The sequence below is a fragment of the Perissodus microlepis genome, chromosome 20 (assembly GCF_051167445.1).
Source record: "Perissodus microlepis isolate ML-2025 ecotype Zambia chromosome 20, ASM5116744v1, whole genome shotgun sequence".
Lineage (NCBI taxonomy): Eukaryota > Metazoa > Chordata > Actinopteri > Cichliformes > Cichlidae > Perissodus > Perissodus microlepis.
This window is the reverse complement of record NC_140480.1, coordinates 22,581,211-22,652,920: the sequence shown is the minus strand read 5'-3', so window position 1 is coordinate 22,652,920 and position 71,710 is coordinate 22,581,211. Positions and strand designations below refer to the sequence as shown.

Here is a 71,710-nt window from a genome sequence, read left to right as displayed (position 1 = left end):
TTCAGATGTATGAGCCAAGCAAGTACCAACCAGAGCTGTTTAACTATAATTAAGGCACTGTGTGACTGCTGTTATTAAATATTCATTGATCCAGGTGGATGGGCACACTGTGTTGAGTCGCAAACACTGAGCAGCAAAACAAGTGCAGTTGCCATGGTTTCTGGTGTGTTCTCCAGCTGTTTTGTCCTAACAGTGCAACTGCTTCCTAATAGAGCTCTCTGGGAATTGCAGTTAATGTTGATAGAGCGCAAAACTTTTTTTTTTTCACAATATCTTTTCATATCTCGTCATCTAACTCCAGTGAGCTTGAAAATAAGCACCTTTTTAAGCCTTCTTTTAATTTATTTAAGTAGTATTCGGGATTATTTTTCCCACTTACTGATGTACATTGTTAAGTTTGTTATGTTCTTCTCTTTGGGTTTCAGTTGTGATGATTTTCATTTCCTGCTTTACTTTGATAGTCATTTGTCTCTAGTCTCATGTTTAGTTTTTCTTCCTCCCTCCTGTCTTGATTGTCATCACCAGCTGTTTCCAGCTGTTTCCGCTTCCCTTGTTAGTGGGCACTGTCTTCCTGTGTATATATTGTCCTCTACTTCTCCCTTGTTGTGTTGTACTTTTCCTCTGTGTTTTCCCTGGGCTCCTTGTACTTTGGATGTTATACCTCAGTTTTGTTTTTGTCTTTTGGGTTTTTTGTTTGTTTGTTTGTTTGTTTTACTTTTCCAGACAAATAAATGTCGCACTTGTTGTTTTTGAACCTTGTTTTGCTGCATCTTGCATTCGGGTCCAAGCCTTCTGCACTCCACAAACATGACACTTACCCTTATAATTTCTATTTTCATTGATTTTCAGTCTTAAGAATGGCTTCTTCACAGGTACCCTTCCACTGATGCCATTTATGATGAGGCTTTGGTCAACTGGCAACTGGCTTTGGTACCTTGTTGGAGCAAATATACTATTTTACGTCTGTCAAACTATGCTATCTTTGGCATTTCTCATAGATTTAAATAACAAAATGGGATAATTTGTTTCTTGGGACAGGCTGCTAGTAATACTAGTTGTTTTTTCTAATAAGTCGTCTGTTAACACTGTGCATCCCTTGAGTTATACCATTTTATGCTTAAATTATAAATTTATTATAAATATTTTAGAATGGAAATGCTTGAATATAAAGAGCAGGGATTTTCAGACATCATGTCAATTCTTTTGGAGGTAGCTTGTCCCAGTGCAGCTTAAAGATGAGTCTGGACAGTCTTTATCTTGAAGTGTAAGGATGAAAACACACGTGCATATCCTACAAACAGACTCACGGAGATTAATAAGTAATGTTTTTCTTCTGAGTTGCATGTGATCAAAGAACAGAAAAAACTCCTGAGAGTTGTCCTAGTGGGTTTTTCAGTCAAATGCTGCCCTCTGCTGGTCGGAAAAAGGTCTTAACAAAAAACCTGCTTCTTAGTGAAAATTCAAGCACCATTCAGGACGATAACTCCAACTATCAATATATAAAATAAAAACAAAATGTGTAAGATCAAATGTAATCATACACTCAAGCTTTTGAGGATGGCTATCAATCTGTTGTACATAAAACATGATTTTACTGCCACCTTTGATCTCAATTTCAACATTTTTTACCTCCTGATGTGAAGACTGCCCCACATATTTTCATACATATTGTCTCCAGATGGAATCACAGACTCATCATTCCTAATTTGAAGGTCATGGATTTCAAATGATGAAAACATAACTGGGTATAAAATCTGTGAAACCAAATTGTTGTTCGCTGCTTTTTTTGTAGCTAATTATATGAACTAACTAATTAGAAAAAGTGACATGTCGCATTTATATGCATGCCAGATGGGCAGAATGTTGCATTTTTGTGGCTTTGGGAGTCAGGCTTATTTGTTTGAGTGATAACTTCCTTGAGTCTCGTTTCCTGCTAACAACCACTGCTCTGCTTCTTATCATTCTTATTATGAGAGATAACGCATTCCCTACGCAACCCTGCAATAGCTTCTCGCACGAATTCTGCTTCTGATATGCATCTGTCAGCAAGAACACATTTGAGGTTTGCTCTGTTGCACCTTTTTCAACAGCTTTTTCGCATGTTTTATAATTATACGGTTCTGAGTAGTTCTGCATGACCAAATTCTGGCTTGAAGTGAAGGTCTACAAGGAAATATTAATGACATACAAAAAACAAATATAAAACTCATATAAATTGTTATGCAGGAGATAATCTTACATTTCCCATGTGCACCAGTGGAGTAGACTAAGTGGAGAGGTGGGAGGCCATGCAGCAGTGACGCATGGGTCTCCCTAGGCAGTGTGGGAAAGAAACTTATGGGTATCCATTTAACCTAGCAGGTCAAGAGTCAGGTGTCTGTGAGATTGCCAAAGTGCACTATCAAAACCTGCTTGTAAGGCCTAATTGTATTACAGTTTTTCTCAAATGTTAAAACACAAAAGCCAATCCTGTAACCCAAATGACCAGTAGTCTAAACACATTTACTAAATGTAGCCACCATATTCCAGTACCATAAACACATGTCACATGAAGACACAATTCACAAAACACAACCCTCTGTACTCATAAATCTAAACACATTTTTCCTTGCTAAAACACATGTTGCAAAACAACTCTGCTCATATTCTCAAATGAAAGCCCATGTGATGCAAAATGCTTGCCACAGTCACCAATCTTTGAACACAGGGAACACACCTGGCGTCAGTCACTACACACAACGACTCAAAATTGAAGACACCTGTTGCTAATGATGTGACCCCACCTATAAAAGCATAGTTTGGTGAAGATGCCAAACAATCACAATGGATGAAGGCATTCGAGCGTGCGGAAGGAGAAGAGCTGCAGGCCGAAGAGGTGAAGGCCTAAGAGGTGAAGGCCTAAGAAGAAGAGGTGAAGGCCTAAGAAGAAGAGGTGAAGGCCTAAGAAGAAGAGGTGAAGGCCTAAGAAGAAGAGGTGAAGGCCTAAGAAGAAGAGGTGAAGGCCTAAGAAGAAGAGGTGAAGGCCTAAGAAGAAGAGGAGTTCGGAGTAGAGGAGGAAGAGAAGGAGGCCAACAAGAGAGAGGAGAAGGTCCAGGTGGGAGAAGAAGACAACCTCGCACCATCATAACAGATGATATGCGAGCAACAGTAATTGATCATGTCATTGGCCATGGCATGACAATGGCTGAAGCGGGACGAAGAGTACATCCAAACCTGAGTAGGTTCACCGTGGCCACCATTATCAAGGCATTTAGACAACACAACAGGTATAGTACGCTATTGTTTTCTTTGTCACACTACAGTTTTACAGGCCTGTGAAAGTGGTCTGTTACTTTACATGTAGTTTTACATATAAATCAGTCAATTGACAACACATGTTTCTTTCTTTAGAGCTGAAAGGATGCCACATAGAGGTGGGAGGGTTGCCATATTCACAGCGGCACAAGAAACCCTCATTGCAGATATGGTCCGTGAGAACAACTGCATTAGACTCCGAGAGATCAGAGACAAAGTCATTGCAGATAATGTAAACTTTGAGAACATTGATGCTGTCAGCGTGTCCACAATAGACCGAGTTCTCCGGCGCCAACAGATGAGGATGAAACAGGTCTACAGGGTTCCCTTTGAGCGCAACTCTGCGCGACACAGAACAACGTTACGAGTATGTGCAAGTACGTATACATCCATGTCAACAGTACAGTTAGTGGACATACTGTGTTGCTTAGTGGCCTACATTACTTCTGGACAATACTGTGCTACCTGATTGACCGTTCTGAACACCTGTACGCTTTTCCATGTTCACAGAGGATAATGCAGTTGGACGCGATGGCCAGACCCCATGAGTACCTCTTCCTGGATGAGGCTGGCTTCAACCTCCAGAAACTAAGGCGAGGAGGCCGTGACATCATTGGCCAAAGAGCCATCACTGAGGTTCCTGGCCAACGGGGGGGTAATATTACTCTTTGTGCAGCTATGGGTACGGAGGGGCTTGTCCACCGGCATGCTGTCCTTGGGTCTTACAACACCCAACGTCTCCTCACCTTCCTAGAGGAGCTAAAAGACATCCTCCTGGACCGTCAACAACACCATCCTAGGCTAGCACATCACATGTATGTGATCATTTGGGACAACGTCCGCTTCCACAAAACACACCAAATCAGAGAGTGGTTCACCACCAACAGTGACCACTTTTTAAACGTCTGTCTGCCACCCTACTCCCCTTTCCTGAACCCTATAGAGGAGTTCTTCTCATCATGGAGATGGAAGGTGTATGACAGACAGCCATACACACGAGAGAACCTCGTACGGGCAATGGAGCTGGCCTGTGCTGACATCCCAGTGGAGGCCTTCCAGGGATGGATTCGCCATTCCAGGGCGTTTTTCCCGCGGTGCCTAGCAAGGGACAATATAGCCTGTGATGTGGATGAGGTGATGTGGCCCAATGCAGCTCGGCGACATGATGCCGCACAGTGACTGTGTGTAATACTGTAAAAAGACTGTGTAGACAATAAAAAAAGACTTCACACCCTGATCATGTTTCCGAGAGTACTGTTGTGTGCGATAGATTCTGTTTTGTAGTGTTTACAGTTTTGACAGCTTCGAGCTGCTCTCTTGGTGTGGGAGTTTGAGTTTTGCAGTGGGAAGGTGTGGTTGTGTTTATGTAGCTTTAGAGAAGGGTGTTGTGTTTGGACATTGGGGGACCTGGTGGTAACGTTTGTGACATGTGTTTTAGCATTTGAGAAAAACTGTAAACAGGCACGGGCCTCCTAAGTAACATGTGTCTTAAAAATGTAAAAACTGATATTCGTTACAAGGTAATGCTTGTCCATATCCTCCTCTTTATTCATTTTTATTTTTTAAAACAAGCCTCTGGTAAATGGATAATAGTTTGGTAATACTTTCACCACAGCAGCTTTATTAGACAATAATAATGTGTTTATGGGTTTTTGCACATCTGCCAAGAAGCCAAAAAAATCAGTCATTAAAGCTTTGAACCTGCAATAACTTATTTTATTGGCCACTTGAAACCGTTGTAAACACAACAAGATGCATATAAGCCTGACACACTCCCCTTTCTCTTGCTTCTATTTGCTCTGTTTTCTCTGATTTTGATCTCTATAGCAGCTGAATGCTGCTTTGTGTGGAATTGCTGGTGTCTAAATGTATCTGCATTTGCAGTAAGAGTGAACCAAAGAAGTAATGCTCGGCCGGATATCTAAACGATGGGCTTAAACTCCCCATAAAGCCCCGTTAAGCTGAGGAGAGCTGCAGATTCAGCTGAACGCATGGGTCTCCCTAGGCAGTGTGGGAAAGAAACTTATGGGTATCCATTTACAGTTTTTCTCAAATGCTAAAACACAAAAGCCAATCCTGTAACCCAAATGACCAGTAGTCTAAACACATTTACTAAATGTAGCCACCATATTCCAGTACCATAAACACATGTCACATGAAGACACAATTCACAAAACACAACCCTCTGTACTCATAAATCTAAACACATTTTTCCTTGCTAAAACACATGTTGCAAAACAACTCTGCTCATATTCTCAAATGAAAGCCCATGTGATGCAAAATGCTTGCCACAGTCACCAATCTTTGAACACAGGGAACACACCTGGCGTCAGTCACTACACACAACGACTCAAAATTGAAGACACCTGTTGCTAATGATGTGACCCCACCTATAAAAGCATAGTTTGGTGAAGATGCCAAACAATCACAATGGATGAAGGCATTCGAGCGTGCGGAAGGAGAAGAGCTGCAGGCCAAAGAGGAAGAGGGGTTGAGATCAGAGGAGGAAGAGGTGAAGGCCTAAGAAGAAGAGGAGTTCGGAGTAGAGGAGGAAGAGAAGGAGGCCAACAAGAGAGAGAAGGTCCAGGTGGGAGAAGAAGACAACCTCGCACCATCATAACAGATGATATGCGAGCAACAGTAATTGATCATGTCATTGGCCATGGCATGACAATGGCTGAAGCGGGACGAAGAGTACATCCAAACCTGAGTAGGTTCACCGTGGCCACCATTATCAAGGCATTTAGACAACACAACAGGTATAGTACGCTATTGCTTTCTTTGTCACACTACAGTTTTACAGGCCTGTGAAAGTGGTCTGTTACTTTACATGTAGTTTTACATAGAAATCAGTCAATTGACAACACATGTTTCTTTCTTTAGAGCTGAAAGGATGCCACATAGAGGTGGGAGGGTTGCCATATTCACAGCGGCACAAGAAACCCTCATTGCAGATATGGTCCGTGAGAACAACTGCATTAGACTCCGAGAGATCAGAGACAAAGTCATTGCAGATAATGTAAACTTTGAGAACATTGATGCTGTCAGCGTGTCCACAATAGACCGAGTTCTCCGACGCCAACAGATGAGGATGAAACAGGTCTACAGGGTTCCCTTTGAGCGCAACTCTGCGCGACACATAGAACAACGTTACGAGTATGTGCAAGTACGTATACATCCATGTCCACAGTACAGTTAGTGGACATACTGTGTTGCTTAGTGGCCTACATTACTTCTGGACAATACTGTGCTACCTGATTGACCGTTCTGAACACCTGTACGCTTTTCCATGTTCACAGAGGATAATGCAGTTGGACGCGATGGCCAGACCCCATGAGTACCTCTTCCTGGATGAGGCTGGCTTCAACCTCCAGAAACGAAGGCGAAGAGGCCGTAACATCATTGGCCAAAGAGCCATCACTGAGGTTCCTGGCCAACGGGGGGGTAATATTACTCTTTGTGCAGCTATGGGTACGGAGGGGCTTGTCCACCGGCATGCTGTCCTTGGGTCTTACAACACCCAACGTCTCCTCACCTTCCTAGAGGAGCTAAAAGACATCCTCCTGGACCGTCAACAACACCATCCTAGGCTAGCACATCACATGTATGTGATCATTTGGGACAACGTCCGCTTCCACAAAACACACCAAATCAGAGAGTGGTTCACCACCAACAGTGACCACTTTTTAAACGTCTGTCTGCCACCCTACTCCCCTTTCCTGAACCCTATAGAGGAGTTCTTCTCATCATGGAGATGGAAGGTGTATGACAGACAGCCATACACAAGAGAGAACCTCGTACGGGCAATGGAGCTGGCCTGTGCTGACATCCCAGTGGAGGCCTTCCAGGGATGGATTCGCCATTCCAGGGCGTTTTTCCCGCGGTGCCTAGCAAGGGACAATATAGCCTGTGATGTGGATGAGGTGATGTGGCCCAATGCAGCTCGGCGACATGATGCCGCACAGTGACTGTGTGTAATACTGTAAAAAGACCGTGTAGACAATAAAAAAGACTTCACACCCTGATCATGTTTCCGAGAGTACTGTTGTGTGCGATAGATTCTGTTTTTGCATTGAGTTGTGTTACAGTAGTGTACGTACATGCAGGATGTTTTTATAGATTTAGTCTTCATGTGAAACTCTCAAATCTAAATGCCTAATCCTCTGCAGGGTTCTATGACGATCCGTTACTGTACAGTTTATAAAAATATGCATTGGCAGTTATGAACCAAAGAACCTTCTCACAAATTGAGCATTGTGTTTTCAATTGTTTTGCTGTAGTGTGTAATGCTGTGTATAGTGTTTACAGTTTTGACAGCTTAGAGCTGCTCTCTTGGTGTGGGAGTTTGAGTTTTGCAGTGGGAAGGTGTGGTTGTGTTTATGTAGCTTTAGAGAAGGGTGTTGTGTTTGGACATTGGGGGACCTGGTGGTAACGTTTGTGACATGTGTTTTAGCATTTGAGAAAAACTGTAACCTAGCAGGTCAAGAGTCAGGTGTCTGTGAGATTGCCAAAGTGCACTATCAAAACCTGCTTGTAAGGCCTAATTGTATTACAGTTTTTCTCAAATGTTAAAACACAAAAGCCAATCCTGTAACCCAAATGACCAGTAGTCTAAACACATTTACTAAATGTAGCCACCATATTCCAGTACCATAAACACATGTCACATGAAGACACAATTCACAAAACACAACCCTCTGTACTCATAAATCTAAACACATTTTTCCTTGCTAAAACACATGTTGCAAAACAACTCTGCTCATATTCTCAAATGAAAGCCCATGTGATGCAAAATGCTTGCCACAGTCACCAATCTTTGAACACAGGGAACACACCTGGCGTCAGTCACTACACACAACGACTCAAAATTGAAGACACCTGTTGCTAATGATGTGACCCCACCTATAAAAGCATAGTTTGGTGAAGATGCCAAACAATCACAATGGATGAAGGCATTCGAGCGTGCGGAAGGAGAAGAGCTGCAGGCCAAAGAGGAAGAGGGGTTGAGATCAGAGGAGGAAGAGGTGAAGGCCTAAGAAGAAGAGGAGTTCGGAGTAGAGGAGGAAGAGAAGGAGGCCAACAAGAGAGAGGAGAAGGTCCAGGTGGGAGAAGAAGACAACCTCGCACCATCATAACAGATGATATGCGAGCAACAGTAATTGATCATGTCATTGGCCATGGCATGACAATGGCTGAAGCGGGACGAAGAGTACATCCAAACCTGAGTAGGTTCACCGTGGCCACCATTATCAAGGCATTTAGACAACACAACAGGTATAGTACGCTATTGTTTTCTTTGTCACACTACAGTTTTACAGGCCTGTGAAAGTGGTCTGTTACTTTACATGTAGTTTTACATATAAATCAGTCAATTGACAACACATGTTTCTTTCTTTAGAGCTGAAAGGATGCCACATAGAGGTGGGAGGGTTGCCATATTCACAGCGGCACAAGAAACCCTCATTGCAGATATGGTCCGTGAGAACAACTGCATTAGACTCCGAGAGATCAGAGACAAAGTCATTGCAGATAATGTAAACTTTGAGAACATTGATGCTGTCAGCGTGTCCACAATAGACCGAGTTCTCCGGCGCCAACAGATGAGGATGAAACAGGTCTACAGGGTTCCCTTTGAGCGCAACTCTGCGCGACACAGAACAACGTTACGAGTATGTGCAAGTACGTATACATCCATGTCAACAGTACAGTTAGTGGACATACTGTGTTGCTTAGTGGCCTACATTACTTCTGGACAATACTGTGCTACCTGATTGACCGTTCTGAACACCTGTACGCTTTTCCATGTTCACAGAGGATAATGCAGTTGGACGCGATGGCCAGACCCCATGAGTACCTCTTCCTGGATGAGGCTGGCTTCAACCTCCAGAAACTAAGGCGAGGAGGCCGTGACATCATTGGCCAAAGAGCCATCACTGAGGTTCCTGGCCAACGGGGGGGTAATATTACTCTTTGTGCAGCTATGGGTACGGAGGGGCTTGTCCACCGGCATGCTGTCCTTGGGTCTTACAACACCCAACGTCTCCTCACCTTCCTAGAGGAGCTAAAAGACATCCTCCTGGACCGTCAACAACACCATCCTAGGCTAGCACATCACATGTATGTGATCATTTGGGACAACGTCCGCTTCCACAAAACACACCAAATCAGAGAGTGGTTCACCACCAACAGTGACCACTTTTTAAACGTCTGTCTGCCACCCTACTCCCCTTTCCTGAACCCTATAGAGGAGTTCTTCTCATCATGGAGATGGAAGGTGTATGACAGACAGCCATACACACGAGAGAACCTCGTACGGGCAATGGAGCTGGCCTGTGCTGACATCCCAGTGGAGGCCTTCCAGGGATGGATTCGCCATTCCAGGGCGTTTTTCCCGCGGTGCCTAGCAAGGGACAATATAGCCTGTGATGTGGATGAGGTGATGTGGCCCAATGCAGCTCGGCGACATGATGCCGCACAGTGACTGTGTGTAATACTGTAAAAAGACTGTGTAGACAATAAAAAAAGACTTCACACCCTGATCATGTTTCCGAGAGTACTGTTGTGTGCGATAGATTCTGTTTTGTAGTGTTTACAGTTTTGACAGCTTCGAGCTGCTCTCTTGGTGTGGGAGTTTGAGTTTTGCAGTGGGAAGGTGTGGTTGTGTTTATGTAGCTTTAGAGAAGGGTGTTGTGTTTGGACATTGGGGGACCTGGTGGTAACGTTTGTGACATGTGTTTTAGCATTTGAGAAAAACTGTAAACAGGCACGGGCCTCCTAAGTAACATGTGTCTTAAAAATGTAAAAACTGATATTCGTTACAAGGTAATGCTTGTCCATATCCTCCTCTTTATTCATTTTTATTTTTTAAAACAAGCCTCTGGTAAATGGATAATAGTTTGGTAATACTTTCACCACAGCAGCTTTATTAGACAATAATAATGTGTTTATGGGTTTTTGCACATCTGCCAAGAAGCCAAAAAAATCAGTCATTAAAGCTTTGAACCTGCAATAACTTATTTTATTGGCCACTTGAAACCGTTGTAAACACAACAAGATGCATATAAGCCTGACACACTCCCCTTTCTCTTGCTTCTATTTGCTCTGTTTTCTCTGATTTTGATCTCTATAGCAGCTGAATGCTGCTTTGTGTGGAATTGCTGGTGTCTAAATGTATCTGCATTTGCAGTAAGAGTGAACCAAAGAAGTAATGCTCGGCCGGATATCTAAACGATGGGCTTAAACTCCCCATAAAGCCCCGTTAAGCTGAGGAGAGCTGCAGATTCAGCTGAACGCATGGGTCTCCCTAGGCAGTGTGGGAAAGAAACTTATGGGTATCCATTTAACCTAGCAGGTCAAGAGTCAGGTGTCTGTGAGATTGCCAAAGTGCACTATCAAAACCTGCTTGTAAGGCCTAATTGTATTACAGTTTTTCTCAAATGTTAAAACACAAAAGCCAATCCTGTAACCCAAATGACCAGTAGTCTAAACACATTTACTAAATGTAGCCACCATATTCCAGTACCATAAACACATGTCACATGAAGACACAATTCACAAAACACAACCCTCTGTACTCATAAATCTAAACACATTTTTCCTTGCTAAAACACATGTTGCAAAACAACTCTGCTCATATTCTCAAATGAAAGCCCATGTGATGCAAAATGCTTGCCACAGTCACCAATCTTTGAACACAGGGAACACACCTGGCGTCAGTCACTACACACAACGACTCAAAATTGAAGACACCTGTTGCTAATGATGTGACCCCACCTATAAAAGCATAGTTTGGTGAAGATGCCAAACAATCACAATGGATGAAGGCATTCGAGCGTGCGGAAGGAGAAGAGCTGCAGGCCAAAGAGGAAGAGGGGTTGAGATCAGAGGAGGAAGAGGTGAAGGCCTAAGAAGAAGAGGAGTTCGGAGTAGAGGAGGAAGAGAAGGAGGCCAACAAGAGAGAGGAGAAGGTCCAGGTGGGAGAAGAAGACAACCTCGCACCATCATAACAGATGATATGCGAGCAACAGTAATTGATCATGTCATTGGCCATGGCATGACAATGGCTGAAGCGGGACGAAGAGTACATCCAAACCTGAGTAGGTTCACCGTGGCCACCATTATCAAGGCATTTAGACAACACAACAGGTATAGTACGCTATTGCTTTCTTTGTCACACTACAGTTTTACAGGCCTGTGAAAGTGGTCTGTTACTTTACATGTAGTTTTACATATAAATCAGTCAATTGACAACACATGTTTCTTTCTTTAGAGCTGAAAGGATGCCACATAGAGGTGGGAGGGTTGCCATATTCACAGCGGCACAAGAAACCCTCATTGCAGATATGGTCCGTGAGAACAACTGCATTAGACTCCGAGAGATCAGAGACAAAGTCATTGCAGATAATGTAAACTTTGAGAACGTTGATGCTGTCAGCGTGTCCACAATAGACCGAGTTCTCCGGCGCCAACAGATGAGGATGAAACAGGTCTACAGGGTTCCCTTTGAGCGCAACTCTGCGCGACACAGAACAACGTTACGAGTATGTGCAAGTACGTATACATCCATGTCCACAGTACAGTTAGTGGACATACTGTGTTGCTTAGTGGCCTACATTACTTCTGGACAATACTGTGCTACCTGATTGACCGTTCTGAACACCTGTACGCTTTTCCATGTTCACAGAGGATAATGCAGTTGGACGCGATGGCCAGACCCCATGAGTACCTCCTCCTGGATGAGGCTGGCTTCAACCTCCAGAAACGAAGGCGAAGAGGCCGTAACATCATTGGCCAAAGAGCCATCACTGAGGTTCCTGGCCAACGGGGGGGGTAATATTACTCTTTGTGCAGCTATGGGTACGGAGGGGCTTGTCCACCGGCATGCTGTCCTTGGGTCTTACAACACCCAACGTCTCCTCACCTTCCTAGAGGAGCTAAAAGACATCCTCCTGGACCGTCAACAACACCATCCTAGGCTAGCACATCACATGTATGTGATCATTTGGGACAACGTCCGCTTCCACAAAACACACCAAATCAGAGAGTGGTTCACCACCAACAGTGACCACTTTTTAAACGTCTGTCTGCCACCCTACTCCCCTTTCCTGAACCCTATAGAGGAGTTCTTCTCATCATGGAGATGGAAGGTGTATGACAGACAGCCATACACAAGAGAGAACCTCGTACGGGCAATGGAGCTGGCCTGTGCTGACATCCCAGTGGAGGCCTTCCAGGGATGGATTCGCCATTCCAGGGCGTTTTTCCCGCGGTGCCTAGCAAGGGACAATATAGCCTGTGATGTGGATGAGGTGATGTGGCCCAATGCAGCTCGGCGACATGATGCCGCACAGTGACTGTGTGTAATACTGTAAAAAGACCGTGTAGACAATAAAAAAGACTTCACACCCTGATCATGTTTCCGAGAGTACTGTTGTGTGCGATAGATTCTGTTTTTGCATTGAGTTGTGTTACAGTAGTGTACGTACATGCAGGATGTTTTTATTGATTTATAGTCTTCATGTGAAACTCACAAATCTAAATGCCTAATCCTCTGCAGGGTTCTATGACGATCCGTTACTGTACAGTTTATAAAAATATGCATTGGCAGTTATGAACCAAAGAACCTTCTCACAAATTGAGCATTGTGTTTTCAATTGTTTTGCTGTAGTGTGTAATGCTGTGTATAGTGTTTACAGTTTTGACAGCTTCGAGCTGCTCTCTTGGTGTGGGAGTTTGAGTTTTGCAGTGGGAAGGTGTGGTTGTGTTTATGTAGCTTTAGAGAAGGGTGTTGTGTTTGGACATTGGGGGACCTGGTGGTAACGTTTGTGACGTGTTTTAGCATTTGAGAAAAACTGTATTGTAAATCATCCCTTTGTCACTTGTCATCACTATGAAAAAAAGCATTTATTTAGAAAGTATGCTGGTAATAGCGGCTGTAGAATCTTCCAGTGTTTATTAAGCAAACATAGTGCAATATAACTCTGCTGTAAATCATCTCTGCCTCTATAATCTGTATGAAAACATGGCATCATTCCCTGGAAGATCTGTCAACAGGGAGTATCTCAGCCGCTGACCTCTGGCCTCTGTTACGGTTGTCTGAGCTTGCACCTGACATGGACCTCCACATATCTCCTGGCTTGACTTGGTGGTCAGTACAGTACCAACTCACCACACAGCTGTGACAGGCAAGATACCGTGGGAATCCTCCCTGTGGTAAAACCCAGTAAGCACTACCGCAAATTACTAGGTGTTTAGTCTTGTTGAGTCTAAGCAGAGCAGCAAAGGGTACAATAAGAAAACACAGTACGCTGCCAATCGCTTGGATTGTGTAATGGACTCAGCATGGGCTCTGTCTCCTGCCAGCACTCTCTAAGACCTTGAACTGAACTTACAGATATGCATTGTCCTTCCCTTCTCTGAATCATGCATCAGAAGAAGACCGCAGATGTGTAAAACCTGACTGTTTCACATAGAAGAAATTCAAAGGTGTGTTAAATGCAGACAAGCATCTTGTTTCTTTTATCATTATTACAGTTTTTCTCAAATGCTAAAACACATGTCACAAACGTTACCACCAGGTCCCCCAATGTCCAAACACAACACCCTTCTCTAAAGTTACATAAACACAACCACACCTTCCCACTGCAAAACTCAAACTCCCACACCAAGAGAGCAGCTCGAAGCTGTCAAAACTGTAAACACTATACACAGCATTACACACTACAGCAAAACAATTGAAAACACAATGCTCAATTTGTGAGAAGGTTCTTTGGTTCATAACTGCCAATGCATATTTTTATAAACTGTACAGTAACGGATCGTCATAGAACCCTGCAGAGGATTAGGCATTTAGATTTGTGAGTTTCACATGAAGACTATAAATCAATAAAAACATCCTGCATGTACGTACACTACTGTAACACAACTCAATGCAAAAACAGAATCTATCGCACACAACAGTACTCTCGGAAACATGATCAGGGTGTGAAGTCTTTTTTATTGTCTACACGGTCTTTTTACAGTATTACACACAGTCACTGTGCGGCATCATGTCGCCGAGCTGCATTGGGCCACATCACCTCATCCACATCACAGGCTATATTGTCCCTTGCTAGGCACCACGGGAAAAACGCCCTGGAATGGCAAATCCATCCCTGGAAGGCCTCCACTGGGATGTCAGCACAGGCCAGCTCCATTGCCCGTACGAGGTTCTCTCTTGTGTATGGCTGTCTGTCATACACCTTCCATCTCCATGATGAGAAGAACTCCTCTATAGGGTTCAGGAAAGGGGAGTAGGGTGGCAGACAGACGTTTAAAAAGTGGTCACTGTTGGTGGTGAACCACTCTCTGATTTGGTGTGTTTTGTGGAAGCGGACGTTGTCCCAAATGATCACATACATGTGATGTGCTAGCCTAGGATGGTGTTGTTGACGGTCCAGGAGGATGTCTTTTAGCTCCTCTAGGAAGGTGAGGAGACGTTGGGTGTTGTAAGACCCAAGGACAGCATGCCGGTGGACAAGCCTCTCCGTACCCATAGCTGCACAAAGAGTAATATTACCCCCCCGTTGGCCAGGAACCTCAGTGATGGCTCTTTGGCCAATGATGTCACGGCCTCTTCGCCTTCGTTTCTGGAGGTTGAAGCCAGCCTCATCCAGGAAGAGGTACTCATGGGGTCTGGCCATCGCGTCCAACTGCATTATCCTCTGTGAACATGGAAAAGCGTACAGGTGTTCAGAACGGTCAATCAGGTAGCACAGTATTGTCCAGAAGTAATGTAGGCCACTAAGCAACACAGTATGTCCACTAACTGTACTGTGGACATGGATGTATACGTACTTGCACATACTCGTAACGTTGTTCTATGTGTCGCGCAGAGTTGCGCTCAAAGGGAACCCTGTAGACCTGTTTCATCCTCATCTGTTGGCGCCGGAGAACTCGGTCTATTGTGGACACGCTGACAGCATCAACGTTCTCAAAGTTTACATTATCTGCAATGACTTTGTCTCTGATCTCTCGGAGTCTAATGCAGTTGTTCTCACGGACCATATCTGCAATGAGGGTTTCTTGTGCCGCTGTGAATATGGCAACCCTCCCACCTCTATGTGGCATCCTTTCAGCTCTAAAGAAAGAAACATGTGTTGTCAATTGACTGATTTATATGTAAAACTACATGTAAAGTAACAGACCACTTTCACAGGCCTGTAAAACTGTAGTGTGACAAAGAAAGCAATAGCGTACTATACCTGTTGTGTTGTCTAAATGCCTTGATAATGGTGGCCACGGTGAACCTACTCAGGTTTGGATGTACTCTTCGTCCCGCTTCAGCCATTGTCATGCCATGGCCAATGACATGATCAATTACTGTTGCTCGCATATCATCTGTTATGATGGTGCGAGGTTGTCTTCTTCTCCCACCTGGACCTTCTCCTCTCTCTTGTTGGCCTCCTTCTCTTCCTCCTCTACTCCGAACTCCTCTTCTTCTTAGGCCTTCACCTCTTCCTCCTCTGATCTCAACCCCTCTTCCTCTTTGGCCTGCAGCTCTTCTCCTTCCGCACGCTCGAATGCCTTCATCCATTGTGATTGTTTGGCATCTTCACCAAACTATGCTTTTATAGGTGGGGTCACATCATTAGCAACAGGTGTCTTCAATTTTGAGTCGTTGTGTGTAGTGACTGACGCCAGGTGTGTTCCCTGTGTTCAAAGATTGGTGACTGTGGCAAGCATTTTGCATCACATGGGCTTTCATTTGAGAATATGAGCAGAGTTGTTTTGCAACATGTGTTTTAGCAAGGAAAAATGTGTTTAGATTTATGAGTACAGAGGGTTGTGTTTTGTGAATTGTGTCTTCATGTGACATGTGTTTATGGTACTGGAATATGGTGGCTACATTTAGTAAATGTGTTTAGACTACTGGTCATTTGGGTTACAGGATTGGCTTTTGTGCTTTAACATTTGAGAAAAACTGTATTATCATTGTTTTTGCTATTTTCAAGAACAAAACCCCATCTAATGTTGACACAGCTGGCTTGCCAAAGGGTCATTCATCACTTGCCAGAAAATTTATATTAATATTATTTAATATTATTTTTTTTTAGCATTTGCCTTTATTAGATAGTGACAGTAGAGACAAACAGAAAAGCAGAGAGAGAGAGGAAGACATGCAGCAAAAAGCCACGGGTCAGACTCGAACACAGGCCACTACTTTTGGGCCACGTGGCATATCAGTACCTGCTCACTCACTGAGTTACACAGGTGCTCAATTTCTCAATTTTGTCTTGACTGTCACGTGTTTTGACAAAGACATCACCTATGACCTATGTAAATGGTTGGTTCAATAAATGTGAACATTTTTCAAAAATGCACTTCTTTAATCCAAAGCGAAAGGGAACCATTTGTAGGTGTTTATGAGGGTTATTACGGATTAGCTTTTCTGGTCTGGCCTGCTTCAGATCACACTGGGCCGGCTACCCATGATCTAAAACTAATTTTACACCCCTGATCTAATTAAATGAAATCATCAGCAGATTAGAGAAATAATGTAAAAGTGCACAGCGAGATCTGGATTTAACGTGACTTTAGTAAACAAGCTAATCTGTCCTGACAACTCAAAGCATCATTTGGTTGCTTCGAATTTTCTCACAGCCCTTCACACAGGGTCTCCAGGTTACCTACGTCACTAATCTGCAGACCTCTTCACCCCTGCTTTCTGTCATCAGTGTTTTTTAAGGGGTCAGAGTTCACATCTTTCACTGGGACCTGTTTATCACAGAAGAGGTTGTGTGATCAAGGCAGAGGGGTAGAGTGCAAGGTGGGGGGAGGGAAGAAGGGCTTGTTTTCCAGTGGTCACCTCCAGGAAAGCTCCCAACCAGAGCCAGGCCCATGGGTGAGATCACTTAAAAGAGTGCATGGTATAAAAAGAGTTGAGGTACACGACATCGGAGAGAGCGAGAGAGAAGAAGAGCCAGCTTTCACAAAACCAGGAAAACCAACTTTTATATACAGAACCGACATCAGTGGCCTGGATTTTCCTCCTGCCATCCGAGAAGTCGCCATGGCACTACTGATAAATCAGTGGATATATTTGGTTGCTCTATCACTGACAGTGACCACGAGCCATGCTTTGAGAAGGTAAAAAAGAAAAAAGAATCATTTACATGCCTACCTGATTTGCTTAAAGGATCTAACTCACTGGATTTCTGCACTAGCATTATAGATAACATTCTGGAGAAAGGTAATGACAGTAAACCATAAATTATATAAGAACATGAAAACAAATGTGTTTGATTGATTCATTACAAAAGCTAATGATTTCAGCATTTGGGTTCACATGTGTTTTTGTTCATCTGATTGGCTAGGTGCTGAGAGCAAAGTGGTCTGTACTTTGTTAAAGGTTCATACTGAGATTATCACCAGACATATGTAATAGATACATAGCACAGAAAATAAACTCCATGTACCTCTTTAACATGTCCTTAGCTATCGAGTTTCCTCTTTGCATTCATTCAGAATGTTTCTTCTTTCCCGCTCTGGTTTCAGAATTGCCCTGAAAAAGATGCCATCTATCAGAGAGACTCTGCAGGAGCTGGGAGTTTCTGTAGAGCAGGTGATGACTGAGCTGGCCCAGAAGAGCATAGCTGACACCAACAACGGAACTGTTCCCACGCCGCTAACCAACTATTTGGATGTGAGAAACCTTAATGTGATCCATTGATTTAGTGCTACAGATGATACATGTGATAGAAAATGTAGCACTGAAAGATAGAAACAGACTTTAGCCTCCATGATTAAAGGTTTCATCTCTGCTCTTGGATGAGCATTGAGATGTCTTCACGACAACAGCAGATGGACTTGCTTTTGAATTAGCCTCTTGAAATATTCTCTTTTTATGAGTCAGACTTTCCACGTTTCTCTGTCATTGGCCTTAAAAGTGAATTTTAACATGTGGGAAAACCTTTGAAAAACTATTCAAACAACAATGACGTGGGACATTTTTCCACTTCCAATAGACGCAGTACTTTGGAGAAATCAGTATTGGCTCTCCGGCCCAGATGTTCAATGTGGTGTTTGACACAGGCTCAGCCAACCTGTGGGTGCCCTCGCAAAGCTGCTCACCGTTCTCCACTGCCTGTTGTAAGTGTACATATTCAAACATTTTTTTCTGAACTTAATGAACTTAGAAGATGACAATATGCCAACATTAGTTTATGCTCACTGGCCAAATAAAAAAAAAATTGATGCAATATTTTAGGGAACATTGTTCATTAAGACTTCCCAGGTAAACATTCGCTGTTGGACTTAAATGCTTTTTCAACTTTCAGTTACTCACAACAGGTATGATGCTTCCAAATCCCGGACTTACATTGAGAATGGAACAGGATTTTCCATCCAGTATGCCTCTGGAAACGTCAGGGGATTCCTGAGCGAGGATGTGGTTGTGGTGAGTTTCAAGTCTGAAACCTACAAATTAAATGGGTTTTGTTTCTTTTTTAAACTTCCTCTTGCACACTACACTTTAAACTTTTGATTAGCAGTGTTTTATTGCTGCAGGTTGGTGGCATCCCAGTAGTGCAAGTGTTTGCTGAAGCCACGGCTCTGTCTGCCATGCCCTTCATCTTTGCCAAGTTTGATGGAGTGCTGGGAATGGGGTACCCCAACGCGGCCATTGATGGCATAACCCCAGTGTTCGATCGTATCATGTCTCAACACGTCCTCAAAGAAGAAGTTTTCTCCATCTACTACAGCAGGTGGGTATAAGTAAATCAACTGAACTGACATTTTATATGAAAGGCTTTTGCACGAGGAAAAAATAATAATGACAATAATTTGGATGCTGAAGAAAATGTATCAAGCTGTCAATGATATTTATGCTGCAGTGAAAAAATGAACTTGCTGCCAAGTGTTGAATTGATCAATCAGAGAGAAAAACACTATAACTATAAATAATGTCTCGTCAGGACATCTGTTAGATTTTAGGATCACGTTTTTTCAATTTCTGCTTGTTGAGCTGAAAAAGTTAGAATTAGAAGAAAAACCCAAACTTGAAGAAGATCATACGAGATGGATTTGGATCTGTGTGAGACACAAGGGTGTTGTGAGAAAATAGAGAAAAAAATTTATGTGTATTTTCTCATAGTTCTGTGTCATTTATTATACTTGGTTATATCCAGAATAAACCAGTTGAAAAAATATTATGATGTTTTCTTTTACTGTGGGAAGCGCCATACGAAATAATCAATTTAAGCTAAAAGAACGTCCCATATGAAATGAAATAGTGAAAAGATATAATAAATGTTTTGTGTTTTATATGTGTTGGATGTCTCATGAAACATGCATTAACCCATTTTTTACTCATGAAATTTGCCTCTTTTGCATTTTTATGTAAGATTTAAGAAGTAGGTATAACTCAAATAAACATATTAAAAATTGAGGTGCCTTCATGATTAAGTTGTAACCGATCATTATTTACTGGCGAGGGAATGGGATTTTTTGTTTTTACTTACAGAAGTTTGCAAAAATCTTGAGCCACTCCTCATCACTCTACATTTTGCCCGGAAAGTGGTAAATATTTGCAGCGTTTGATTGTAATGTAAGACATGTGAAAACCAGTGAGTGTGAAAGTTAATACTGGTATCACCTTTCTCCGTTAAAACAGCCTAAACTCTGTTAGGCAGGATTTCTCTAAGTAGTCTTCAGAAATAGTTCTTCCGGCTTCTTGAAGGATATTTAGCGCTCTTTGTGGTGGGGCATGGCCTGTGATGCTGTGCAGGTGAGATGGACTAACCTGCACGGCATCTACAATCATGCCTCGCCGGCATAAAAAGCGGTGGTTATTGTTGTTGTGTACATGTGGCTGGCAGCTGGGAAGCGGCAGCCGGGAAGTGTTAGAACAGCAACCGTGTGATAAGTAATAAAATAAAGTATGTTGAGAAGCATGGAAATGTCATCAGGTCTGCCGTGGTTTGTTACACTCTTCTTTGGATGTTGGCTACCTTGGCTCCATTTTTGGTCAAAATGTGATTTTTCTGCAATAGCGGTGTGCTTGGGATCAGTGTGATGCTGAAAAATAAAGCCATTGCTAATTAATTTCCAGATGTTAGTGCAGCATACCTCAGTCTTTTCTCTGTGTTCCCCTTCTTGACAGCTGTGCAATGACACAATTTCTGATGAGGTTTCCGGGAACGTTAGATGGATCAAATGAAGGTTCAGATCTATCTGTCAGATCCTGTGACAGGTCCTTGGTGTATTTTTTCTTAACGACATGACTTTCAGATCCTCCTTATCTGCTATAGATGTTTTCTTCTTTATGCTTGTTTTTGTTTATGGTTTTGTTTTGTTTTTTAGGTGTGACACTTTTTCTTCTGTCCTCTACTTGTTTAGTTTTCTCACATTTTTTATGGACACACAACACAATACGCTGAGATATTCCAAGTTTTTGGCTACTAGCTCTTTGAGAATCACCTTGTTGCTGAAAAAAAAAATACTACTTTATGCCTGTCAGACCATTCTGTCTCTGACATTTTTCACAGATAATGAAATGGGAACAAACTGTGCTTTTGCAAGACGCTTCATAACATGCCCAAAGATTTGATTGTGATTTGGGTGTGTTCTTTGTTCTGAGTTGTCGGTTATGTGTGTTCATCCCTTGAGTTAGATGCCATTTGTGTGCTTGAATGACTTATAGGTCAGTGTTAAATGGCTTAAAAAACAAACAAATAAAAAAGCAACACAAAAAAACATTCACCTGGACTGAAGCACTGGACTGAAAGTGAGTGAGAAAGAAGCACATGTCCAAAGAAAATTTTTGAAAGATCTTCAGAAATCCTGGAACAATATTGCTCAATACCAATTTCAAAAGCTACAAGAAAGTCTGACTCCTTGGAAACAAAATATAAAGAAATGTGGGGTGGCTCAAGTCTTTTGCACAGTACTGTATTTTTAATATGTGATATAGCTCAGCAACCTGTGTGAACCAGCAAAATTACAATTTCTACTGTCAAAGAGAAAATGCACAGCTTTAAGGGTGTTTTTTTTTTAATCATTTTCAGGGACCCAAAACGCTCCCCAGGCGGAGAGCTTGTCCTCGGTGGAACAGATCCAAACTACTACACTGGAAGTTTTAATTATATGAACACCAGACAGACAGGCAAATGGGAACTTACCATGAAAGGGTATGATCTTTATTTGCTATCATGTAATGTGTTTTCATGAGTACAAAGGTGCAGCCATTCAGAAAGTACATGTGTTTTCATTTCTACCTCCTCTTTCATTCTTTCAGTGTTTCTGTGGGGAGGGAGATGATGTTTTGCGCAGAGGGCTGCACAGCTGTGATCGACACGGGCTCCTCCTACATCACAGGCCCGGCCTCCTCTGTGTCCGTGCTGATGAAAACCATCGGAGCACAGCTGGATGAAAGTGGAGTAAGCTTTTACACACGCAACACAGTTTCCCACAAAAAAGAATGTTTGCAGAAATTCATGAGTTGTCACCAACTATTACTCTATGTTGTTCGTCAGTACAAAGTCAACTGTGATACTGTGAAGATGCTACCCAGTGTCACGTTCCTCCTCGGTGGCCAGGAATACTCGCTCACACAGGAGGATTATATATTATGGGTGAGAGTGTTGATGGATGCTGAACTGTATTAATATAGGCATGCATTGTTCAAACGTAAATCAGTTCATTTACCCAAGTACTACAGCCAAGTACAATGTTGTGGTACTTGCACTTTAGTGAAGTATTTCTATTTTTTTAAATAAATTTTTGCAGCACTGCGTGTATTTTAATTCTGCTGTTGTGAATTGTAATATTAAGCTTATAAAATATGAAAATTAGGGACCACACCAGTAATCCCTTTATGCAGATAATACTTTTGAGTACAATTTTAATAGTAGACATTTACTTCTAGCACTTTGTTTTGTGTGTTATTGTGTTATAATACATCTGTTCTTTGTGGCTCCAGCAATCACAGATCGAAGGGGAAGTCTGCACCGTTACCTTCAGGGGCTTGGATGTGCCGCCCCCTACAGGTCCCATATGGATTTTGGGAGCCAACTTCATTGCACGCTACTACACAGAGTTTGATCGCCGCAATAATCGGATAGGGTTTGCCACAGCAGTCTGACAGGAATTTAAATATTCACCACATTCTTCTGTTTTCTTGTTGTTTTCGTTGCTATCTCCCGATGTTTTTAATTTTAGTCCGGGTCTTCCCTTGCTTGTTTTTTACGTGAACACATGACCTGAATAAGTCGTATTAAAGAAATTGTAAGGGATGCATATTAAGGAATGTTATCCTCACATTTCTTGCATGCATGCATGCATTCCTATTCTATATTTGGGAATCAGTTGCACTAAACCCCTTCTGAATATGCATTCACCAACAAATACAATGTTTCTTTCTGTGTGACTTGCTTATTGTATTTGTCATACAGCCACAACCGAATTATATATATATTGTTCTGACAAAATAATAAAATTGAAGTTTCAAGTTGAGTCTAAATTTTCTGCATTTTTTCCTTCTAGGTCTGGCTAATGCATTATATGACCATGTGGAAGTCAAGGCTGAACTTGGAAACAGATTGCTGTAGCAGATTTAATCAACCACACCGCATTCTTCACAGAAATATTTGTCATTGTCGCTTAATAATATAAGGATGCCTATTTTTAGGTGACTATTGGGTATACAATTAAACGTCAGCCATAGAGTATGCTAGAAAGTGTAATGTGAAACCTTGCTCTGTTTCATTCCAGTTATGTCGGCAAAGTGGGACTTTCATTTACGCAACTAAAAGTTACAATAGGAGTGAAACCCGGCTGGCGTCATGTCAGTTAGTTTTCAAACTCAAATCATGCTTTTTCAAGTTTTTCAGCAGTGTACGATCCCTCTCTTTGGGAGTTGCCTTTTTCTGCAGCAAAACAAGTTACTCTGCTTCAGCTGTTTTTACCAGAGTAAATCTCATTTATAAAACGCTCTGAATGACAAAAACTTTGGAGAAAAAAACAAAACAAAATGCCGACCTTTAAGGTCGTTCAACGAGTGAATAAAAAAGGAAGGCATTTCTGCTTGCTTAGCAGACAGAGGACACGCAGATTTAAAAAAAAACATAGATAACAATCTAAAAATGTAGATTTGTCATGTTCTCGGGTCAGATCTTTTTGTTCCACTTTCTCTGAACTGGTTAAGGAAGTCCTCTCATACTACAGCAGAGTGACAGTGGAGTTGTCATGCTTCCTCGCCCCTCACATCCATGAATTGTCTGCTTTGGATTTTATCTGTTGATAGAGTGCAGAGAGGCGAGGGTTGATACTGGCACTCGATCAAGAGTCAAAAAACTGCAAAAATGTATCTTTTAGTGTGAGTCAACAACTATCTGAGCTGCAAACCTACTTAAACAACCAATGTTTTGTAAGATGCAATCTATGGTAATCCTACCAAAAAAATTTTTAACCGTAAACTGTATAAAACTAAAAACTTAAAATTAACATGCAGGCAGCAATGTTGCTTAAAGAGATCCCATGCTATGGCCATTTACTGTTACACAATGTTTTTTTGAACTTTCAAAATGAAGACAGGTCTTTGTTATTAGTAACATTAATAGTTTTGTCTAATGTGATACAATAAACATTTGAAAAACAGTTTATCACAAAATAAAATGTACCCATTAAACTAAAAGACAGTAGTTTATACATCTGTACTTTTAAGCTAATTCAAGATCTTTTAAGACACATTTTCTTTCAAGAACTAACCAAGTCTCCCTCGCACGACGTTTAAAGCACATTAGTTGGGACATTAGTATTTAGTGCCATCTTATCATCTGCAGAAAAGCAAAACCATGAAATGTTAGACTCCGGTGCTTATGTGCAGAATTTGTAACCAACAGAGCTGGGATAGCTGCTTCCCTTCATCTAGTTGTGTACAATTAACCAATAAGCATTTTCAAAAGGTCAGAGAATCCTGTTATAGCTTAAATTAAGTGATGGGTGATTACCCTTACACACTGGAATTTGTTTAAGATATCATCTTTTCTTTTCAGCAGTGGGAGTTTGTGTTCCAAAAGGGAATATCAGTTCAAAGTGAGCCTTTTAAATTTAAGAAATGTCTGCAGCTGGTGCAGTAATTATTGATGTAATTTTAGAATTGACAATAACCCAACCCACCCTTGAAGTTTCATCCTGGTGTGCATTTAAGAAAAGGAAAAAAATTAAATAAATTACATATGGTATAACCTTCGTAATTCTACTGTTGTATTTTTTCATGCAGGATCCTCCATATTTTATATTTACCATACACCAAACAACTCCAACATAAAAAAAAACTATTGATGTTGACAATATGGATAGTGTTGTGCAATGTCTTGCTCCTTCCCAGCTAATGAAATGTTATTGCTGACCAGACCTGCCCTTTTCAGCCTCCTCCCTAGCAGAATGCAGCCACACTGGAAAAAAAGATGCTTCTCACGAGCTGGGCAAAGAGGTTAGACGCTATGGCCAAGCTCCCCAGATCTGAGCTACTGCTATGTGCACCAGAACAAGCCAGATGCACTAAGCTCATATCTGCAAGCATCTGCTACCACCTCCCAGTATCTGGACACTACTACCCACAGGACAACACTATAGAGAACCAGTGTCCACGTTCTAACAGGTGAGACTTGCCTTTAGTCTTGGTTTTAGCATTGTGGCTAATCAGTGTTTGGTGTTTACATGGTTAGTCCCAGTTTGCTTAGCAACAAAAATTTCCCGGTGCTGCAAAAAGCAATGTACCCTTAAACACAAAGTGATTCAACATAAGCACAAGAGGAAAGTCACTGAAATAGATTAAATAGAATTTTATGAAAATAAATTAACAAAAACATTTGGTGGGTGGAAGAGGGAGGCCAAGTGAACACATGGTACAACTTTTATAGGCTGGAAAGGAGTTCAATCTCTGACATCCGCCCACCACTACAACAAATCAAAAAGTTGTTTCTTCATTACAACTCAAAAACCACACTGCCTGCAGTTGGAAAACAAACCACAGTCTGTTTTGCCAAAATTCCAGCAACCAAAACAAACTGGAGTTAATACATGAGCACTAAACTGAAGTAACATACCCAAAGGTTTCTCTAAAACAAGCCTCACTAGCCAACCAAAAAGAAAACCAATGGAAAATCTTGCATAAAAATCTAAACCATGGACTATGGGACTAACTGAAGTTCTTGCGCCCCATTTTTGGTCAGAACTACAGGCCAACCAAAAACTGGCAACCTTCTGGAAATGCTCTCTAGACAGAAGGGTTGCCAGAAAAAGAAAAGATACTCATACAGACCATCAGATTAGACACCCATTTGCAACAGTATCAATACCAGTTGTGCTGTGTTCACCTCCTTTGGTTGAAAATCAAATTATTGTGAAATGTTTTTAGTGGTCTTTAATGGTCTTAAAACTGATGATCATTTACGTCATAAATAATGACACACTGCTATTTCATATATAAACTGCCTTTATACTTTAAAAGTATCACTGCTGGTATAAGCAATACTGCTCCTGTATTTATTTGGTTTGCAGCATTGCACAGCTATACTTCACACAGTACTACTTCAGATAGGCAAGTGCAAAGCCCCTCCCCCCACTAGCAGCCAAACACAGGAACAGTAGTGCAACAACACTAGCCAAGAATCTTAAAGAACCCCTGGGTTTTATGAAGAATTTTAAGAGGCCAATAAGGCTTCTTTTTCAACATTGAGCATTAAGCATTTATCATAAACATTAACCTGGCCAGTGCACATTAAAAATAGCCGTTAAACTCTTAGCAATTACCTTATGGCAGTTTTGGCCACATTAGCTGTCTGTTAAGCTATCATAAACAAAGCAGCTAGATAGAAATAATAAAACTGTAGGAGCTGTTAATTTAACAGGATAACATAATTGCTTATGTCTAAAACAATTTATTAAGGACCAGCATTATGGACAAGTCTTGGGTGTTCAGGCACATCATAAAAACATAACTAACTTATGTTACATTAAGTTAGGAGAAAAGGTTAAAGAAAAACCCCAATGCTAATTAGTTACTGCAGCCCAAGCAAGAAATAATTATTGAGATATTCCACAATCAATTCTTTGTGGCAGAGAGGAAGCATTTAGGAACAATAACAACTCAGCTAAGAAGTGGTTGATCAAGCAAAGTAACAGAGCAGCAGAGACTGCTGAGGTGCACGTTGATTAAAAGTCGCCAGCCCTCTTCTAACTCGGTAATTTCTAAGGCTCAAACGTCCTCTGGCATTAACATCAGCTCAAAAACTGTGTGCTGGGAGCTTCATGGTGAAGCCACTCCAGTAGGTGTAATGTGAAGATACTCTAATCCATATGGTGTAGTTTTAAAGCATGGACTTTCTTAAAAATTGCAGATGACAGCATGGATGCACTCTATTTTTTATTTTTGTTTGTATTTTTTATTTTATTTTTTGCAGAATAGTAAAGTGACTTGACCCAAATGCCCAACCCATCAAAGTTGTTTGCCTGTCAAGTTCAAATACTCTGTGCCAACAGTGGTGTTCCTCTTGAACTCCCAGACTGAATCTGAGAAAGAAACCTACCCTTTCAACTCCATTTGCTAAGCAATGCAATATGGTCCGAATTTGCTGGAAGCATAGAAAGTAAATAGGGCTGTAGTGGTATACATTTGTACATAGCATTGTTATTCTGTTCTTTTTTTCTTTTTCTTTTTTTAAATATGCACATCTTAATTTACTCATTTTTCCTCCTGTGATATTGAACATAGCATTAAGTACTGAGGATTTCCTGGAGATTGGTATCACCTTTGAAATTCTAGTATCATGAAAGCCCTACTCTAGAGACAATGCCATATTTTGAAATGAAAAACATCTTGTTTGGCCTCCTGTATATCAGCCACTTCAGCCTACAAAGAGTAGCTCATGTAAAGCATAAAGTAGCCATAATCATTCAAAAAACCATACCAAAGAAAACTGGGACTTATACTGCATTCTTCCAACATCAACCATAACCAAGTCAATAAGGATTAAAGTATCCACCCCCAGTGCCAAACAGTTCTGGGAACTGGCCCAATTTTTCTTTTTTTTTCAAACCTTTGACTTAAAATCTATAGATCGCTCCACAGAGGTCCTGTTTTGTCCCCTTGTACTCGTGCCTTGGCAATGCATGCTGGATCTTTTCCAGTAAGTCAAAACAGCTTCAACCTTCAATTTGAGTTTAATGTTTGGGAAGCAGATTAAATCTGAGTGAGGAAAATATAGCAAGTTGGCTGGTGGTGAGTGAAGACTGTCTGGCCTGCTGTGTTTTAACACACCACGGTTTAGATTATTACAAAAGAGGGCTGACAACATAACCATGGGGTGTGAATTCACAATTGGCAAACTTGATTGGTCTGAGGACAGTGAATGAACCTTTATTGGGTAGCTCAAGCTATCTTAGTTTTAATATTTGTTAATTTGGTAAAAATTATTTTACTACTTGCCTGTTGAGGCTTTGGTGGACGTTTCTGCTGAGACTGTGGTTGTCTATAAGTGAGTGGCTTCCTCACTTCCAATACATGTACTGATTTTCCAGAATTTTGCCTCTGGCATATGCTCTCCGTACATAATAATTATAAAACACTAAAACTGAAGCTAACACGATTTAGACTAAACATTTTTAAACAATAAAAATTCAACTGAAACAAGAAAATCTGGAAACTAACTGAAACTAATCTGAAATGCTGAAAGTCAAAATTTAATAAAAAAAAAAAAAAAACTATTGAAAAAATACAAAACTATAATAACTCTGGCTAGGACCACCTCCAAGACGATGGGGAGGGCGTCTCTTAATGTAAATGGTTTCTTTCCAATGCTGATTGAATTGTATAAAGTGACAGTACATTTCTCAGGCTGATAGCAGGAAGAGGAAGGCGTTTATGACATTAGATGTAAGAATGTGAGAAAAATGTAAAATCTTCCCGTGGCATTGAATTTCTAACCACTCTTTTTTCTTCTCCCTTTCTTCCTCGTTTTCCCTTCAAAATAGAGCTCAAAAAAGCATTTATGTGAATGTGCTTCTCCCATGGGTTAGGATCGGGCTTGGAAAAATGTGACGTTATTTTAAAAAGGAGTTTTGGATTCCTCAAGCAGCATGAAACATCACCTGCGTCTGACAACCTCTGCCCCAAATGATCGTCAGAAAATTCTCCTTGAGTGCTCAGAACATCTTGTTTTTCTTTGCTCGCTTTTGCTCGGTTGGGTCCACTCACTCACAGCCTGTATTTCCCGAGGAAAAACTATGATCACTTTTCAACCCGCTTCAAGCATTTCGACAAGAACAGATGTATGCACCTCAAGCTCACAGAATTTTCTTTGCCCGTTTAGTTTTAATATTTACATGTAATGTTTTAGTCAGATACGTTAAAATACAAAAAAATGAAATTGTTAAGAAACGTCAATTGATCTGTAGTCCCCAAAACATTGGTCTTCAGACTCAGGAATGTGTATCTTGTCCCACATAGTGAGGTGGGAGGTCTTTAAAAGGGCTGTCCATCAGCTGAAACAGTCTCAGTTTGAACTCACACTGTAGAGAGGGAACACATCAAGCAATGCTTTGAAGAACAGCGCCACATGACGAAGTGTCAAATTTACTTAATAACAGATTCCTTTCGGTGGAGTGGAGGTGAATTTTTGAAAAGGATCTCTTTGCTTCAATGTGTCTGACAGAGGAGTCTGGTGTTTTCCATTGTCAAACACGTACCAGATGACCATCCTTGTGTCCACGCTGATTCAGAGCAAAGCTAAGGTAGGTGAGAACATTTCTCTAATCAGAATTTTTTCAAAAACACCGCTAGTACACTGAGCGCAATGCTTGCGTTAGTGTCTATATGAAGTTATCTGCTTGATCATGCGTTTGCTGACCTACATAGAGATATCTTGGACACCATGGAGAAAATGAATCATGTGATAGATGACATTTACATCATGTGCTCCTGCATTTGCCAAGTACCAGTCCCATTAATAGTTTTATTTAATAACATTAATTTAATCATTAAGTATTTATGCTGGTTACTATTATTAGTATGGCATGTTAGTTTTTAACGTACCATCCCACTTTACTGTAAAAGTAACTCTGTTACTATTATTCAGCATGTTGCTTTAAATTTACATCAAAGCATCAAACTTAAAACTTTGATGGCACGGAACTTATTTTTCCTCCTGGTCCTGGCAATAATTCTTTCCTGCCATGTGCACTGATTTAGTGCTTTGTAGTCCAGAAAACCAAGTAAGAGTTAAACTCAACAGCTCAAAATTGTATTAGGAACAGAAAACCAAATATAAAAAGATTATTTCTTGTCTCTGCGGCTTTCAAAGAATTGTCTTTTGTGCCTTAATTCATCTCAGAAGTTGACTGGAGACAAATAAATCTTGTTTTATTGTTTCATTCACTTCCCTCTATCTTGACTATTTATTGCAAAAGCTGCATCAAACTTTAGGAGCCAAGTGAGTCAAAGAGGTACCTATGAAATGCCTTTCTGTGTAATCATTTAGCTTTTAGTGCGAAGAACATGTGCTTATCACCATGTTTTAATCCTTAGTGGAAGCATTAATTCCATCTGGAGCCCATTTGACTGTTACTGTTGCCAAAAGGTGCTTGGTAGCAGACATACAGTTGAATCCTGTGCACATTGTTTTCCCTGCTTAGGCTTCCATGGTAGAGGGCAGTATTTGACCAAAAATTGAAGTTATCCACCCCCACGCCACAGTCCTCCACACTTACTTAAACATCAGTCACTAGTAGTGTTGCAGCAAGGAATCACTATGCATTCCTCTCAAACTCAATCTGAAACCTGATATTTTATCTGAGCTGAGATCCAGATGACGGCGTAGAGCAGTTAAACACAAACACTGTGTTTTCTGGAAAGAAAGTATTGCTGTTACGTTTCGAATGTAGATATTTTGGATGGAAAGAATTACTACTGTTAAATTTTAATAGCTCAATTAGGTGGAAATTCAACTTAGGTTTGCATTGAACTTATTCTTTTCTTGGAAATAATTTTAGATTAGCACAACTTGGGAGGGGTCACTGAATTGGACTGCTACAGGGTGAGGAGTACATGCATGATGAAATGTTAAGGAAAGGCTGCCCAGAATGTTGTTGTGGTTTAGTTGTTTTTTTCGAGTGTATTATTCAGTTTAGGGTTTTTTTCACACTGTCTACAAGGACTGTCTGCTTGAGTGGGTTTTTTTTAGTCTACAGATAGTACTTCTAATGGATTTTTGTAGTTCTCATGAATACACTATGCGGTTGTGTTAGTTGCAGGTAAAGTGTCTGTGTATGATAATGTTCCTGAGCTTCCCTCTGACTATGGCTGAGGTCCCTGGCCCATGCAGACACTCCATCACTAGGGAACACCTGCTGACAGTTAGGCAACTGGTAGGTGTTGAAACAACATTAAAGCAATCACCCTGCACGGCCCAGGCTGAGATGTTGCAATTGTTGTTTCCACAGATGGATAACCAGTTAAGAAGTGGGTGTTCAATAAACTACACATTCATAGAACAGAGGAGTTTGGTGGGTAATATAACCTTATGCAACTGTTTTTCCCCAAACACCTTTGATTTAGGTTTTCCATTAACTGGTTTGTGCTTTTCGTGTTTATTACCTTGTGTTCTGATTTCCAACAGAGCAAATGTTGCTTTGTAAAAGCTGCATTACCCTGGATACTGGAGCTCCTTACGACCCACTTCAAATACATTCGGGGTTCAGTAAATGATGGCTATGTTCAGTCCCTGAGGGCGCTCATCCTCAACATCTATTCTCAGAAATGTGTGCCTTGGATTAATGAAGAGATTGAGGTCAGCATGAGTTTCCGAATGCTGAACTTGCAGCCTGTTTCTTTTATAATGTCATATGAAGATGACAAATCATATGAATAGTGTGAGCACATGAATCTGCAGTACCTTAAAGACATATGAAATACTTGTTTCTTCGAATCTGCTTCAGGATAAACCAGAGAGTTTTGAAGTGCTCTACAGAGGGTCTCCTTCGGATGCATTACAGAAGGTCTCAGAAGTGTTAATGGTTTACTGGGAGCTGGTGACGACGAGCGATGCACCGGTTGACTGGAGGTGCCAGCATGAATACACAGAAACCTTTGGCTCTACCACAGAGTTATACACAGAGTTATACACAGAGTTATACACAGAGTCAATCACACAACACTTTACAGGTGAGAATCTCAATTTTTTGGGTAGTTTGTGATGAAACACTCAGATGTCTGCGGCCACTGCAGAGATCACAAATCGTGTGTCCTTTCCTACAGACAGTTACGACAGAGATTCTGTGCCGGCCTCTCAGAGAGAACCAGTCAGTGACCTGTACAAGCTGGGTTTCATCATCGCATCTATCTGTGGAGGACTGCTGTTTATTCTTACTCTCTACTGTCTCATCACACACAAGGTATCAGAGCTTCTGTTTTTGTTTTAATTTACAAAATCACATGTGCCCTTGTAAAGTTAGCCAGGCATTCAAGTCATATTGCAAATGAGTAGGCTTTGGCAGTCAGCTCTGTTCTCCGGGGCACTCCTTTTTTGCAGAAGCACTGGCCCTCTCTCACTAATAAATACCGTGTAGGCTGGCACCTACTTTGCAGCAGCACATGCACAAAAATACACAAATACAAGCATTGCATTTATGGATATGAGGGTATTTAGTGCAGTCACCTATAGCTTGAGAAGCTGAATGATTTAGAGTACACTGATTTTTAGCTGGCTGAGGCTTACAATCTATAGTGACTTTATTCACAGACTCTAAGTCATGACTTTAACATAATGCTGGTTTTAGCCTTCACTCATTCCTTCAAAATGCAACAAATGCATTTTGGAAACGCTGAATAGCTTATTAAAAACTCTCACACACACACAAAGTTTAATAAGAAATCCTATAAAGCAAAGCAATGAAATGGCACGCTAAGAACACTGAAAACAATAATATGCTAATAAGACCTCTAACAGAACAGCGTTTAAGTCAAAAGAGATAAAATACTTTACAGTGAAGGTTTATTGTCTCTCAAGTTACAAAAGCACAAAAGTGTGAAATACATAGGCTTTTTTTTTCCCTAAGACTCGACATATTTTTCTGCATTTGGCCCAGAACTATAAATGTTTGGCCACCCATGCACTATAGCTTTCTTGCAGTCGACATGCGTTTTGTTTTTACATTGATTCTGTGTGGAAATCAAACGTGGTCACAAAGCACTCTGCTTCTTACAGGCAGCAGCTGTCAAGAATGTATACTCAAGGGAAAACCGTGAATGGTTTAGCTCTTGAGGAGAGTCTAAAACTGGAATGATAGTTGACAAAGATGTTTTTGCTTAGTGTCATGTGTCATGTTAGACAGACTCAATTTTATTAATCCTTGCAGAAAATTTTACAATCACATTAGACCTCCACAGTGATAGGATAAAGGCAAACAAATGGTATTAATTTAAGTAGCTCTTTCAAGTCCACATGTAATTATATTCAGTATTTGATTTGACAATTATTACTAAGAAGCTGATTCAGAATCAGATTGATTAATCCAACTTCAGATTTGATGTTTGATGTCTGATATTAAATCCAACATCAGACAGACACTGAGGTTTTTAGGCAGTGACACTCACCAGTAATTGCTAAACAAATAAGGAATGTGTACCAGAAATTACACTGAATGCTGCAGCTAATGCATTTAAAAGGAAAAAAAAAGAAAAATAGATGAAAAGAGACCAGACAGCATGAGAAAGTGGAACTGACTTCTGACTTCTCTTCCAGGAATTAATGATTTTGCATGGTTGTTTAGCTAATTACATGTGATGACATGAGTACATGCAGCAGACTATTAGGGATCTTGCATGGCTGGCGGTGAGTGCAGAAACACTGACAACTGGTAACCTCAGTAAAGTGCTGTATGTGTTGGACAATTGTGGAACGCTATTTTTAACCGACTAACCGCATTTTGGAGCTTGGACCTTGTTCAGCTTTCTTTTTTCTTTTTTGAACCTCTTTGATACATGGATGCAAAGTTATTTCACCTTGAATTGTAGATTAGTGAATATAAATCACCATGCCTCATTTTAAAGGTGCTTATACTGTTTGTAGTGTAGGCTGTTTAATTACAGTATGCAGCTTTTCTATAATGTTTTACTGGGGAAAAAACTATCAAGGCAAATAAAGTGAAAATAAAGTCAGATGTTCAAGGATTTTATAGGCTGTCATAGCTTGCTGAGCCACATGGCTTAAACTATAGCTTTGTTGTAAACAGTAATATAAGCATGCTCTGTCCACTTTTTAGAAAGTATGGTAGTTCTGATGTAAAGCTTTGCTTGATTCAAACCTGCAACTGCATAAATAAAGATCCAAACAGGAGACAAACATACAGCTGTTTTTAGCAACCAAAGCTAAACAAAATGTCTCTCAAAAACAGTCTTCCTCAAGTTGATCAAAATCCAATGAAAATATGTTTGACTTCAAAAGATCATTTTGGCTACGATTCTGGTAAATATGATTTGTGACCTACCTTGGGCCACCAATCACCACTTCAGAACTAAGATCTACTGTAGCTTTGCTTTGTCTACAGGGATGAGACAGACAGTAACATAAACATTACATTCCCAAAGCCTTAAACCTAATAGATCGCTGTAAAAAAGACTATAAGTTACTCAGCTGAGGAGCATGGAGGCTGCAGTGGCGTTTTTTTAATTTATAGCAGTAAGATTGGATTTGAAAATGTAATAGTGGAAGTTTGGAAGGTGGAAAAGATATTGAATCACACATAGAAGCTTTGTGTAGCATTTGTATACTCAAATTCTTCTGCACAGTATTGTTCAACTTTATCACTTTAATGTAAAATACGTAAAAATACAGCTGTTGTATCTTTATGTGTATACAATCCTGTCCTGCATTATTGTTTGGGAGTCTCCTGTAGCCAATTTGCATAGAAAGTAACTAAAGTAAGCAAAAGTAGCAATTATTGAAACCCCACCCTTTTTTGTAATAACATTTGCTGATAAATAGCTGTTTTTGCATAAGCTACTTCAATAATATAACCTGGAAGTATACATCTGTTTTCCAGCAATGTGGTGCTAGTACCCTAACAAGGATTTGTTTTCAACACTTTCATGTCATGAATGTTTAGAAGCTAATGATAAAAGTATAGAGGGTGTCTCTCTCCAAGTGTTTGTGCTGTTTGCACTGGAGTGGAGACTGACAGGTTACAGCTCTGTCTTCCATTATACTTTTGGGAACCTCAAGTAAGACTGCATTTGGAGAACAATGTGCTCTCTTAGGATAATAGGGTACAAGAATTTTATAAGATGTGATGGCGCATGATCAAAGATTTAAATAGGATTTCTGGATTTTAAAAGGGGTGGCAAGAGGGTTCCTGATTTGAACCCTTAGTCATCTGTGGCCTTTGTGGCTTTTCCATGTTCTCTTTGTACCTTTGTGTGGGCTTCATCAATAGTTTGGTTTCCACCCACATTGCAATAACTGGTACCTAATAAAGATAAGTTAATATTAGGGGAAAATATCAGCTAGTTTTAAGTAAGAATTTTGGATTAGCTGAAGGCTTTTCAGAGAACTTTGAGGACATTTGATTGATGATTAGAACAACCCAGCCTATAGGTAAAATGTGATGTTTTCAGCTCTATTACTTAGTTTTCTCTAACACAGGATTTTCTTAATTTTTATATGATATAAATGAAAGAAGTGATTTATTTAATGGGTCTGTTTAGACACATTTTTAATCTGGTCTGGCTTTTCTGATGAACCTAACTGGGTAACAATTAGGCAGCAATTGATATGAATGCAGTGTTTTCTAATAGTGTTGCCTAACCCACATAGCGAAAATTGCTATGGCCCAGATCTGGCCATTCATGTGCTTGAATGACGGCCCTTTGGTGGCCCAGATCTGGTTTGCCAGAGGTGGCCCACACATGGGCCAGCGCAAGGCCAGTTACAGACACACTGCTGGTCCTGTGCTGGCCCAGAACAGTTTCAGCTCTGGCCCCAGATGTCAGCCTAATGTGTACCTTAATCAAGCCATGTAATAACAACATGTGCCAGAACATAATAGTGCAAAAGTAAGAAGCTGGAACTCTGTTGAGACAGTGAATGGATTGATTCTTATATAGCGTATTTGTACTTGCTCTATATAAGATGCCACATTCACCCAATCAAACACTTTCTGTAAAGCGAGTGTTTCCTAACTACATTCATACACATTCACATTTTCGACATGCAGACTGGAGAAACCAGGGATCAAACCGCTAACCTTCCAATTAGTAGGGTTACGTCCTGAGCTACAGCCACCTAGTGGTAAGCATGAACCTGTCAAAACTGCATTTGAAACGTTGGCTACCATAGCAGTATAGTATTGCAACATGGCATTTGGGTCTTCTAACTAAAATAATCAAATAGGAACATAAATAGTGCCATCATTGCCAGACCTGGGCCACATCTGGTTGACATACACCCTGCCATGACACCAGTCAGTCAGAAGTGCCAGGTCTATGACCCTGGGCCACATAAACCAAACCACAATCGGGCCAGATGTGGCATCCCATCACATAAACAGTGTCATCTAACCCAGGCCTTGCCCATAAGTGGATGACATAGCACTTAACATGCCAGAAGTCAGCCAGCAGTGCCGCCTTGACACCAGATCCGGGGCAGACATATCTGCTATGTGGGAAGAATCCTGTAGAACTTCACGACTCTCCATTTGTATATACAAACTGTAATCTATCAGACAAATATGATCGCAACCAACACAGCACATTCAGTATCTTCTAGTATTTGTAGGAAAAAGTTTGATCAACCATATTAAATGATGCACTGAAGTTAGGAAAGAGCCCAGACTTTTCCATTGTCTCAGCCCATCAGAATATCATTAGTAACCTGCACAGGAAAAATGCCGCTAGCATTTTTCCTGTGCAGTGATGAAAATCTGGTTAAAATACCAGGATCAAGTGTAGGTTTTTTCAGTAATGATTTAAGTACAACTACCTTAAAAGACTGATCATATTTTATAGACACATATCTTTGGGTTTGCATAAGGAAGAATGTATTTGTATAGTGCTTTACTAGTCCCTAGTCCCCTAAGGACCAAAGCACTTTATACAACCAGTCATCCACCCATTCACACACTGGTGATGGCAAGCTACATTGTAGCCACAGCCACCCTGGGGCGCAGCGAGGCTGCCGGACACTGCCGCCATCGGGCCCTCTTACCACCAACGGGTGAAGTGTCTTGCCCAAGAACACAACGACCGAGACTGTCCAAGCCGGGGCTCGAACCGGCAACCTTCCGATTACAAGGCCAACGCCCAACTCTTGAGCCACGATCGCATTTTATGCAGTGTAAAATGCAGTGCTGCCTGTTGTGGTAACCACATATGAAAAAGGGAGCAGCCAATAGTAGCTTCTTAATCAATGGTGTTGGGTCTAAGGGGACTGAAGTAAATATTTAGGTTATCTCACAGATATACAGATATACAGCAATTCATGAAAACATTATTTCTCAAAGTTTAAGGAGGTTTATGCCAAATTATGCCAGCAACACCACAAAAAATGGGCACAATCAGTCACACTAAAAGCAAAGAAGTTCAGTTGTAGACACAAAAAAGTTAGATGAATTCAGTAAAGGAAAGTTCAAAGACAGGTGCTTCAGTGCTTCCTTACTTGCCTTTTTTGCATAGGAGCTTCTGGGCTATCCTTTACAAAATGAAAGAGCAGAAAAGCTGCCACAATTCAAAGCATTTGGGGCACTAAATGACACCTATCCCAGATGTCATTTGGTTGAGTTAAACCTTGGATTAACCAGTCCAGGACAGAAAAACAGATACAGCCAAGAATCACCTATTAACTGAGCAAGTCTTTGGACTGTGGGAAAAAGCTGGAGTACCTAATAAGGCACAGAGAGAGAATGCACACAGTAGTGTCAACCACTGCACCATGGTGCCACATATAATACCAAGGTTCAGAAAGGGAAGCATGAAATGTGGTATTTAACCATTAGGGAGCAAAATAACATTTTGGCTGTTTTCTTTTTGCTTTGAACAAATATTTGTTGTCTGTTGAAAAGTGGGAGGCTGAACTTCTAATGTTCTTCTAATTACCAAATTTGACTGTCACAGTGGATCACAATGAAATGTCTAAAAATATTCCCAGGACAGTCATCTTGGAATGTGCTCCACAACTGGAACAGAACTTCTGACCATACTTAGAAGGATGCCAAAAAGGAAGTGAGAGCTTATCTTCGCAACTGTTTTGCATACTGACAGGAACCTTGGTGTGTTTCATTACTTGGGGTTGTTAATCAAAAACGTATCTTTTTCTGTTAGTCTTTACAGCCATCCTTCTAACAAGACCAGTTCAAGCAGTGGAACTGATTTTATCTCTTATGACTTGACATTGTAGTTCCCAGAAAAAGCTCTGAACCCTTTGGAATTAGGAGAATTTCTGTGTTGACTACACACAAAAACGTGGTCTGATATTAGTCCATCTTAAAGGTAAACTAATAATGAACAAACAGTTGTACTTTTCATGTCTTTATTGAACATAATGAGCAATCAAGCACAGCGAAGACTGAAAATACTCTGCTACAAACTGTTGAGCTTCAGTAACTTATAGAAACTTATTTTCTCCGTTACATGGTGCTCAAAGTGGTTTAAAAGACTTAAGGCAACAGTGAATACATGTTGTTCTATTTCTCCTAAAAAAAAAGCTGTTTAAATGTTCCCACATGGAATTGTTCCCTCAATGGCTGCAATGCCCTAAGGGAGCAAAGCAGCCCAAAACTACAACGGTGCCTCCACCATGTCTAACATCTGGGAGACATGGTGGAGGCTTTGTTGTGTACTGTAGTGCCTTTTAAAAAAAAAAAAAAATAGCACTGTGTAAGCCCTATATTTGCTCACATAAGACATTTTGTCTTATTGTGAATTGATGAACATCCAGCTTTTCAGACACACTTCTGTAGCCTTACTTAGTGCATCTTCACAACATTTCTTCTAAAGTTCTGTGAAAGTTTCTACAATCGAAGCATGATTCACAATGCAATCCTTCTTGAAAAAAGTAGTGAACCATGAACAAGACTTTGCATGCCTCAAACAACCCACGCATCTCATCTTCTTGAAGAAGTTTTTGAATAAGTCACGTTTTACAAGCTGGCAATGTGAGAGAATATGCAGTGTTTTCAATAAAGACAAGTCCAACTGTTTGTATTATGTGTTCAGATATGTTGATGTGTAAAAAATGTGCTTTTTTTCCCAATCCAGAAAACTTACAGCCCTTATGGATCAAGATTACAAACAAACACAAGGTGAGAATATACGGATTAATTAAGCAAAAAGACTGACATTGCGTTTTTTACTGAAACGACGCTAAAGCATGCTTCTGTGATCTTATTAAAGCACAGACCTGCAGGACATAGAAATTGAGGGACAGTAATGTGAGTATCCTACTGGCCTATAAAGCATTGCTAACAGTTAAGCATCTGGAGCTGTTTAAATGCGTTAAACAAATGCATTATGTGCAGCAGTATAACTGCACATATGTCTTTACGTTTTTATGTATTTTCAGTATTGTTTTCTCTCTCCAGGCAGTCACTGCAGCAGCAGACAGAGCACTTGTGAACCTGAGTTTTTGTGTCAGTATATGTGTAATGTATCATGCACACCTTTTGGATAAGAAGCTTTGCTTGATCTGAGACCAAAGATGGAACTTATTGTTAATAATGTGGTATGTATATTATGTTTATGCATTTTCTATTGCAGATAACTTTTTAAGTTCACAAAAAAAGTGTTTTTTAAAGCAGTTATGTATGTTGAATTATGTGTTTCTATTTGCTACAAGTTAACATCATGTTTTTAATGTTATTTGCCAAATATTTCCAAGAGTTATTTATTATCGTCACTTTATTCAATCACTGTATTGGTAATAAAAGTTAACCATCGATAACCAGCTGAAACTTTATTTAGCTAACCAGCTGTCCAGTTCATAACTGAACACAGTACATTCACATCTAAAGAGCGGGTCATGTTCTCATTAAAGGATTTATAGCCACTTCATAGTGTCCACTGTTGTACATTTTGTGTTGGAATTTTTTTTTCTTGGCAAAAACTTGCAAAGTTTATCAATCTAAAAAGTCTTTACATAGTTGCTCTTTTGTTAAGAGAATTCGATTTTTTATGTGATTGTTTTTTTTAAGTATTTCAAAACTGTACAAACAGTTTCAATATGACTTCTGTACAATAATGTGTTGTTGGTTACGAGAATAGTTAGGAAATTATTACAATAGATGCATATCACTGCTTCAGCTTCAAAGGAAATGTGTTTTATTACATATGGAGGTGACAGATTTTAGTGGGAATAATAACACAATTTATTCATACGCACGCATTATAATCATTATGGCATTGTAATGACAAATAACTGGTTATAAAACTGAGAAAACAGAAAGGCTTTGTGCACATGCGTTTCTCTAATGCTGTCAGTTGCTTGTATTCACTTGTATTTACTCCATGATGGTCAGGCCAAATGTTTTATTTGTGTTAATAAATACTTTAACAGTTTTCAGAAGAACTGGACAATTCCCCAAAAAGTGAAACATTTGCATGTGGCTTTGAGAGGACCAAATCAGTAAATCATGTCGAAGGATGTGCATGTGCATGAGTGCTGGCCTCTGTTTTGTTTTCAATGAATTTTTGAAGAAAACAGAGAGGGAAAACACAGCTCTTCGACCCATCGTCTGCAGTACCAACTGCAACCTGCAATACAGCATAATCTATAACACACTTAATTTCACATGCTACCGCTTATCAGAGTGCAAACCACCGTTGCATGGCAGTGATCCATTCTTTATCCCAAGACACTGCACCATTACAAAACAAGTAAAGCATTTCTCTAATTCAATTTAGTGCCTTTCTGCAAGGGATTAAAGGCAGCTGTTGAAGATGAAAAGGCAAGTTGTCTTCAACAATAAATATGTGGGAACTGCTTAAGATCAGTTAGAAGAAGTGGAGATACCTTTTGACAGTCCTCTTTCCCAGCCCATCTGCTTCTTACCTTCAAATTAGAGGAAACCAAATTAACTTGTTGTCAAAAACTCTGATGAGTTACGTGGCCCAATAGGGTCTTGAAAAGTCACTGTGTGAACTGAAGTAAACAATTAGATAACAGTGAGACATAACAGTCACGGCTCATTTGAAGTAGAATACTTATTTAATTAGAGATACACTTAACCAGACAATTTCACATGTTAAACGTGAACAGGGAGAAAATCAAAATTGTCCTATGGACTGAATAACCAGAAGACAAAGTGTAAATGCTTTACTCAGTGTCCATCACTGATTATAATTTTAAAATGTTCACAAAAACATATTGATGATAATTACTGCTGCTTGGCCTGCTGTTTTTTCCAGCAGGTGCCACATGATGGAGGGAAAAATCCAATGGCTGGCAGTTTCATATTATATATTATATTATATTCCTATTATACCTGAGCACTATTATTACTAACCATTTTACCAGACAACTGGAACCAATTAATTATTTGAGCGGATGTAACTCGTTAGACCAGATCTCTTCACTCTTTGTCATCCACATGTCTGCCATCCGGATATGTGATTGTATAACTATGGTATTTCCTTTTGGCTAAGTTTTATCATTTCAGTAATGCTAACAGCTTTCATAACAGGTTAAACAAACATTATGCAATCATGTTTTAATGGAGAGGAGAGTGAGTAATATAAGGAAAATATAATGAAGCATAATAGCATGGCATGTGTTACAGATAGAGACATTTCAGAAACCTCTACACATCAATGAAAGCAACATGCCGCAAACAGTAGGCGGCTTCAGCAGGAATGTCTTTGGCACTGATCTCATTAGCATCGAGACGGAGCATCTTCAGCCTGGAGAAGTTTGACATGTCAACAGCACTGCAGAAACTGCTCAGGGAGAACTCTGAAAGAGGAAAGGGGCGAGAAAATAGGTTACTCTCGTCTTTTGAGATGTGAAGCAAAAAATGATGTCTTGATGATGTCTGTTCACGACAAGTGTTACCAAACCAAGCTCATTGCTACATATACCTATGCATATTAGTCCGTGCAAACTCCAAAATGTATGACTGTGTCAGAAGGGGCAGATCTTCTCTAAACTTTTCTTTAAATGGAGTCAGTAAAGAGTTATTTTCTGGAGTTTGTCACAAAAAAAAAACCCGCATTGTTTTCTGTTGAGAGCTCTAATGTGAGGATATCTGGTGTTTCGTAAAGTTTCTACCATGACTGAGAGAGAGTTCGTGGAAAATCCCTGCTTCAAGGGAATAATTTAAATAACTGGTAAACAGTTTGAAAATCTTGCTTTTGCTGTCATCTAGTGGTTGAAATGTTCACTTTGCTGCATGTGCAGCTCCGATTCCGAACATCACATGCAGACATTAAATGATTCTTATTTAAAGATTGGGGAAAAAAATTAATTTTAGGCAGTTGATATGCCAAATAAACATATTTGTGGATATATACATACAAGCTGGTTGACCGTTTGAATGAAGTTGAGTAATATAGCTATGAAGCATACAGGATAACTAGCATGACTCTTTATCAACCAAGCAATGGGAGAGGATTACACCACTGGAGGCATCCTGGAGCATAACAAATTGACTAAGAAACCATATTTGGACAAAGCACAGTCCTTTTAAACATTACATCTAAAGTCTTCAAGATTTCTGTATTATCATTCGCTTTATATGCATGAGTGGCATTGTGTGTGTCTCGCTGAGTAAAACTACTAAACTACTGGAGAGCTCTGAGTCTTACATAAAGACAGCCTGCAACATTCAGGAAATTAGTTCTGCACTGAGGGTGTATGTAATCACATTACTCTTCTTTGCTTATTTTTAACCTTTTTGTCTTTCTGTGCCCATAAAATATTTCAAGGCATTATCTAATTGAAAGTAATAGAAGTCCTCATACCTTTAATCTTATTGCCTTGCAAGTAAAGGTTCTCCAGGTTCATACTGACAACAGGGATCTTTTCCAGTTTATTGAAGGACAGGTCAAGCTCGACCAACGTGCTGATATTGAAGACATTGGAAGGAAGTCCTTTATTAGTCAGCTTGTTATGAGCTAAGCGGACAAACTGCAGTTTGGGATACATGGTGAGAAAATCTGCTGGAATGCTTTCTATATTATTAAATTCCAGGTATAGCTGCTGCACCCTCACAGGGAGGTTGTCAGGGATTTTCCTTAGCTTGTTTTTCCTGATATCCAGCATTGTCAGAGACTTGAACCCCTTGAACACACCTCCAACGTCTTCTATGGCATTTGATTGGAGATGAAGGGTGGTGAGGTTGGCCATCCCCTCGAATGAGCTGGCAAGGAGTTTTGATATCTTGTTGTGCCCAAGTCGCAGGTCTGTGATTGAAGTGGGCAAGTTAGGAGGCACGTGTGTTAGGTCATTGTGATCCAAGAGGAGCCGATCCAAGTTCTTGAGCTTGCTGAAGACGTTCTTGCCGATTTTGTCTGAGCTGAGCTTGTTGTGAAATAACACAATCCAGACCAAGTTGGTAGCGTTGTCAAACACCCCATCCAGGATGCCTGTGATCTGGTTATGCTGCAGGTAGACATATTTTATATGCGAGGGGACATAGGGAACATGCTGAAGGTTGCGGCTATGACAGTACATGGCTGTGGGGTAGACTGAGGGGCAGTTACACTCCAGGGGGCAATCTGCATCCTCAGCCTGCAAGCCAGCGTGCCATTGCCGCCTGCGCAGGTGGGACAGCCGCTGGATCTGGCTGTAGTGTTGGCCAATACCCAAATCCACTATTCCTATTGTGAGGAGGAGCACCAATGTCCACATGATCACTCTGAAAAACCCAGGAAAAACAGGGAGAAATTATGTAGTTAATTAAAAGGTAATAATAAGTCCTAACAACACTGATCGTTGTGGAAATGATTGGCAACTAACACTGACTCACGCTGCTGTATTAACTTCAGACAGATCTCATTCTTCCTGCTCCACTTTTTAAATGTAAGGTAGGTGCAGTATACCTACCAGTTGGCCGATCTGAGACGATGCTTCCTCCCTTGCTCACGCTGCCCGTGTGTTTCTCAGAATAAGTGGAAAATGTTGTCGGTATAGAGTAAATCCCCTCTCTCTGAGGCTGTAGCCCCTGCGGCCCCAGCCACTCTGTCTCATTAGTGCACATATATTTTCCACTATCTACACATCAACATATCACCTCCAGCCATGCAAATATCAATACCATGTGTGAACTAGTATAGACATCTGCTTTTTAACAGCCTTGTTTTCCTTTACTGCGTCACGCCATATCATTAGTACAGCCATGCAGTCTGGCTTGATGTTTACTATTGTGGTGTGGTGGTCATGGAAAAATTGGGGTGGAGGTTATGGTATGGAATTGCACTGTTGCTAGCCTTGATAATTAAATTAGTGCCATTATTTTTTTGGGAAATACTGGAAGAGTTAAGTATAATTTCAAGTACAGTTTTTAAATGGCAGTATGTTTTTGTCTAGTATATACTATGCAGTATGTTTCAACAAAGTATGTCAAACCCTGTCATTTTTTTACTATCTTTGCCTACAAGCACTACTTTTCTCAATTACCGTATTCAAGTGGTGAAGAAAGATAACGTGTTTTTGCTGGCATCTGCAGACAGAAGTGCATCATTATCAGCCAGCGGATAGATTTCAGAATAGGCCTTTCCATTCATGTCCTCCTCCAAATTGGATGCAGAGTTTCAGGGATTATGTGTGTGTGTGTCTTTCCCAGTCTTCTTTCTACGCCCCTCTGAGACAGTGAGAGGCAATGTGCTGATTTAAGATGGAAGTGGTTCAAGACGTAACATACCTTAACCAAACTCTTAGATATTAGATGAAAGATGAGGGAACCTGAGGATAACAGATGGGAAGCGTTCCAGGAAAGACTTGGAAGACTTTTCCCCTTTTTTCTGAAACAACAAGACGCTCTATCCCTAAAGAACTCGTTTTCTAAACTATCAAACTAAGTAGCTACATTTTCTAAGACCCGATGATCAAATATCATTCTGCTAAATCAATTAAAAATGGCTATGCTTCATCACAAAGCACCTCCAAAGTAGAAATATTGGTGAAAGAAATTAAAATCTTTCCAGTAGAACCATGTCCGTGTGAAAACTTTGGCCTTGATCAATCATTGTCACACAAAATCCAGATTTCACTTTAATCTTCTTTATACAACCCAGATTTTTAGATAGTATAAGATAAACAGCTTTGTTTTTTTCTCTGTGCATCTTTGAGTACACCACAAAGACAGTTTGAATTAAAACAGGATTTGAATAAAAACCGAAGGTATTTTCTTATAATGTGAACGTCGTGTTTAATCCAAAACATCTGACTCAATGTTAACCATGGCTTACACTCATGAGTACGTCACACCACACAATAAATGTTCAGCAGACCCATTCTCTGCTTCGTGACCTGACAACAACAGGTAAATATGATATTTCTTATTGAATGAATTTCAGTACTGAATACAAATAGTAGGAAGTAAGCATGCTTATTTGAAAATTTCTGAATAAGAATTCTTAAAAGAGTTAGAGGAAGAAAGAGTAGGCGAAGACCGCAGAACAGTTTTTAATTTTCAAGTGCACATATGGACACACTAGTTTTTATACTGAGGGCAGTAAACTGTTGAATGTGGGGGAAGTTCATGTCATTAAGTTTAATCCTAACATAAAATGCTATGGTTCTAACATGAGTGTGATACCATTCCAAACAGTTTAGAGATGCAAGCTGGTTAGCCACCATAACAGTGACTTTGCAGCTATTTTGTTAAATCATGACCAGTGGCGCTGTGGTTGGCATTGTTGCCTACAGCAAGATAGTTCTAGGTCTGCCTGGCTGGGGCCTTTTGCACCCACAAACTCCAAACTCCACACATCTCCATAATAATAGTACAAACTCCAAAAATGTGTGTTAGGTTAATTAGTTATTCTAAATTAGCTGCTGGTGTGAATTCCTGCTCATAGTCCCTTTCGTTGAATGAATATCTGCCAGTTCCTCCGATTGAGCTCTATCACAGATATGACATTTGCGTGAAATCACAAAGCTCATCTAGACTTTTCCATCCCTGGATGTGTGGAACCCGGAAAGCTTGCTAGCAAAGGTTCCACTCTACATCAGTGAAGTTCTGGTATTTCTCTGCAAGTTTAATCTTATAATGGTGATTAAAACAATCCTTAAACTAAGGTTTGCAAAACACAAACTACGAATAGGGCTTTACATCTGACTTTAATAAATAAATACTTTTAAGTGTTATGTCTAATTTAAAAACTCTTTTTTAATCTTTCAGGTCTTTCAGTTTCAATGTATTTACAGTAAAACTCCATTCACAGTGCTTATATAAATTCAAAAAATAAATGTTAAAAATCTGCATTTGGCTTCGAAATATAAGTTTTTTTGTGATTTCCCACAAAACTGCAAAAATAAAACAGTAAACTATTCTCTGATAGGAAGTGTATCAAACTGGCTGAAAATTTGAACCTTATTTCTCAATGACATAACAGGGGTAATCAGAGGCAACCAACAGGCAGGAAGTGGCCCAGGGGCCATTCAGTGCTGTGTCTAATTTAAGTCCTACCTTCAACATAAAGAAAACAGAAACAGAACATAGCATGGACTTCATGGACATCCTTAAGAAAAGCTGGGGCAGAGCAAAGTTATAATTGCTTTGTCGTTTTATTGGCTCCAGTATTAGTTTTACTTTCTTTTTTTTTATAATTTTAATGTGAATAATATTTTTGTAAAGAGCTAAATATAAGAAGTTCTGTATAGATATTAATGTTGTCTGAGGTTAATTGGGTTGGTACATTTGGCCAAATTAATGAGAACTAAAGCATTTTTTCTCTATATTATTTTTGTTAGTGCACAATATTGTTTAAGTTGTCTTTTTAAATATTTTTTTTTAGTTACCCATGGTTTAATTATTTTACAAGTTGCTTTACTTTAGTTTTTGTTAAATGCAATAACCTGGGGCGGGGGCATGTTTCCTACTGTGTTGCATTTCCTCTTCTTTTAACAACACTCTTAACAACGCGGTTGGGAACTGAGGAGAGCAACTGCTGTAGTTTCAAAAACATTCTTTGCTTGATATAAGATTCAGCTGCTCAAAGGTTTAAGGCCTACTATGTTATATTACTCATTTCGTCATGCACCGAGTGTTTTCAGTGACTGAGAAGTCTGGGTTGCAGGCATGTAAGCTAAGCACCTGGAGTCTTTTACAATGGAGCCATGCTGTTGTAGTACGTGCAGAATGTGGTTTGGCATCGTGTTTCTGAAATAAGCACAGTCTTCGTTGAAAAATATGTCAGAATACCATCACAGATGTTTGCTTTTGAACTATCCAATATAACAATCATTCCCTCTCATCTTTACCCTGCATAGCGCTGTGTCCATGATTTAAAAAAAAATACAAAAAATCAAATTTTAATTGGTCAAACCACAGGACCGTTTTCTACTTTGCCTCATTCCATCATAAATGAGCTTGGGCCCAGAGAAGGCGCCAGCATTTCTGGATCTTGTTTATATATATTTTTTTCTTTGCTTGGTACAATTTTAACTTGCATTTGTGGATACTGCCACAAACTATATTTACTGGCAAAGCTTTTCAGAAGTTTATTGTGTCTGTTTTTAATGCAGAGTTCTTTCTCCCGAGGGCCTGTAGATCACGTCCATTCACAACTGGGTTTTGGCCAGGCCATATTTTGTAACAAAGTTAGTTTAAAAAGTAAAGAATTCGTGGAATTCGCTAAGAGAAATGCTATTTTAAAATTGCCTAATTATTGGCCTTTCACAAAGCTGGGAAACCCTCCCATGTTGACATTTGAAATGTTCAAAAACACTTTCTTCTCTGACTTGTTTCAAGTAACCTAATTAGTTCCACAAGGTGTGACCTTTGAGTAATGTATTTACTGCACATTAGTGCAGTAAATACATTAACATTATGGGGAAAATCATTCACAAGTGGATACAATTACGAAAAGTCTTCTTTTGAATTTACTCAGTAGTTTTTTTGTTTGTTAATATATAATTTGGTAACTGGGTATGTGGTACAATATTAAGTAATACTATTTCATTTTTACATTCCTCACTGTTTACCAAATCCTCACGTATGCCCCCCCCCCCTCCCAAGAAATTCTTGTTGTTTGTGGTGGCTCAGGATTTATAGCAGGATGTCAACTATTCATTGGGTCAGTGGCAAAATCCCCCAGCTCCTGCATCCAAGTGTCCTTGTGCAAGACACACCTCAAATATCCATCTGGGTTTGTGTGTGTGCAAGACTTTAAAATATGTTTGTGGATGCAATTTGCAGTGTAAAAAGCGCAGTCGAGTAAAAAAGGACTAAATACATTGCAGACTATTTATGGACCGCGCAGAACACAGAACATCTGGATAGAAAATTACATTTACAAGTTCCCACAGTAGATCAGCTGACACTAGTGACATCACAGGTGGGAGTCTTCTTAGGGTTTAGAGTTAGATAACTAACCTCATTAACTTGATTCACCGATATAATGTCTCTTACCCAATTTCTGGGATCCATCAATTGAATAAGTGATTTTAAAAAATTGGTTTGTGCAAGCATGAAAGAGCTGAGTGAAGAGTAAACGAGCCTTCATGCATCACATACATGACATTCTTTCAATCACACAGGAATAAATTGACACCAGATGCAAACCTAGTTGTACACACAGAGATATCAAAGGAGTACAAGAGGAATTTCTCAATGCGCAGTGCACTGTGCAGCTGCACCTGTGAGTGGGCCACTGGAGCAGCCAATAACATATATGTCAGTGCAATTACCTTGATTTACTTTACTACAGTTTAAAGCATTAAAAATCAAAATTCAAAAGGAAAGTATTTTTCCCTGCAAATTTTGGTGCTTTTATCCACTTTTGGATATTTTTTTAAGTTCTCTGTTGCGCTAACAACTTTTCGATTTACCAAATTTTTTCAATTGTGTTCTGGCATCAAATTCAAATTGAGAATTTTTACTTTCAATAGTTAAAAATTGTAAATTTAAATAGGCCTTAGTCTCATTATTTGACAGAAATAATGTTTTTATTTACATTTTACAAGACAAAAAAATTAATATAAAATACTACAAGTAAGCTGGAAGCCACTGATTTTAATACACAACATGAAAAAAAACCTCAGAGGAAAACAAAGAAATTTCATAGCAAAAAAGAGAGTGTATAATAGCGATGTCAAGCATTTCTTACCATATTCCAGCACTGTTATCTTTATCTAAAGGTTTACTGTTGTTTACCTTCATCTACTACTTCCAATTTCTGCTATGGAGAAAAATAATCTAGAAACTTGAACAGCTTAGTTAGTACCGAATCATTAGCAGTTATTATTTTCCCATAATCAGAGAAAGCGAGCATGATTAAAGCTATATACTGTACCACCGCTAGGAAACAAAAAAATCCTTAAAGTAAGAAAAACAATTTCTGGAACAGCTAATAATTTCATATATATAGAACATACAGTAATGTTACATAGTAAAAAGATGAATAATAATAAAGCTTAATGGATCTTTACCACAAAGTGCAGCTAGTTTCAAGTTTGATCATTTCAAAGACACAATAATAATGTTGTTACAAAAGAACGAAGGTTTATATTAAACTATTAGACTAAAGACTCATACTATAATTTACCTTCCTTAGAGTTAATGAAAACATTTGTTTCTAATACATGTTATTTAGGTAACGGTTGAAAAAATTATTCAGCCTGGATGCTACATGGTTGAGTTTTTATCCTTCTCTTTAATAGTATTAGGACTGGTTGAGTCTTAAGTCGTTGTAATCTTTCACTTACTTCTTGCTGGAGTATCATCATTCACTTTCAAATGCAACCAGTTAAAATACTACACACCATACATGAATTCAGATTTCATTGTTTGGAAATGATTTTCCTAAATAAAAAGCAATAAATGTACTGGAAAACATCAGCATTAAAGATGTAGTACTAAATATATACACATGAATGCCAACACTTACCTTTACCTTCACCCAGGCATCCTGCTCCTAGACCTGAACTAGTCTGAACATGCGTTTGAGGGACCTCCACTGACTCCTGCAGGAAACAAAATATTGAATAACTGTTCTCCAGATCTCAAAGACATCTTTTTAAAGCAGCAGTAACATAAACAGATTCAGGCTTACATTAATCCAGGGATGGTTTATGGACTCATTGATGCTAATTGTCTGGGTGGGCTCAGTTTTCATATGGCTGCAATAAGAAATAATCATCATTCAGTGTCCACATGTGTCTCCAACGTCATACGCCATGTCTGTTTAAGACACAGAGCAACTGCAAATGTGTGTCAGTTTAAGCTTGTACATATTATCAATCGAGGTGAACATCAATATTGTCATATGAGTATGATCTGCATTGCTTTACTTGTTTTTTTTGTTGTTGTTGTTTTTAAACTGAGGCTACAGAACGGATCATGTGTTTGCACTGCCCATATGGAAAAGAAATAGTAAAAACGTATATGATTTACTCATGAAAGTGGCCACTTTCATGAGTAAATCATATAAGGCTTACATGATTTACTCATGAAAGTGGCCACTTTCTTATTACTTTCACATATTGTTTTAGTAAGCATCCAAAACATACAAGTTTCATTATATAATTTTTCAAGGGATCTTATATCTGTTTTCACTCTTGTATGCTTTTCATACAAGTTTCACACAAGACAGATACAAACTTTATAAGATTTATATATATCTTTTCCATATGGAAAAGATATATATAAAGTAAATCAAGTAAGTAATTCACTGAAGTATGAACTACTCGTTTAAATTTCGAGTCTGCCTTCTTCTCACATTGCTCAGGCACATCAGAGTACTCATATTGCTTATTACAGACCCATCTTTGCATTCCTGTGGCAAAAAAGGGAAACGCGTGTCTGTGAGAAGACAGGGGAAAAAATCCCTGATGACAAGATGGATCTTATTAGAAGCAACCAGAAAAGCTGCAATGCAAAGGCATGTTACTCCATAATAGCAACAATAAAATCACTAAATATACACAAAGTGACACCCAGACACCATATTTCACAGGAAATGTTGTACTCCACTGTACCAAGAAGGTCTGTAGCCAGCACACACAGTTTTAATTGGACTATTACTTGGCTTGTGCTTGACATTTAATGACTGCAGCAGGAGGTCATTAAAGCAGCATATGAGGGATTTGAAGAAGTTACAAAATGTAATCTCTAATAACCACAGCAAACCCTCTACAGACTGTTAAAGTGTTGAAGCCCTTCAGCAAAAACAGTTGACAAGAAGTCCAGCTCAAGTTTTGGGGTTTCAAAACAAATTCAAAGTGGGGATTATTTACAAGTCATGCTGTGTCAAGAAAATAGAAGCAGCTTGTTTACTGTCATTTCACAAACCAATGCCTTGCAGCCACAAATATGTGTATAAGTGAGAATATCCTGGCTGTTTTTGCTTACACGTTACTATGACTAATATCAAAAGGTCTAATCTCTGAGGAAGTCATTCGATTGATTGTGACATTTATCAAAACAGAAGTACATGTTCACAGCTGTAATCAGCCCACAGAGATTACTCAGGAGTGCCGACTAGATGCGTCACGGTTGGTAAAAATGTTTGATATAAGCCACACATTTGACGCTGAATCTAAATCCATTTGTCCGAATGGAAAGATCCTCCATCTCTTGTAATCATTTTCAAAATTACATGTACTTTAGTCTTTAGTCTTACTTTAGTCTTCCTCAATTGGGGTGGCTGTAGCTCAGGTAGCAGAGCAGGCCAGCCACTAATCAGAAGGTCGGTGGTTCGATCCCAGGCTGCCTCCTGGCTGCATGCCAAATATCCTTGGGCAAGATACGAACCCCATGTTTGCCTACTGGTGGTGGTCAGAGGGCCCGGTGGCGCCTGTGTCCAGCAGCCTCGCCTTTGTCAGTGTGCCCCAGGGCAGCTGTGGCTACAATGTAGCTTGCTATCGCCAGTGTGTGAATGTGTGGGTGAATGACTGAATGTAGTGTAAAGCGCTTTGGCTAGATAGCTATACGATAGATATACAAATGCAGGCCATTTACTCTCAATACGAGGGGTAAAAGATGACGCAACCCGTAAAACCAAAAACAGCTTGACGAGGACATCTGGTCTTTTGGTGGTTGAAAGAGGAAGAAACCGCAATCACGCATCTGGGTGACAGAATTCAGATAATGAGAAATAATTTAAACATACACTGCTCAATTTTTCCTAAACAAGATGCCTTTTATAAAATCATACTTTTGATGTGCTTCCATACAACAGCGGGAAATAAGGAATTGGCACACAAAAAATCATACAAGCATTCGGCGAAAAACGTTTGTTTGACACCAAAGGGTCTGCAATCAGTCTTCTTCAGCGACCATTCACTGTATGTAAACGCTACATATGTAAACAGCTGAGTGTTCATTAAATGCAGACGTCTGGAAGAGTTTATTTTCATAACCCTCTTCTATGTTTTTTGATTATATTACCTAACCTTAACTGAGTCTTTGACATGCACACTATAATAAATTATCATTTAAACAGCACAGCAGTTCAATTAATTGTTTTTTTATTTAATAAAAATGATTTAATATTGAAAGTTTTTCTCAACAGAAAAAAAGAAGTGTAGTTAGAGCCCATTCATAACAAAGGTCCTTACATATACAGCCCCATTCTGGGCCCTTGCACATCAGTGATTTCACTAAGGACATTAAACAGAGAGAAAATACTGTATTAAATTTCTGTGACAAATTGATCAGACAAGTTTCCAGCTTTCTGTCTCTAGCAGAAGATCCAACAATGTCTAATAGCTCACTAGTATAAAATAGGAGGGGAGCTATCAACAGTTGCCTGGTTATTGCACTGATTTTTTTTTTCCACATTTGGTGACTGCAGTAATTACAGTGACTAACTGGTTGCCCAGAGGTTGAGTACTTTTGTGGTGATTTCACAGATGTCCTGGTGGGACACAACAATGACGGTCTGGCTCACACTGACTACAGTCATCCTCAAATTTACATCTAATTTTTAAATGCAAACAGATTGCCAAGACATTGCAATCAGTCTGCAATGTTGACATCTTGGGCCTCACTGAGAGAAATGAAAAAGGAACATGGATTATTACAGAAATATTAAAATGAAACATCAGATTCAGGAGACATTATTGAAAAAAACTAATGTAACTCACTTCACGGTGCCCTGTTGAGTTGAAAACTTTTTACACAGTGAGAATTGCAAACTAGACAAAAAAGGATGGTTGTTTTTTAACCACACAAGTGGCTATTACATTACAACCACAGGGAGGACATACAAACTGAACACAGCTAGGCCCCAAACAGGATTCAAAGCCTTGACCGTCTTGCTGTGCGGCAATGGTGCTAACCATAACACCACCATGGTATCTTTTGGGTGATTAAGAAGATTCAGATTTCAGCTATGATGATCTTTTACTTTAGTATCTGTGTGTCAGAATATGATGCAATTTACTTATATACTTCCTATAATAAAGGTCACCCAGGTCTTGGGTGTTTGCATAGAAGAAGCACCTGAAAGGGGGTTTCCAGTACACCACCAGCTCTTTGCAACCACCAAAGGTTTTCTCTAGCAACTACTGATTACCAGAGGATTACTGACCGCACTGTAGACCTGTGCAACTGGGAAAAATTAGACTCAAGTGTGAATGGGATGGCTGTGTACCGTGGGCATAAGCTTTAAATTATGCTTCCTTTTCACTGATAACCTTCTGGCAAGTCTTCCTAAGCTAACAGGGAGGGGGCAGAGGATCATGTTACCTGCTCTTGGGTCCGGGGAAACTAGTGCATTAAGTGATTTTTTGTACACAGTGCAGAGCTGTGACATAAGAATAATAATAACTAAACATCTCTGAGACGTAATATTAAATGATCCAAGAAATCTACTAGCATCACAATAACAGTATGGTGTGACAACAGGGTATGACATCATATTCTGAAGACAGGAAATGACACATCTGTATCATATGTCAGAATTCTAAATCCTAGCTGAGACACAGCATCCATTAAAATGCTTCATCCAACAGCCCACATCCCTAAGATATTAAAATTATTACTGGAAATTTAAAAAATAAAATAAAATAAATTAAAAAGCAGTAAAAGCAGGGCATATTTTTACGTGTTTGTTTTCTCTTTGGCTGGGCGGGTGATGATAAGATTATGGCTGATAATACAAGCAGAGGGACATTTTTCTGGCTGATTCAATCTCAAATCAAACTAATGAAACTGAGCCGTTATCGATTCCACCTGTGTTCTCCGTACTTTTAAAGTAGGGAATTTATAGTCAAAATGTCTATAAATCAAAAACTACAATAGCTGGAAAACATTCCACATTTCCAACACAGTCAGGATCATTAAATGACATCACAACATCAATCTTCTCACGGTCAGCTTTCTTTTAAAACATGAGGTGACCACAGATATTAGGTATTCACCATTCCTATTATATTGTACAAAGCTCTCTTTCTCTTCTTTTTATTACTTTCTGCCCCAAAGTGTTCTGGAAAGTTCAGTATTTATCTCCACTTGTGTGCACAGAGAACATCTGGGTTCAGCACCACATGGATCAGCTGATAAAAGCCACAACTCCCAGGATAAAGCTTCAGTCAGTGAAAGGTAAACAGTAATGATGTAAAACCTACTTCTGTTTACATATGCAATCGCTGTTCAAGACCAAACATTAATTATTTTGCTTAATTGCAAGTCTGTTTATTTAAGAAGCACACTACTCCAACACAATCATGAGAAATCTCCTGCCCTGGTATATTATATCATAAACATCCAAGATGATTACAATATGGGGAAATTGCTACATCCTCCAGTTGAACACCAACTCCCAGCCCACTCGACTGTCCCACAGCCAATAAAACAGTAACAGATATTGAAAATCATGCCATTTAAATACAGTTAAGTCCGGAAATAATCGGACAATTAAATTCGTTTTGTAAATTTGCTTTTGCACACCACCACAGTAGATTTTAAATCAAACAATCAAGGTACAGACTTTCAGCTTTAATTCGGCAGGTTTAACAAAAGTACTGCATTAACTGCTTAGTTTTATATAGTCCTCCATTTTCAGGGGTTCACAAGTAATTGGACAACTCACTGAAAAGTTGTATTTTGGCCAAGTGAGCCCATTCCTTTTTTAATAAGAGAGAGATTTTAAGACATTTTGAACTGATTTCAAGTGTTACATCTGCATTTTGTGCCTTTCGTGCTTTTCATCAACTGCCAACCTGAAGTCCAAGAAGATGATAATGCAATTGAATAGGGCCATAATTAGGCCATCAGAGAATAAACAAAAACTTTAGGTTTGCCCAAATCAACAGTCTTTTGTGCAGAGGCCAGCTCAGCAACACCAAAGAGCCTGGAAAACCATAGAAGACACTTAAAGAGGATAATCACAGAATTATGTCACCTGATCTCAACCCAGTATAGCATGTTTTCAGTTACTTGAGCTAAAACTGAAGACAGAAACACCCACAAACAGACAGGAGCTGAAACTTGCTACAATAAAAGCTTTTAACCCTCTCAGGCTCAAATTAAACTTTTTGTTGCTAATGCACAACCAAGTCCTGCAGTGGTACTTCTGAGTAAAAAAAACTCATAAAATATGTATGTGGGGTAATCAGGTTGTTAGTTTTTAACTGTTGCAAATCGGCAACGCCTGCCTTGAGAGGATTAAATCACCTTAAATTGTGTTAGTTTTTGCAATTACTTTACTTATCATCTGCTAGTATATGATGGCAAAATTAAAAAAAAACCTCTATAACTGTCCAAATGTCCAAATACTTGTTTACAACAAAACATCATCTTTAGCTCCAATTTTTTTTAAAAAAATGGTAAAATCTTTGCTACATTTTGCATTTTTGTGCAATTTATTGCTCACGGAAGCATTGCATGTGTCTGGCTGTATGCATCAGGTTTTTGAAGAAAACTATTACACTGATGATGTAGAGGTCTCTAAAGCTCATGTATCTAATATCAAATCGCTTGGTGTTACAAGGTTAAACACTGTTTTAAGATGAGGAAGCACATAAAACATAAGACAACCTAGTGAATAAGATGGGTCAGTGCTCTTCTTTCAAAACAAACCCTTGAACATGATACAACAGAGGCTGGACCTCCTGGTCAACAGAACTGAGTCTGAGACTTTGAGAAAGCAGTGTAGTGAGTATAAGCTCCCAGAAACCAGAAAATCACAAGTTACAAAAATATATAAATCTCTTCTGATGTCAACAGCCAACTTTTTGAACTCTGGCCTTTCTCACCTCTAACATGAAATGCTACCTGTCATCCTAAGACTACAGATTACAACAGATACTCTGTAGTTAAGTGCCTTATGAGTGACTAATCAGTTCCAGAAGAATGTGGTAAAGGAACATATGGAGGGGATACCGGTGTTATTGAGATCTTACAGAGGTGTTGGTTTTTCTATGGCCACAATGAATAAAACACAGCTGTTGCCTCATTACCCTAGCATCTACTGTTACAACAGATAAGAATAGCAATGCATACAAGATATTATAATCAAAATCTTTTGCTTAACTAGAAGCTTCTATTTTATTGATTGTCACTGTGGAAAATTTCTAGCACTTTACCATTTATTTCCATGGTGAACATCTGAGTTTTTACACTATAATGGTCTGTTATTGTGGTGGTATACAGCAGCTAAATTAAAAAAAAAAAACTGTACTCAGACATTATTCACTTTGATTTACTTACTTTACTGTATCAAGGTTCAAGGTTCCTTTATTGCCTTTGATGTGTTAAAAAGTCTAGCGGTTCTAGTGTTTTTAACATCTATAACACCTGAAATCATCTGAAATCAGCACAAAATTTAATCTGTTCAATTTTAAAACCATAACCTGACAATTTTAGTTTTTGATTTTGTGTGTACTTTTCTATGTGTTGTTAAAAAATGGTTCATTTTATGTTATTCTGCTTTTGAATGTCATTTATTTTATCCAGTCTGAAGTATTTTCAACCACACTAACATCCATGAAAAGCGCTACCCAAAAAGATTTACTCTGATTTACTCTTACTACTTACTAGCTACTATCAATAAAAACATTTGTAACAGAAGCTCCGTTATTTGGTTAAAATTAAAGATAATAGAGATTTTTGGACTCTCTAAAAATTGGAGAAAACTAGCTAACTTCTTATCTAAATCTAAGTAAAAACAGCAGACTGTAAAGAACCTTTGGGCACATTTTGGAAAGAAATTGAGGTAAGATCTAGAATAACAATTGGGATTTATTAAATATATTAATGTAATTTATGTAAATATTGGCAAAGACCCTATATGTTGCTTTAATAATAATAATAATAATGCATTTTATTTGAGGGCGCCTTTCAGAAACCCAAGGTCACCTTACAAAAAACAAAATTAATAAAAGGAACAGTAGTCATAAAATACATAAAATAAGTTAAAATTAAAAAACAGAGCTTGACAACAGATAAAATCAGCATTAAAGCAAATAAGCCAGTTTAAACAGATGTGTTTTCAGCTGTGTCTTAAATACGGAGAGGGAGTCAATATTTCTTAGTGCAGGAGGAAGAGAGTTCCAGAGCCGAGGAGCAGAGCGACTGAAAGCTCTGTTCCCCATAGTAATAAGGTGTGAGGACGGCACAGTAAGATGAATAGCAGATGATGATCTGAGAAGGCGGGAAACAGTGGTGATATGGAGGAGGTCACACAAATATGAAGGAGCAGATTTATGGATACACTTGTATGTAAGAAGTAAGATTTTAAATTTACCCTGGCTTCTACGGGCAACCAGTGAAGCTGCTGAAGAACTGGGGTAATATGAGCTCTTGACGGAGTGCAAGTTATGACCCGAGCTGCAGAATTTTGAAGAAGTTGGAGTTTATGAAGGGACCTTTTAGGGAGACCAAATAGGAGGGAATTACAGTAATCAATACGGGATGTAATAAGACTATGGACAAGGATGGCAGCAGCATGGGGAGTAAGGAAGGGACAGAGTCGGTTAATATTACGTAAGTGGAAGTAAGCAGACCGGGTTATGTAATTAATGTGAGACTGGAATGAAAGAGTATTATCAAGTATGATACCCAAACTCTTAACCTGAGGGGAGGGAAGGGTAGGAGAATTTTCAATGTTAATGGAAAAACTGTGGGATTTGGTTAAGATAGATGGTGTACCAACAAGAAAAACTTCAGTTTTATTACTGTTAAGTTTGAGAAAATTGGAGGAGAACCAGGATCTAATCTCAATAAGACAGTTTGAGAGGGAGGTAGGTGGGAGGGATGAATTGGGTTTAGAAGAAATGTAGAGCTGGGTGTCATCAGCATAACAGTGAAAATTGATATTATATTTTCGGAATATATGACCAAGAGGGAGCATGTAAGTAATGAATAAAAGAGGCCCTAATACTGAACCCTGGGGCACACCAGCAGAAACAGGATAGAGAGTTGAAGAATGGGATTTAAATTGGATAAACTGAGTGCGGTCTGAGAGATAGGAGGTAAACCAGGTAAGTGGGGTTTGACTAATACCAATGGAAGCTAACCGGTTCAGGAGAATATTGTGAGAAATGGTATCAAACGCCGCACTAAGATCAAGAAGGATGAGGATGGATAGGAGACCAGAATCAGCTGCCATCAGAAGGTCATTGGTAATCCTTAACAGAGCAGTTCCTGTGCTATGATTGGGGCGGAAACCAGATTGAAATTGTTCATAGAGATTATGGTCATTGAGATGTAAATGAAGCTGGGCAGCGACAACTTAAGCCATTCACATGTGTCTGGGTTTCATACATAAATTTTTCTGCACCCTACATACATCTGGAAACCATAAGAGAGGCCCACGTGTCATGTTGCCATATCAACACCTTTGCATTTGTCTGAACCTGACATTATACTCCACTGTAGACAGAGACACAGCCAGCTGGAGACCTGAAAACCGAGTAGTCGTTCCCACTCTACTTCTTTGGAATCTGCGTTGTGGGGCACATGGACAGTTGGTGCTACGAGTGTAACAACTCTGTGATAAGCCCTGGGTCAGATACTGTTTTAGACGCTTACTGCCACATTTTACCAGACCAAGCACACCATCTCACATTCTCTCTGTCTATAAGCATGGAGCAAAGAAGATAAGACATTAACTACAGGTCCTCACAGACTGACTGGATGAATCACTGTATAGCATCCAACTCACTTATGGAATTCCTCATTCAACAATCCTTACCAATGGAGCACTTTCTGGATGTATTGTACACAGTAGGAGTCCATACGTAGATTCAATCCTTTACAAAAATACAAACAGTTCTCTTCGCTCCTTCCTCACTTGCCTAAAAACTGATTATTGCATAGCTGACGTCAACAGCTTCATGAGCATTTTGAATAAAACTACAAGAGACAAGGTCAGGAAGTTCAAGTCATATATCTCCCAGCATGCCCCACTACCTATCAAAGCTTTCCAGAAAAGGTACCTATTTTAATCAGTGGAGAGTAAAATGCCTGAGTAAATATTTTCAGAGCTAAAATTTACTTTATAAAGGAAATGTATAGTTTTTTTTATTAGTTTCATTGTTTGTTTCAGAAGTAGTATTATTATTATTATTATTACACAGCAAAGACAGAATAAAACTGTCTTTCTTTGCAACAAATTTTTCTCACTAGTTGAATTGCTTAATTGTCGAGACTTTTAACAAGTCATTGTTTTACATGGAGCACTGTTCATGTGAGTCAACATTAAACAGTTGCTTGGTTTAGCCTACAAGAAGTTTTACAGTTACTGCCTATTCTGTCGATGGTAACGGAGATTCTTAGATATACACACACTTTGGACTCCGCAGAAAAAATATTACTGACGCCTACGTGCTTAGTTTATCATGCGGAACAAAGGTTGCCTGTGAAGTTTCACATCGGTCATAAATATGTGTCGGACCATCCCACCAAACGAGGAGCAGCTGACTACTGAAAAGCATAAACAAGCAGTGTGGAATCAGTTTATGTGTTGTAGATGAGTCGTTTTAGATTCTCTGTGCTGATGTACTGAAAAGGCGTACCATCAGAAGTGGTCATGCTGAATTCTTCTGACTAACGTTTTATGAAAATATGTTTGCCAAACCATTTCGTGTCAAATCCAACACCGCAATCAAAGGATCAGACAGGTGAGTCACTGCTGCTCACATCTTTAGCTGACGCTTGCTTCTTCTACATATTCACATTTATTATATGTGGTGGAGGGCTCTAAACATTTTTTTAAACTGTCCAAGTATCAGACTCTGTCCTCCTCATATAACTGGAATAAATCAAAACGGAGTAGTTCTTCTCTTCAGCTTACAGTGAAGCTTCTGGTCAGTGAATGAATAGATTTAGATAGCGGCGATATATCAGTTTTTCCGTATATCTTCGTATTTGAGCTGAAAGCTCATTATTAGCTGGCACTGTCAATATCGGTCAATATTTAGCAAGGACAAATAATGATCATATTATTTTACTCTTATAATAATAACAATAATAATAACGCTTATTTGCATATCATTTATCACATTTATCAAAACCAGTGTTACGAGGTGCTTCGCATAGGAACAGAATAAACGGACAAACTGGGTGGAAATTATAAAAAAAATATATTTTTTAAAAAATCAATCAAAATGTGCCGGTGTCAAAATGTAAATCCAATACAATGTGATTCCAGTAAAATTAACATAAAAATCAAAAAGTTGAAAGAATAAGGTGAAGCTAATCTATGAATGTAAAAAAGGCAGGCAGGTCATTTCCCTCCCACTGTCAGAAAAAGTCCTGATATTAATAATTGGCACGTGTGGGAGGATCGTCAGCCAATCAGATCGTCTGTCTCTTCCAGACTATAAAAGCTGGCCTGGACGAACTGCTCAGCCTCTCTCTTCCACTCCACCTGTTGATGCTTGTCTCTTAGTTAGGTTATGTTTATATATATTCTTGGGCCGGGCTTTAAATGTAATGTCAGTTCTAAAAGAAATGGGGAGCCTGTGTAGAGGCATTAAGACTCGTGGAATATGTTCAATTTTCTTGGTTCTTTTAAAAGGTCTACCTGTTGTATTTTGTGATTTAGTGCTTTCTGATACCTGTGTAATTATTATTAAAATAATCCACCCAGTGGAAATTAAAGTATGAATGATAGTCTGACACTGAATCTAAGTACTGATCGTATCTTTACAAAATTCCTTAGGCGATAGTAGCAGGACTGGGAAATCTTGTTTATGTTTCTCACAACTGTGATTTAGATTTGAATATCACATTCAGGTCTCGGATAGCAGATGTTACATGAATGGATAAAGAACCAAGGAGAGAACTTGATGCTTGGATGCAGCTTTTCTGAACCAATGATGACATTTTTTTTGTTTCATCAGTTACAGAGTTAGACAGTTGAAGAGGTTGGCTAAAACGTGGATTCTTCTCTGACCCAGAGCTATATGTCATCTCTTTTATAAGATTGCTGTTATGAGATGAATAGTACCTTTGGGACATTTTGGAGTTTGGAGCTCTTGAATCATATTTCCCTCCTCCATGCAGGTTGTAACTTGGGCCCTAGGAAAAACTGAGTTTCTTAATCCTGAGTTGAGGGTACTCTGAGGTTTCTGTTACAGAAAGAATGCTAACTTAAACTCTGAATCTGTGTACCTATCATGCTTGCTGGCTGGTTTTCTTCTTCAATGAACTCCTAGTTTCTCTCGGACTCCTTCTACTGCTCCTGAATCAACTGACAAGCATTTAGATTTATTTCCTCCCTCATGAGGTCCCTATCAAATCATGCAGTGGAGTGATTAAATATGAAGTTTATGTTTTTCCAAACACCAGAATCCAAGGTCAGTCTTTATTTTTTGTACTTAGCAGAGTCCTCAGTCATCAATGTGAGGACAGACGCAACGATTACACTGCCGATTTATTTCCAGCTCAGAATAAAAGCTGTACACTACATCTTTCACCATGACTCTGTGGAGAGTAATGCAGCTGTCACACCATCAGCCAACAATAACTGTTTAAATAAAGCTTGTCTTTCTAAAGCTTTGGACACGTAACACACAATCATTTATGAGGTTGTAGTCGGAAAAAATGTCTGACACTGTTAAGATCTTGAACTTTATGTGAATATTTGAATAAAGATGAGACAGAGATAACTTTGAGATGCTAAAACAGAGCCAAATGTAGTTTAAAGTGGGCTTTTAAAAGCAGGCTGCAGACAGTCTGACTGAATTTCATGTTGAAATAAATCCATATGTTGAAATATAGCCATTAAAGTATGTTGAGCAATATTTTAAAAAGTATAATGTTTGAAAGTTCAAATTCTGAATCTGTTGGGCTCTCAGACAACACTTCTGATGATGGGACAGGTAAAAATAAATAAATAAATAAATAAAGTTCAAATTCTGGACCGTGACACATTTTCTAGAGAATTTAGGCTAAAGCAGTTACCTACCTTTTGTATTCAGTTTCTGTTCCCTGCATTTTCTCAGTGTCACTTTAAAGATATCAAATGTAGATGTCGCATCCCATCCTTATTGAATTAACTTCATCAGACACGTCGTAACCATAGCCAGTATAAAAGATTTATATATTTTATACATGCATTTGATGGCCGATTAGACCAAGCTGATTAAAATAACTCCCCCATCCCCTTTTCTCTACCATCATGGTGCACACTGACACACATTCATATTCCACTTGATTAAAATGAAGGCTCATCTCTTTAACCGTTGTAATGGTGAAACTCATCCTCTCCTGATGATGACTTTCATTTACTAATCACACATGATTATCTCAGAGAGAACATGTATCTGAGCTAACATTTATTTCCATTTATGAGCCAAGCGAAGAGGACCTTAATCCACTCAGAGTTTATTGAACTTGCTTTCTACAACCAGACCCTGGTGATTAAGATTCCTTTTTCTTGGCTCCTAAGCGGCGATAAATAATAACCTGCTGAAAGGAGCAGATGACTATTTTTTGGCAAGGTGACAAATGAAACTAATATTTTAGAGGAAAAGTATAGTTTTGACAAGCTATTATAGCTGATAGCTGAAAAAAAACAAATAAATAAAATATAAGTTTGGATTCTAAAAAAAAAAAAAAATCTTTTAACAAATAAATGGATCAGTTTCCTTGAGTTGAGCACAAAAATAGTGTGGGTTATGGTGCAGTTCAGACGAGCAGAAACAGGGTAATCTGTTAAGATATTATCAGATAGATTGAAATGGTATATTTTCAAAACATCTGTTCGTGTGTATTTTATCTATTTCTGTGTTGTTGTCTTTAGGAGAAAGCTCAAAGCTGACTTATCCGCAGCCTTTCCTTTGCTGTCTGCTGATGAACTGTCTGAACTGGTCCCCAATAAAGAGGAACTAAATGTTGTCAAGATTTATGCACACAAGGGAGATGCTGTGACAGTTTATGTTCTTCATAAAAATCCAGTGTTCTTTGAAGTGGATAAAAAACTTTTTCCTACCGGTAATTAAACAGCAATGAACACACTAATATGGGATACAATGGGATGACTGATCTGCTCTTAAGTAACTATTTTTGTCATATTTATTAGTGTATGTTCTTTGGCGATACCCCGCTCTCCTACCAGCCTTCAAGACATGGCCTCCTGTTCTTCAGAAATTGACTGGAGGGGCAGGTATGCTTTTTTTGAGGTGGGGGATCAGTGAATCGTGTGCAAATGTTTTGTGCATTCAAGTTATGAGAGAATATTGTGCTTTTCCAAAGATCTCATGCTCCCAGGTGTGGTGGTGCCTTCATGTGGTCTCCCAGATGTGAAACAGGGGGACAGCTGTGCTGTTACATTAGTGAACAACAGGTATGTTATATTAAACACTTTTGGAAGACCTTTCCTACTTTCCTAAAAAATGTAAGTGTGACTGTGTCCTTCGGGTTGTTCCTAGAGCACCTGTTGCAGTTGGAACAGCTGCCGTGTCCACTGAACAGATGCACTGTTTGGGTATGAAAGGAAGAGGAGTCTGCATTCTTCACACGTACATGGATTATCTCTGGTGAGTCGCTTTCACCTTACAGCATTGAATTGTTTTAAATTTAAGTTTAGTGGCATTATTGATTAGTGTTGTTTCACTCCATTAAATTGAAGGCTACAGCTGGCAGCTCCTTAGCTTAGCATGAAGACTCTAGCAGGTGGAGAATTTTTTTTTTTGCAAAGGTGTGTTTTTTCTCAATAACTAGGGCAGTGAATGTTTGTAGTTGCGTGTCTCTCAGTATTGGCCAAACTGGTGACCTGTGCTGGATGTATCCTGGCTTGCACCTCTGACAGCTGGATGTTGGTTCAAACCTGCTTCTCAGGCTTTCCCCAGGCATGTTGTCCCTCTGCCCATGTAGGCTATTTCCCACAGTTCACAGCTTGGTTATTTAGTTTATTGGTGATTCTAAATTTGCCATTGATTTGGCAGATGATGCAAAAATGGAAAAAAAAAAGTGATGGGAAAAAAATGAAGCACTTACACAACAAGGAAATGTTGCTGGAAATGAACTCATGACATTTTGGCTATAAAAGGTCCTTTTGACCTCATGTCCATCCCATTCCCGTGAATATATCAGGAACGCTTGGTGAACTTCAGATTTGGCATGAATATTTATTTGGACTCAAACACAAACAAATTAGAGTTTGGTAAATTGGGAATAAATTCCCGTAAATAAAATGACATTCTGAAATAATGACATTTCACATTTGATTAGATATTGCATTAGTGATGCTTATATTTAGTGCCCATCTATTAGTTTAATTGAATCTTCATTACACACAGTGCACTCACGGGACACTTCATTAGGTACACCTTGCTAGTACTGATTTGAACCCCCTGTTTTGAATTCAGAACTGCCTCAATTCTTTATAGCAAGGACTCAACCAGGTTGTGGAAACATTCCTCAGAGATTTTGGTCCATATTGATTTGTTGGCAGCACATCCATGATACAAATCTGCTGTTCCAGCACATTCCAGAGGTGCTCTATTGGATTGAGATCTGGTGACCTGAGGCCAACTGAGTACAGTGAACTGTTCAAGAGCACAGTTTGAGATGATTTGAGCTTTTTGACATTTATTTTCCTGGCAGCAGACGTAAAAAGATGGATACCCTGTGGTCATAAATAGACGGGCATGGTCACCATCAATATCCAGATAGGCTGTGGCATTTCCATCACCAGCAGCCTGAACCAAGGCAAAAGGGATCCATGCTTTCATGTTGTTTATGCCAAACTCTGACCTTACATTTGAATGTTGCAGCAGAAATGGAGAGTCTCCAGACCAGGTGACACTTTTTCAGTGTCGTCCAATCTGGGCGAGCCCATGTGAATTCAGTTTCTTGTTCTTAGTTGACATGAGTCTCACTTTTTGTGGTCTCCTGCTGCTGTAGCACATCTGCTTCAAGGTTTGACGTGTTGTGCATTTAGAGATGCTCTTCTGCATTATAAGTGATTATTTGATTTGAAGTGTTCTCTTCATCAAAGGAGTTTGGCCTTTCTCCTCTGACCTCTGTAATAAAGAAGGCATTTTGTATTACTGAATAGCTGAATAACTGTATCCAGTAAAGTGGCTACTCATTAGAACTGTTTAAAATAAAAGTACTGATGCAGGTAAAAAGGACTGTATTTTGTTTGTGGTGAGTTTGTCTGATTTGAGTTTGAACAAGCATTCGTTTAAACTGCAAGTTGATTGGCTGGTGGAGGCAAAAAGTCAAAATGCTCTAATGCCAGTTTCATATCCTTTTCAGGGCTTTTGGAGATAAGTCAGGTCCTCCTTCTTTACCAGATGCAGAAAGTGAAGCACATGGGGAGAACGGTGAGGAATGTGAAATCAGTGACAAAGAGGAGGAGGAAGTTGATAAGTGTGTGGAGGAGCAGCACAGTCCAGAGGAAACGGTCACAGATCAAGCCCAGTCTTGTTTTGAGGAGCTGAGCTTAGTTGAACAGGATGAAGAGAAGGGCGAAAAGAACAATGAGAAGGAGGAGGAGACCCAGGATGAGCAGAAAACACCACAAGGTACCAGATGTACAACAAAAGTCGCCTTGAGGCTTGAGGCGACTTTTGTTGTGATTTGGCGCTATATAAATAAAATTTAATTGAAAAGATGTAATCAAATTCTCTCACATATTTTCCTTGATGTAACAGGATAATGGTAAGTGCAAGGATCAGAAATGTTATTAATGAAAATGAAGTTATAGATTTGCCATTAAATCACTTCCCACCAAAGTTGTTCTGAATCTGCTTTTAATAATACTTCGCCAAAACCTCATAAATACTTTAATCCCCGATTTAAATCTGATTGATGTAATGACTACTAAATGGTTGCAGGGCAGGCTCGATGACTTTGTTGGGTTTTTTTGTGAACATGTGGTTTTGTTATGTTAATTCAGCTTTGGAATACATCTTTTTTTTTTTTTTTTTTGCATGCTCAGAGAAAAGTATGTAATACAGGTCATGCCTTGTTTTCACAGAGGTAATGGACGCCATGCTGTTGCAGTGCTTTCTTCATGCCTTAAAGAGCAAGGTGAAGAAGTCAGAGCTCCCCCTACTGACGAGTACATTTCTCCGCAACCATATGTTCTCTTGCTGGTAATGTATAAATCACCTTTGTAGAAGTTTTAAGGGGACAGGAAAATTGTTGCTGAAAACGCCTTGTATTTTTCAGCCCAAGTGGAAAGCAACTTGATATCAAGAAGTCGAGCTATAAGAAGGTATCATGTGTCCAGCTTGTGACATTGAACACATTTTAGTGTGAAATGCATAACCTCATCAGTATGTGTGTCTTTTCTAACAGCTTTCCAAGTTTCTACAGACCATGGAGCAACGGTATAACATCGTGCGAGTAAAGGAACTCGCCAAGGGTGTGGAGAGTATTGTGGAGGTGGACTGGAAGAATCCAGAGTGAGTCGAGGCCTTTTTCAAAATAAAGAAATTCTTCATAGGGATTGAAACTTGCAACCCACCCACATTCAGCAAGGCTAGCTCTGTGTTTGTACTTTGTATTACTGTAGCCTTGTTTTTTTTGTAGACTGCGTTCCTTCAGCTTTCCCGAGGACACAGATGTTGAATCGACTCCACTGCCGGATGGAGAGGAAGGAGAAATTCCGTATCATCCTCCAGAGATCACAACTCTATACTCTGTGTCTGCTCGGCTGGAGCCTCTCTTTCTGAATGCAAACAAGAGGTCTGTATATTTTCCTAACCCTGCCTCTTCATACTTCCTCCTGTTCGCATGGGTCGGACAGCAGGGGGACATAGCAGGGAGAGTTGGAGCTTGTGTTTCTTTAAAAGAGACACTGAATCCCAAGCAACTCCGGGAGAGCTGCTGATAATTGGCCTCACCCTCTGACCAACCTGTGAACTGATAGGGCAATATTTGTCTTACACAAGCTGAAGAATTCCTGGTCTTTAGCTGCGTCTGAAATCACACGTTTGATTGCTAATTTATTGCTCCATCTATAGTTTGCAAGTAGTTTTCCCCATAGGGACCCATAAATCCAAACTTCTAATATGGTTTCCATTGTAAATTGGGGTTTTTGACAGAAGGTTTTTCATTTGCTTTTTTCCCGTCTATGAAAAGCCATGTGTTACTAATAGTACATCATCAGTACTGTAGAGTTTTCTTAGATCAAACGTAGCAAATTGCGCTGAAACAGAAATAGCAGTTTTCTTGGAAGATTCAGTGAACTGCCAATTGTCATGTTCTTTCTAAGAACTACAAGCAGCCTTTCTGTCATGCAATGTATTATTTTCATAATAAAATTAATTTGTTAAACTTTACAATTTCCCTTCAAACTGCTATAAGTTCAAGGATCTTCTCTCACTGAAACAACTCTGAAAATAAAGCCAAACAATAGCAGGTGCAGCATCATTTTTATATGTGTAACATCATTTTTTTTAGCATGTTTATTAAATCAACAAATACCAGGACATTGACCCTTTTCTCTTTTACACTCATCTAAATGATTTTCCTCAGTTCTTTGTTCCTCCATACCGAGGTTTTTGTCAAAGCTGCTGGCTTGTGGCTCTGGATAGCTTTAGCTTTTAGCCACTTTGTCTGTGTTAGGTTCTTTAAAATGTCCGTGCAGCTGGGTGAGGGTGATTGAAGGGTCGCGTTAGGTTTACTTTGTGTCTTCATCACGCTATGGGCCACAGCCTCACACTAATAACATGTGGCTGTAAGATTGTGAGCAACTATTAGCCTGCGACGCCATGTGCATGTTGCACATGTTGCACATGCATGAAATAGAGAGGCTCATAATTGAACATACATCAGGCTGACCAGCTGGTCACCAGTCCAGGCCAAGAACACCGAAAATTGTCCGTACTCTGCTCCCCAGCTCAGTGGATGGGTGCATCTCTGTAATTGTTGCCCGGCTGCCACATTGTAAAAAAATTGCAACTCATTCAGCCTCTTACCACACATCTGTCTTCTAAAGTGGAGATGGCAAGTTAACACGAATAAAGCAAAACACATGACAATGCTTTCTAAAAAGAACTGCCCCCTGCTGACTAACTTGGTTTGATCTTCCTCCTAGTGTGCTTTGTATGGTGACCACTCATCGTGGGAATTGTAGAGCGTTCCCAGCTTAGGTTTTAATATCCAGGAGCTTCTAGTACGGTGCGTGACCTGTTGTGACAGGTGAAATGTTTATACTGATTCTGAAAAGGATTATTGTATGAATTCTTGGAGGGCAGTGTAATTCATATAAAACAATCCCTTGAAATATCCAATGAAATGACTATATGCTGAAACAATCTTGGACTGAGAGAGTTATTTTAATAAATTTAAATTCGCTTCAGAAGCTTCTGTGGAAAACCCACACTATTACTCCAAGGACTGTTTGTTTATATACTAATTAGCCAGAACATTAAAATTACCAGTGTAGGTCTACCAAAACAGCTCAGTTAGCCACAGGCGATCAGGAGCATTTGTTTGGGTAAAATGCTCAAGAACCTCAGATAATCATTGTTAGCAGAGGATCGCTATCATTCACTTTATAATATGTTAAAGTGAACCCATGGTCTGTTTTAAAATTAGTTATCCTCATATTTTGCGTTGGCTTTTGCATATTTTTAGTTGATTCTTCTTTAGTCTAAGCCTTAGACTTTAAGGCATTCATCAGGACAACCAGCCCAAACTGGCCCAGAGTATAAATTCTGCAGTATTTAGCTTTAGTTGATGTACATCTAACATAAGCTAATGCAGTCTAATACAACAACCCTGCATCTGTTTTCCTGAGCTTTAAATCTCTTAGCCTTAATTTAAATACTTTGAGTAAAACTGTCTTGGCAGCCGGGGATCGGTCCGCCAGGGCCTCCGCTCCTGGCCGCCGCCCGGCACACAATGCACCCGACCCCTATGGCGCCTCCTGCGGGTGGTGGGCCTGCAGGAGGATGGGCCCATGTCTCCTCTTCGGGCTGTGCCCGGCCGGGCCCCATGGACTAAGGCCCGGCGACCAGACGCTCGCCCTCGGGCACCTTCCCCTGGCCTGGCTCCAGGGCGGGGCCCCGGTAACCCTATCCCGGGCAGGGTAAACTGTTCCCTCGATGTTTTCTTCATAAGGGTCTTCTGAATCGCTCTTTGTCTTGTCCCTCACCCAGGACCAATTTGCCATGGGAGACCCTACCAGGGGGCAAAAGCCCCCAGACAACATAGCCCCTGGGATCCTTGGGACACACAAACCCCTCCACCATGATAAGGTAGCGATTCACGGAGAGGACGAGTTCCTGCCCCAAGTGGAGGAGTTCAAGTATCTCGGGGTCTTAATAATAATAATGGATTATTGGACCCCTATAATGGACCCCTCAAAGCGCTTTACAATACCACTATTCATTTACTCTCACATTCATACACTGGTGGAGGCAAGCTGCCCTGGGGCAGACTGACAGAAGCGAGGCTGCCATATCGCGCCATCGGCCCCTCTGGCCATCACCAGTAGGCGGTAGGTGAAGTGTCTTGCCCAAGGACACAACAACCGAGACTGTCCGAGCCGGGGCTCGAACCGGCAACCTTCCGATTACAAGACGAACACCCAACTCTTGAGCCACGATCGCCCTTGTTCGTCTTGGGAGCCGGAGATCGACAGACGGATTGGTGCTGCAGCTGCAGTGATGCGGTCTGCACCGGTCTGTCGTGGTGAAGAGAGAGCTGAGTGTAAAAGTGAAGCTCTCAATTTACCGGTCAATCTACGTCCCTACCCTCACCTATGGCCACGAGCTGTGGGTAGTGACCGAAAGAACGAGATCGCGGATACAAGTGGCAGAAATGAGCTTCCTCCGAAGGGTGGCTGGCCTCTCCCTTAGAGATAGGGTGAGAAGTTCGGCCATCCGGGAGGGGCTCAGAGTAGAGCTCCTCCACATCGAAAGGAGCCAGCTGAGGTGGTTCGGGCATCTGACAAGGATGCCTCCTGGGCGCCTCCTGGGTGAGGTGTTCCGGACATGTCCCACTGGGAGGAGGCCCCGGGGCAGACCCAGGACACGCTGGAGAGATTATGTCTCTCGGCTGGCCTGGGAACGCCTTGGTGTTCCCCCGGATAAGCTGGAGGAGGTGGCTGGGGAGAGAGAGGTCTGGGCTTCTCTGCTTAGGCTGCTGCCCCCGCGACCCGGCCCCGGATAAAGCGGATGAAGATGGATGGATGGATGAGTAAAACTGCTGATTCAACTTGAAATCTGCAGTTTTTTTCTAGCTGTGTTGCTTTATATAGATGAGTTTATTTCCTAATAGACGAATCAAAAGAAAGTAGATATTTTTATTAAAGCTTAGGTAGCCTTTATAAGTTTTTCTCATTTGTATTGATCAGTGATACTAATGTGTGCTTTGTTGCCTCTTTAGGAAAGGAGCTACACTGCATCCTGCTGAAGTAAGAAGTATTGTCACGGAGTATGTGAAGGACAATGAGCTGGTGGATGAAAATAATAAGAAGTAAGAGGCTGTTCAAAACTCTACTGTGATTCAGAGTGGATATTTGAAAAACCACAGACAGAAGAACACAGAACAACTAAACATTGAAAACCTGGAGGCCACGCTGCTGAGTTGAACCGGGCGTGGTGGTGAACAGCAGTCTCACTGACTTAAATACAGAACTGACCTTAATTACATTATAATAAGCTAAAATGTTTAAATGTGACTCTGAGACTCCAAAAAACATCTCATGTTTCCTTTTATAATAATTTGTTCCTCATCTGATGTGAAACAAATTAGCAGTGATTTATGGGAGAAAATAAACTATCTGCCACAAAGCTGGCATGGCTTAACAGTGCAGCATGCTCCCTGTTTAGTGCAATCCCTCAAGCCTCACTGTTTTCGTCCTCTTTACTAGTTACGTGACCATCAACCCAACTCTGTGTGACTGCTTACTGGAGAAATCAGAGTATCAGGAGGTAGTCTCTCTCAAATGGGACGACCTCTTTAGCAGGTAAAGACAAACTTTTTTTAAAGCGCTGTGTACAACATTGAACATGTTGCTTTTTGAAGTACCCACCCACACCTAAAAATAGCTGTACTAGAAATAGACAAAAATAGTTTGCATTTCTGTATAGGGCTGTGCGATATGACCAAAATTTCATATCCCGATATAAGACATTTATCGTCCCGACAACGGTATATGTCACAAAAATGTTACAATTTCTGTAAATTCCGTGAATGTCAGGCAACTCGATTTGGGTAAAGTTTTTTTTGTTTTGTTTTGGTTTTTTTAGCCGGTCGTGTACCTGGAGTCACCGATGCATGAAACTATACATTTTTAGACATTTTCTTTGTGAGTATTTATTACACAGCGTGCTGCGGGGAAAAGCTGATTCTAACGTTTTTTGTTTTAGCACCTGACAGCACTTTTTTGCTTTTCATCCGTAAACACTCTGCATACTCTTTCACGTGATTCCGTTTATTTTGAAAAGTCTCAACAGGATCTTCAGCTTTATTGTGAAAGGTTTATGTGGGAAAATAAACAAGCGGACGATGGAGCCACGCGATGGTTTTACCGTCGTTGTTGCTAATGTAAACGCATAAAAACAGTCGCTTGTCCGTCTGTAGTGTGGTTATATTAAATATAAGAGAAAGAGAGAACTTTAAGAAATTCTACAGTGACCATCAAAACGATGGAAAAAATATTGCCATAAAAAGTTTATTCTGCGACATCACGAAACAAACGATAGAACAATTGACGTTTTCATATCGTCATCCGATATATATCGTCATATTGAACAGCCCTATTTCTGTAGCATTCAATAACGGAAACTGCATATAAATTGTATATAATACATCAGTATTTTAGTAAATTAGACAGATTTACTGGTTAAAGTAGCCAATGCAAATC

General features: G+C 39.8%; 4 protein-coding genes across 7 annotated transcripts in view; 3 read left to right on the top strand and 1 right to left on the bottom strand.

Moving 5' to 3' along the window:
* The first annotated feature begins 17,329 nt into the window (after positions 1-17,329).
* ren (renin) lies at positions 17,330-22,414 on the top strand. The gene is made up of 9 exons (XM_084917108.1): positions 17,330-17,421; positions 17,830-17,977; positions 18,300-18,423; positions 18,612-18,730; positions 18,841-19,037; positions 21,339-21,461; positions 21,569-21,710; positions 21,807-21,905; positions 22,253-22,414. The coding sequence occupies exons 1-9, from the start codon at positions 17,345-17,347 to the stop codon at positions 22,412-22,414; spliced, it is 1,191 nt and encodes a 396-aa protein (XP_084773234.1). The 5' UTR covers positions 17,330-17,344.
* A 6,398-nt stretch (positions 22,415-28,812) lies between these two features.
* csf1b (colony stimulating factor 1b (macrophage)) lies at positions 28,813-39,942 on the top strand. 4 transcript variants are annotated; one of them, XM_084917773.1, is made up of 9 exons: positions 28,813-29,067; positions 30,580-30,699; positions 30,775-30,837; positions 30,951-31,121; positions 31,270-31,495; positions 31,589-31,725; positions 38,582-38,625; positions 38,722-38,754; positions 38,909-39,942. In XM_084917773.1, exons 1-8 carry the CDS (start codon positions 29,026-29,028, stop codon positions 38,741-38,743), a joined length of 825 nt encoding a protein of 274 aa, XP_084773899.1. In that variant the 5' UTR covers positions 28,813-29,025; the 3' UTR covers positions 38,744-38,754; positions 38,909-39,942. The 4 variants fall into 4 exon arrangements, with proteins under 4 accessions (XP_084773899.1, XP_084773898.1, XP_084773897.1 ...); XM_084917772.1 differs by having other exon boundaries at positions 38,905-39,942; XM_084917771.1 differs by having other exon boundaries at positions 28,814-29,067; positions 38,717-38,754.
* A 569-nt stretch (positions 39,943-40,511) lies between these two features.
* On the bottom strand, positions 40,512-43,166 carry fmodb (fibromodulin b). The gene is made up of 2 exons (XM_084917774.1): positions 42,278-43,166; positions 40,512-41,270 (listed from the first exon to the last, which is right to left on the bottom strand). The coding sequence occupies exons 1-2, from the start codon at positions 43,164-43,166 to the stop codon at positions 41,119-41,121; spliced, it is 1,041 nt and encodes a 346-aa protein (XP_084773900.1). The 3' UTR covers positions 40,512-41,118.
* Positions 43,167-59,305: 16,139 nt separating this feature from the next.
* Positions 59,306-71,710, top strand: part of eif2d (eukaryotic translation initiation factor 2D) — a 14,889-nt gene continuing 2,484 nt past the window's right edge. The window contains exons 1-12 of the mRNA XM_084917458.1: positions 59,306-59,549; positions 62,678-62,868; positions 62,957-63,040; positions 63,130-63,220; positions 63,306-63,413; positions 65,140-65,408; positions 65,864-65,981; positions 66,058-66,103; positions 66,187-66,293; positions 66,421-66,576; positions 70,228-70,317; positions 70,715-70,810. Coding sequence (XP_084773584.1) covers positions 59,494-59,549; positions 62,678-62,868; positions 62,957-63,040; positions 63,130-63,220; positions 63,306-63,413; positions 65,140-65,408; positions 65,864-65,981; positions 66,058-66,103; positions 66,187-66,293; positions 66,421-66,576; positions 70,228-70,317; positions 70,715-70,810 — 1,412 coding nt within the window. The 5' untranslated portion in view covers positions 59,306-59,493. The remainder of the gene's footprint in view (positions 59,550-62,677; positions 62,869-62,956; positions 63,041-63,129; positions 63,221-63,305; positions 63,414-65,139; positions 65,409-65,863; positions 65,982-66,057; positions 66,104-66,186; positions 66,294-66,420; positions 66,577-70,227; positions 70,318-70,714; positions 70,811-71,710) is intronic.

Coding starts and splice junctions, on each gene's coding strand:
- ren (XM_084917108.1), top strand. CDS start 17,345: ATGGCACTACTGATAAATCAGTGGATATATTTGGTTGCTCTATCACTG. Junction 18,424..18,611: donor ACCGTTCTCCACTGCCTGTT/GTAAGTGTACAT, acceptor TTCAACTTTCAG/TTACTCACAACAGGTATGAT. Junction 21,906..22,252: donor AGGAGGATTATATATTATGG/GTGAGAGTGTTG, acceptor TTGTGGCTCCAG/CAATCACAGATCGAAGGGGA.
- csf1b (XM_084917771.1), top strand. CDS start 29,026: ATGACCATCCTTGTGTCCACGCTGATTCAGAGCAAAGCTAAG. Junction 29,068..30,579: donor TGATTCAGAGCAAAGCTAAG/GTAGGTGAGAAC, acceptor CGGTTGTGTTAG/TTGCAGGTAAAGTGTCTGTG. Junction 30,838..30,950: donor TCATAGAACAGAGGAGTTTG/GTGGGTAATATA, acceptor GATTTCCAACAG/AGCAAATGTTGCTTTGTAAA.
- fmodb (XM_084917774.1), bottom strand. CDS start 43,166: ATGTGGACATTGGTGCTCCTCCTCACAATAGGAATAGTGGATTTGGGT. Junction 41,271..42,277: donor GCAAGGCAATAAGATTAAAG/GTATGAGGACTT, acceptor TTCCTCTTTCAG/AGTTCTCCCTGAGCAGTTTC.